The sequence below is a fragment of the Chrysochloris asiatica genome, unplaced genomic scaffold, assembly GCF_000296735.1.
Source record: "Chrysochloris asiatica unplaced genomic scaffold, ChrAsi1.0 scaffold00310, whole genome shotgun sequence".
NCBI lineage: Eukaryota > Metazoa > Chordata > Mammalia > Afrosoricida > Chrysochloridae > Chrysochloris > Chrysochloris asiatica.
In genome coordinates, this window is record NW_006408828.1 from 2703623 (window position 1) to 2770361 (window position 66739).

The 66739-nt window shown below is 48.4% G+C and overlaps 6 protein-coding genes across 7 annotated transcripts in view; 2 read left to right on the forward strand and 4 right to left on the reverse strand.

The window, feature by feature from the left end:
* Nucleotides 1–6238, forward strand: part of TAF6L (TAF6-like RNA polymerase II, p300/CBP-associated factor (PCAF)-associated factor, 65kDa) — a 9110-nt gene extending 2872 nt beyond the window's left edge. The window contains exons 6-10 of the mRNA XM_006875024.1: nucleotides 1810–1884; nucleotides 1986–2206; nucleotides 2437–2569; nucleotides 5235–5363; nucleotides 5464–6238. Of these exons, the coding sequence (XP_006875086.1) occupies nucleotides 1810–1884; nucleotides 1986–2206; nucleotides 2437–2569; nucleotides 5235–5363; nucleotides 5464–6237 (1332 nt within the window). The 3' untranslated portion in view covers nucleotide 6238. The remainder of the gene's footprint in view (nucleotides 1–1809; nucleotides 1885–1985; nucleotides 2207–2436; nucleotides 2570–5234; nucleotides 5364–5463) is intronic.
* Nucleotides 6239–6341: 103 nt separating this feature from the next.
* TMEM179B (transmembrane protein 179B) lies at nucleotides 6342–8254 on the forward strand. The gene is made up of 5 exons (XM_006875061.1): nucleotides 6342–6437; nucleotides 7371–7558; nucleotides 7633–7767; nucleotides 7881–7959; nucleotides 8093–8254. Exons 1-5 carry the CDS (start codon nucleotides 6342–6344, stop codon nucleotides 8252–8254), a joined length of 660 nt encoding a protein of 219 aa, XP_006875123.1.
* Nucleotides 8255–8693: 439 nt separating this feature from the next.
* On the reverse strand, nucleotides 8694–9545 carry TMEM223 (transmembrane protein 223). The gene is made up of 2 exons (XM_006875062.1): nucleotides 9251–9545; nucleotides 8694–8986 (listed from the first exon to the last, which is right to left on the reverse strand). The coding sequence occupies exons 1-2, from the start codon at nucleotides 9543–9545 to the stop codon at nucleotides 8694–8696; spliced, it is 588 nt and encodes a 195-aa protein (XP_006875124.1).
* A 141-nt stretch (nucleotides 9546–9686) lies between these two features.
* Nucleotides 9687–21239, reverse strand: NXF1 (nuclear RNA export factor 1). The gene is made up of 21 exons (XM_006875025.1): nucleotides 21212–21239; nucleotides 19408–19579; nucleotides 19039–19192; nucleotides 16167–16250; nucleotides 15983–16087; nucleotides 15781–15861; nucleotides 15617–15686; nucleotides 15409–15497; nucleotides 15188–15295; nucleotides 15002–15111; nucleotides 13213–13249; nucleotides 12802–12870; nucleotides 12664–12719; nucleotides 12269–12376; nucleotides 12118–12176; nucleotides 11905–12020; nucleotides 11769–11811; nucleotides 11168–11240; nucleotides 10592–10774; nucleotides 10139–10199; nucleotides 9687–10030 (listed from the first exon to the last, which is right to left on the reverse strand). The coding sequence occupies exons 1-21, from the start codon at nucleotides 21237–21239 to the stop codon at nucleotides 9992–9994; spliced, it is 1845 nt and encodes a 614-aa protein (XP_006875087.1). The 3' UTR covers nucleotides 9687–9991.
* A 1888-nt stretch (nucleotides 21240–23127) lies between these two features.
* On the reverse strand, nucleotides 23128–45797 carry STX5 (syntaxin 5). The gene is made up of 11 exons (XM_006875026.1): nucleotides 45662–45797; nucleotides 44792–45038; nucleotides 43277–43347; nucleotides 43078–43133; nucleotides 42891–42961; nucleotides 39849–39965; nucleotides 39709–39765; nucleotides 39482–39563; nucleotides 38659–38765; nucleotides 38346–38467; nucleotides 23128–23889 (listed from the first exon to the last, which is right to left on the reverse strand). The coding sequence occupies exons 2-11, from the start codon at nucleotides 45017–45019 to the stop codon at nucleotides 23730–23732; spliced, it is 1071 nt and encodes a 356-aa protein (XP_006875088.1). The 5' UTR covers nucleotides 45020–45038; nucleotides 45662–45797; the 3' UTR covers nucleotides 23128–23729.
* Nucleotides 45798–46644: 847 nt separating this feature from the next.
* WDR74 (WD repeat domain 74) lies at nucleotides 46645–57589 on the reverse strand. Of its 2 annotated transcripts, XM_006875027.1 has the most exons (11): nucleotides 57447–57589; nucleotides 57260–57366; nucleotides 57049–57170; nucleotides 55487–55565; nucleotides 55231–55377; nucleotides 54994–55095; nucleotides 48023–48123; nucleotides 47889–47944; nucleotides 47465–47610; nucleotides 47266–47322; nucleotides 46645–46849 (listed from the first exon to the last, which is right to left on the reverse strand). In XM_006875027.1, the coding sequence occupies exons 1-11, from the start codon at nucleotides 57511–57513 to the stop codon at nucleotides 46673–46675; spliced, it is 1161 nt and encodes a 386-aa protein (XP_006875089.1). In that variant the 5' UTR covers nucleotides 57514–57589; the 3' UTR covers nucleotides 46645–46672. The 2 variants fall into 2 exon arrangements, with proteins under 2 accessions (XP_006875089.1, XP_006875090.1); XM_006875028.1 differs by lacking the exon at nucleotides 47266–47322 and having other exon boundaries at nucleotides 57447–57517.
* Between the last annotated feature and the right edge of the window lie 9150 nt (nucleotides 57590–66739).

Here is a 66739-nt window from a genome sequence, read left to right on the forward strand (position 1 = left end):
CTGCTGCTATTTCTCATGCAAAAGTCAGAACGCTGCTACTTTTCATTCCCGTCTTTGAAACTTGGCTCCTATTTCCCAGCCACAGTGTGGGCGGCTGGCTATGGAGCCAGCAGAACTTGGGAGCTGAGCCCTTCAGCACAGCCTATGGTCTGCTTTCCACGACGGCTGGACGCGGAATCTTGGTGCACAGGCATTTAGACGACACAGATGATGGAGATGCAGACCTGAGGTGGGGGTAGAGGTGGGGTGCCATCGAGTTACAAGACTCTGTGTAGGGGTTCTGAGGTTATATCCATCTTTACCGGAGCAGAAAGCCTCAGCTTTCTCTCTGGAGTGACTGGTAGATTCGAACTGCTGACTTTGTGATTAGCAGCCCAACTTGTAATCCACTACACTATCAGGGCTCAGACCCAAGACAGCTGTGGTTATTTACGTGTTCTAATACATATTTTCTGCTTTTAAAAGAAACACTTGGTGGTGCTGTGAGTTAAGCATTGGACTGCTAACCACAGGGTACGTGATTCAGAGCCACCAGCTGCTCAGCAGGAGAGAGACGAGGCTGTCAGATCCCGTGAAGATTCACAGCCCAGAAGCCCTGAGGAGCAGCTCTGCTCTGTCCTTTGGGGTCAGCTGAGTCAGAATTGACTCCATTCCAGTGGGCTTGCTTTCGGTGTGGCTTCACCGTTGTCTAGGGTGCTGTTCAGTCAGTTCCGACTCTAGTGACCTGACGTACACCAGCACACTGCCCAGTCCTGTGTCCTCCGCACAGTCCTTGCTGTCTTGGAGCCCATTGTTGTAGCCACAGTGTCAGTCCGTCTCCTTAAGGGCCTTCCTCCTTTTCACTCACCCTCCACCACACCCAAGCATGTCCTTCTCCTGACAACATGTCCACAGTGTGTGAGGCGAAGTTTCGCTGTTGGCATGCTGAAGGGCATTCTGCTTTTTGCCAGGAAGGTGGGCTCATTTTGCTGACAGTCTTGGCTGTACTCAGTATATACGAAGGGATTGTTTCTAACTGGTGAATTGACTTTCCGTGGGAGAATATCGGCTTTACACCATTTCATTGCAATGATTACAATCTCCTCCGTGCATCATCGTTCAACAGGATTGCTTCCATACCCTCTTGTTTTTTGGGGGGTGGGAGATGTACACGAAAACACTCAGGAATATATAATGATTTAAGCAACCAAAGGGCACACCCACCAGAGGACTTTTCCATTATCTTTTCATTTCATTTATGTGCTTTTCTGAAATTCCTGGTACATCTAAGACACTAGTCTGGGCTAACAGTAGAAGTTGTTAGGTGCTGTGAGTTCAGCCTGGATCTTAACAGACAGAACTGCTCCATTGGGTTTTCTAGGCTGTCAGCTTTACAGAAGCCGACCATCAGGCCTTGCTTTCATGGGACCACCGGGTGGGCTTTAACTGCTGACCTCTTACACATGTTTGCACCACCAGGGTCCCTCACTGTAAATGTGCAATAGACAAATATGTCAAGTGTGACCTCTCCAGTGGGACTGCCCAGTTTCTACTTATAAATCATAATTAGTATAAACCAGAGTCGCATTCTTAGACATCTGGTTTGGCAACTTGCTTTTCTCAGTTAAAAGCATATTGTCTTCAGTGACCCACAGTGCTACGTCTGGGGGGGTGTGAGTCGCTTCCCATGGGACAGAGTCACAGAAGTGGAACTGCTGGTGCAGAGTATGAATAGTTCCAGTGTGAATATAAATGCTCCACTGCTGTCCCACAAAATGCCCCTTTCCAGTGGGGCTGTTGGTCTCAGTGCCGTCTGGCCCTCCCTTCCAGATTGCCCTCCAGGACCTGCAGACGAACTCCAAGATAGCAGCGCTTCTGCCCTATTTTGTGTATGTGGTCAGTGGGGTAAGTGAGCAGGCTGGGCCAGGGCAGAAGTAGCCCAGTGTGTGCAGGGCCCATGGCAGGTGCTGCCCACTTGTCTCCTTGACGTCTCTCCTTTTCTACAGGTGAAATCCGTAAGCCATGATCTGGGCCAGCTGCACCGGCTGCTGCAGGTGGCCCGGAGCCTGGTTCGGAATCCACACCTCTGCCTGGGGCCCTACATCCGCTCCCTTGTGGGCAGTGTCCTCTACTGCGTCCTGGAGCCACTAGCTGCCTCCATCAACCCCCTGAATGACCACTGGACTCTGCGGGATGGGGCCGCCCTCCTCCTCAGCCACATCTTTTGGTAGCCACTGGGCTGTGAGCTGCAGAGCCAGCCAGCTGAGTTGGGGAGGGACGCAGGCTGTAGCCTCCAGCTTTGAGGCTGTATCTTGAGAGAGTGGGGAGCCCTTTTGTCTCTTCCCAGTGGGTGTGCCATGGCACCCTGGGAGTCGACATGGTTTTGGTGCTACAGGCCAGTCCCCCCAGCGGCTCGAGTGCCTCAGGAAGGTGCCTGACTGAATGCTGCTCCCACAGGACTCACGGGGACCTCGTAAGTGGCCTCTACCAGCAGACCCTGCGTTCCCTGCAGAAGGTCCTGGCCGACCCTGTGCGACCTCTCTGCTCTCACTACGGGGCGGTGGTGGGGCTACACGCCCTGGGCTGGAAGGTGAGAGCTCCCTTTGTAGTTAAAAAAAAAATACTTGCTTCGTTTTTGTTTTTTTTTAAATCACATGTTGTGTATCTTTTATTCTAAAAATGGTGCATGCTTGTTGGTGTCATTTATTGAGCTCTGACAGTAATCGCCTGGCTTCTTGTATAGAGATGTCTCATCCGTTCAGGAAATCCTGCAGGGCAGGTGTGTGTGTAGCTTCTTGTAAAGCCCTGCCCAGTCTAGTTTATTGAGGTGAGGACATGTTCCTGCAATACTGAGAGGTTGACTTTGGTCGAACACCCTTTACCATGGTTCTTTCTCCCATTGCCATCAAGTCAATTCAAATGCATAGCAACCCTGTGTAGGTTGCTGAGGCTGTCAACTTTACTGGGGCAGAAAGACGCATCTCCCCCCCACCCCACCCCCAGGAGCAGTTGGTGGGCCTGAATTGCTGACCTTGTGGTTCGCACTCCAGTGCTTCTCCTATGGAGCCACCGCACACGTGTTACCATCTCTGTTGTTGTTAAGTGCTGTCAAGCTGATGCTGACTCATAGCAATCAGGTATAGGGTTTCCAAGGAGCCGCTGGTGGGTTTGAATCACCAACCTTGTGGTTCAAAGTCCAGTGCTTGTCCTACAGTGCCACCAGGATTCGTTGATTAAATGACTGCCTTGGTTCCTCTGCATTTAACTGCTTATGTTTGTGGGGTTTTCCACCAAACCACTTTTGCAGACAAGGAATATGTTCAGCTTGCTACTGTAGAGATTTTGTCTGGAGTTAGACTGACTCAGGTCTGTCCTGGACAGACTTGAAGTCACTGTATTAAGTCTTGACCCTGAACATGTCATTCCTCCATTTTTTAAGGTCTTCATTGTCCTTCAGAATGCCTTCATGATTTTCCCTGAAGTGAACCTGCATGTATTTTATAATTTTCAATCTGTGTTTCTTGTTGGTATATAGGAATGCAATGGACTTTTGTGTCTTGATCTTATATCCAGAGACTTTACTATCATTTCTAATAATTTATATGTAAATTTAAAAAATAGAAGATCTTATTACATGCAAATGACAGCTTGATGTCCTCTTTTCAAATCCTAGTGACTTACATTTCCTTTTACCTTCTCATTAGGGCCAGTGATGTCTGTTTGCTTTTGATAATGGACCTTTTTAAAGAAGTACTAATGACCTTTTCCATTCAGATTTAGTTTACTTGTTTTTGTGTTTATAGATTCCCTTTCATAGACCAAGGAAATTACTTAATTGTCTTAGTTTTATTATTAGTTTTTGTTGAATTCTAATCGAGTGGTTTTCTGCATCTACTGAAACAATCCTAAGGTTTTTCTGCTTTTATGTGATAATTGTGATTGATACTTATGGCTAGGTTTTCAAGTAATAAGCCATTTTTAAATCTCTGGGGTACATTCAGCATAGTTTCTTGGTATCTACTTTTCAAAAGTAGTAGGGTTTTAATTGGGATATATTTTTTATATACTCCCAAATTTTCTTAAACAAAAAACGTTACGGATTGGAGTGAAGTCGGTCATTAGTACGATGTGTCTCATGTACTGTCCTTGTCTGGTTTTTCTGTCCCAGGTATTATACTGGCCTCCTAGAGCGGGTGGGAGCCCTGGTGTGGTACAGTAGGAGAAGCCCTGGACCCCGAGGTTGGTTTGAACTGCAAGGTCGGCCACTACCAGCCAGTCCTCAGGAATCCCTACACAGGGGTTCTCTGAATCAGAATGGGCAAGGATATATTTTCGATGGCACTTAATAACAACAACATAAAAAATAAAAAGCCAGCCTGCTTCTGTAAAGTCTTATGTTCCCCTAAATTCATCACAGACTTTAAAGTTATATAATCAGAGTCCAGGTGCAGGTGGGTTCAGCTGAGTCCCGCTTTCTGTCTAAATGGGGACAGAACCAGCCTACTGGTTACATAGGGCCTAGGCTTGCACTTGTGACTTGCTGTGTTAGCAGTAGGCACTGCGTATGCCCTTGTAGCCCTGGCCTGTACATCAGGAGAGTGAGACCACTTTATTGTGTCTTAATACCTTACTGTATTCCCATGCTTAGCAAAGACTTGGACAGGCAAAAAACCAGTGTTGCCCTGGAGTCCGTTAGCTTGCAGTGTGATTCCGTGCCTTGTGGAGTAGACCTTTGCCCCACAAGGTTTTCAATGGCTGGTTTCTTGAAAATGCATCAGCAGGCTTTTCAGTTGGTTTTGCTGTTGTTGTAGTAAAGAGCCATCAAATCAGTTCCCACTCGTAGCAACCCTCTGTAGGGTTTCTGAGGAGTGGCTGGTGAGCTTGAACCACTGACCTGGCAGTTCAGACTGACAGTGCATTAAACCACAGTGCCACACCAGGACTTACTTCGGTTGGTAGTCGAGTGCTTAATTGTCTGTGACACTCAGGGACTCCTCCTTGGATGCCGTACAGTCCAAAAAATAATTATAGGCTGAATATGCTAAGTAGGCATAGAGAATTGTTGTTAGTGTAGTCAAGTTTGTTTCTGAGGAGCAGCTAGTGGGTTTGAACTGCCGACTTTGTGGTTTGCAGTCCGGTGCTGATCATCCCTCAGCACCACCCCAGGTGGAATCAGGGACTTCCGGACTGTGGTCCATACTGGAGAGCTAGTAACCTGCCATAAAGCAGAGCTCACACGCTCTTCTCTCTTCCAGGCAGTAGAGCGGGTCCTCTACCCACACTTGTCCACTTACTGGACAAACCTGCAGGCTGTACTGGACGATTACTCCGTCTCCAATGCCCAAGTTAAAGCGGATGGCCACAAAGTCTATGGAGCCATTCTGGTGAGGGCCTGCCCCTTCGTGGACCTCTTTTCTGGGTGAGTTCAGCTGAAAACTCCGCGGGCCCCGGTTCTTCCTTGTCTGAGGCCCGCTGTTCCTGCAGGTGGCCGTGGAGCGACTGCTGAAGATGAAGGCCCAGGCGGCCGAATGCAGTAGGAGCGGCCTGGGGTTTCGGGGAGGTCGGCGCGCGGACGACCTGCCCTGGGACAGCCTCCTCCGGCAGGAGCCAGCCTCCGGGGCCACCACGGAGCCGGGCTTCGGCGCTGGCCTCTTGCTGCCGCCGGGGAGTGTGGGGCCCGAGGACCCTTCCCCTTCAGTTACTCTGGCGGACGTCTACCGGGAGCTGTATGCCTTTTTTGGTGACAGTTTGGCCACCCGCTTCGGCACTGGGCAGCCGGCGCCTAGGGTCCCGCGGCCACCGGGTGACAAGAAGGAGCCTGTGGCCGCTACGGACGTAGTACGGAAGATGCCGCAGCTGACCGCCAGCGCCGTGGTCAGCCCGCAGGATGACGACAGCCCGCGGGGCGCGGGCGGTGGGCTCCCATCTGCTTCTGCGTCCGCTGCCGAGAGCCGGCCGCTGCCGCGCGTGCACCGGGCGCGGGGGGCACCCCGCCAGCAGGGCCCGGGCACCGGCTCCCGCGAAGTCTTCCAGAAGAGCCGCTTCGCCCCACGCGGCAGCCCACACTTCCGTTTTATTATCGCGGGTCGGCAGGCGGGTCGGCGCTGCCGTGGGCGCCTCTTCCAGACGGCCTTCCCCGTGCCGCCCGGGCCCAGCCCGGCCTCGCGCTACGTGCAGAAGCTGCCCATGATCGGCCGCACCAGCCGCCCGGCCCGCCGCTGGGCGCTCGCCGACTACTCACTGTACCTGCCGCTCTGAGCCACCCGGAAATGGCGTCTGCGCGCACGCAGCCGTGCCGGAAGAGGCGGGGCCCGGGCGGTTGGCTCTCGCGGCGGTGCTTCCTGGTGGTGAGGGGGGTGGCCATGGCGCTGTCCTGTCCCCAGCGCATTGAGCTCGCGCTCTTCGCTGCCGCCTTCCTGTGCGGGGCCGTGGCGGCCGCAGCGCTAACCAGAACTCAGGTGCGGCTGCGGAGGGGGTACGGCCTGGGGGTGGGGAGGGGGGAACTCGGGCCGGGCAGGCAGGGGGACGGAACAGCCTGGAAACGCCTCCTGGCCCTTTTATGGGCTAGCCGGGCCCACGCCCTGGTTCTGGGAGCGAGTGGGCCAGGGGAGGTTTGGCCGGCGCCAACTTAGGGCGGGGTACAGCCATGCTCATCAAGCCCTGCACTCCTGTCCAGCCAGGTCATCCTTTGGAATTGTCACGTTGTAAGGGACAGAGCCACTTTACTCTCTTTCTGGACCAGAAGTTGGTTCAGCCCCTTAAATCTGAAGCCATTTGTGGCGAGAAATAAAGCCTGTTTTAACGATGAAGAAAATGTCATGTGGTTGCAACACTATGTCAAATGACGAAACTATGTAAAATGCAGCTATGTAATAAGCGCTAGTTTACCCGTGTCAGGCAATCCTGTTAATAAACGTGTTCTGTGGCATGGGGTCGTTTCATCTTGAGTAGGCAGTGTGTGATGCCTATTTCAGATTAGGAACTGTCTGGGAGAGTTACTTGAAGGCTAAAGAAGGTCTGAGTTTACTCTAGATAATGTCTACATTATCTAGACATTGATAATGTAGACAGGAGTTGTGGTAGCGAAGTGGTTACGAATCGGGCTGGAACCTTAAGGTCAGCGGTCCGGGAGAAAGATGAGGCTTTCTACTCCCGTAAAGGTTACACCCTCGGAAACCCTGTACAGGGTCGGAACCGACTCGACGGCACTCAACAACGTCTACATGGGGTAGTGCAGTTTTCTGTGACCACTGCCTAGCTCTAGCTCTTCACCCATCTATCTGGTCACTGCAGGTTTGGTACTCCACCTATCTGCCTGACAGGATGGCCCAGCTCTAGGTTAGCCCTACCACCTGCTGTGGGTTATATAGTAAGCAAGCTTTTCCCCACAGGCCTCCTTCAGTGGCAGCTGCCCCCTGTATGGCGTTGCTGCCAGGAATGGCTCCTCGCTGACTTTATCCCATCCTTCGGCCCCATCCCTCTGTTACTTTGTGGCTGGGGTGTCTGGCCTCCTGGCCCTCTACTGCCTCCTGCTTCTGCTCTTCTGGGTCTACAGTAGCTGCATCGAGGACTGCCACAGGTGACTGTCCCACTCTGGGGTGGGGTGATGTGCAAAGAGGCCCATTTCTACCACTGGACTTTCTTTCCCTTCAGAGGCCCCATCGGGCTCCGCATCGCACTGGCCATCTCAGCTACAGCCACCTTCCTGGTCTTGGTGGCCGCTTGTATTCTGCGGTTTGGCACCAGCTCTCTCTGCAACTCAATAGTCTCCTTGAAGATTGTAGCCAGGTAATGGGAGAGGGAGGTTGAGGGGAGGGGCTCAAACCTTTAGTCCCCTTCAGTTGCTCTCATGGCTCAGGATCCTGGACAGTTTTTCATCAGCTGTCTGTTTGACATCACAGCTGCCCCGAAGCCCAGACAACTTCATGGACACCCCCTGCAACTGCTGTGCATTTTTACTCCAACCTCTACAATGCTGAAGTAAGACCCTGGGATAGAAAAACCTAGAGAGGCTGAGGGACACACTGGGAAATTCGTTATCTGTCTGAGCCTAAAGGGTGTTCACCAGTTCACATGCCCTCACTTCTCACACTCCTGCTCTTGTTTCCCACAGGCCTCTTCCTGGGTGAGCCTGGTGGTGTGGTGTGTGATCCTAGTCCTTCAGGTTGTGCAGTGGAAGCTGGAAGCTGCCCCGTTCCGGCCTCTGGAGAAAGGGGACCCTGAGTGGAGCTCTGAGACAGATGCTCTCTTTGGGCCTCATCCTTCCCATTTCTGAAGAGTGACCCAAGTCAGTGCTTCCTGCAGCCAAAGACTCAGTGCCCGGCAGCCTGCTGTCCTCCGGTGCTGCCCTGCCCCTCACCCCCGCCATGTGGATACCTGCTGGACCCAGGTTTCCCTGCATGAGGGAAACGTGACAGCCACCTCTCAGCCATGGCTGTTTTTGTACCAAAATAGTATATGACTTTCTGCCTTCATCTTGGTAATGAGTTCTTGTTAATGCACTGTAGGCAGGTGGGTTAAGGAGGTAGACATGAAGGCTCAACAGACGTGATGAAAATCCTGGTCCTGGCAGCCTCCCCTTTGGGAGAGTCTGGAACAAGCACACCTTTATTTTCCACTTAGGAATTTCTGGCCCCCTTACATGACCCTGGTTACTACCCCAGCCCCAAGGTCCAGTTTCTGTCAGGCCGAGTGGCCCAAGGCTTGTCCTTTCTTTACAAGCTGCGGTAAGCACCCACAGTATTGTCAAAGAGTTGCGTGTTGGGGAAGTGTCCAGATTTGTCCAAGAGAAAGTAGAAGCGGCGGCCTTTTACCTTCAGAGGCAACATGGCAGGGACTTCACCCCGGTGGGCCATGCAAGAGACGTGGTTCAGGGGAACAGTGAAATGAGCCCCCCAGCCGAAGGGGGCATGCGTGGTGAGGGTGACCTGCTGCCCTCCAGCCCGCAGCCTCACAGAGCGCACAGAGCGAACGGAGAAGAGCAGACCAGCGCCGAGGACCAGGGCGCCTGCGGGCAGAACAAAGACTGGCTGAGGCGCTCTCCCTAGAGGATGGGCACTGGCACTGTCCGACCCCTGGAGAAACGACGCTCCGATAACAGAGGGGCTCCCCCTTTAGCCCAGACCCAGCTCATCCCCTCCTCCAACCCCAATAAAAAAGCGAACGTAATGTCCCACGTGGTCCAGAGGGCGCAGAAGCCCAGCAGGCCCGTGGGTCTGCAGCACCGGGGCCCACCCCTGGTCCAAGCGGGAGTGCCGCATTCAGGCCTTACCGATAGCGCCGCAGCCGACAGCCAGCCCGTAGCGCCAGAGCGCAGTGCGCAGGTCGGTTCGGCCGCGCTCTGGGCTCTTCTCTGCAGCCAGTGGTCGAGCCAAGGCTGCCCCGGCCAGGGAGGCCCAGAAGACGCCCTGGCCCGCACAGAAGAGCCCGAGGACAGTGAAGAAGCGGCCCCGCTCGTGCTCGAAGAGCAGCACGTCCCAGCCCGGGTGGGCAGTGTGCAGGGCCCGGCGTGGCGGTAGCGGCCGCAGGAAGCCGAGCAGTCTCTGCCAAGACCAAGACGCCGCCATAGCCCGGCCGGGCCCGCCCCTTCTGAGGCGGGACTTCCGGCCGAGGGCTTGGGCCCCGCCCTCACCCACCCAAAGGGGAACGCAGGAAGTCAGGGAGGATCCGGGGCTGCCGTGGGGGCAAGGTGAAACCAATCCAGTAGCCAGGACACAAACAGAACGTCACTCTTTATCTTAAAAAGTATGGCGAAGTCTGGGGACAAATACACAAAGCACCTAAGTCCTTCGGTTACGGTTAGTGTCAGTTCTACAAAGTAAGCTTTGGCTTCCTGGCACCACTGAGATTCAATCTCCCGGAAGTCCTCCAGAAGGCAGGAGAGGAGAGGGATCCAACAGGCGTCCCTCCTGGATCAGTCACAAGGTGCGCCTGGGGCCAGGGTGGGGAGGGTAACAATGACCACGCAATATCCAAGGGCTATTTACAAGGAAGGAGTTTCCGGGCGCTGGAATCACTTCATGAATGCCACTTCTGGGATCTTGCCCTCAGCCTGAGGAGAAATCAAAGGTCAGCAGGAGGCTGTCCCACCCCCTCAGCTTGCTTACTTGGTCTTCTTTAGCTCTTGAACTTTTTTTGCAACTGTATTTCCACAGATTACCTTGAGTTGTGTGAAGACCTGAGCAGATCTGGTGTAGTCCCAGTCGTTGTCCTGAAGGCACCTGGGGGGGTAGAGCCAGAAGACTGTCACTCTGATGTCTAAATGCCATGGCTAATCCACCTGGTTTAGCCAACAGTTACACAGTATGCATTCTCACATTAAAGAATGAGAAAATGGTAAAAGTCTCAATGTCTATCAATGACCCATCAACAACAGAATATTAGTAGTTGCTAAAGTCATTTTCATATGGCTATGGAAAAAATATGCATAGATTTAATTTTTTTAAAAAAGGCGGTAAAATGTGGCCGACTTTTATGTACAGGCCAATTTTTATAGGCTACTTGTATTTTCAACAGCAAAAAAGTACTGGCTTTTAAATGTTCAGGAGTTCTCAATACTCACTGGCAACCCAACCTCAGGTTTTTCCAACACCCACACCCATGCAGCACTCACTTCTGGGACCACTCGAGGTTCATGCCTGACTGGTTGGAGAAAGCTTGCAGCATTTCCTGCTGCTCCGGGGAGAGTGTGGGCACTGGGCTGGAGGAAGGCGTGGGGGCAGGCATGGCGAAAGCTCTTTGGATCTCTTCGGGGCTGGCATTGCGCACAAACAGCTCGTCATTTACGATGCACAGCCTTGGAGGTAGAAAGCGGAGTAAGAGAGCTGACCAACATACTCATCATCCTCCGGCGGTTCTCACTTGGGACACTTCACACAGTCTCTCAGTGCTTCCCCTCCTAGCGGTGACCTTTTCTCATTGACCTCCAGCTATAGACTCCAGGACTGGAGGGACTCTTCCCAGCTGGGGGATGGCTCTGAGTGCTCATTCCACAATAAATCAGGGAGTGCATACGGCTACACGGCTTTCGATGAGAAAACCTCGCCATAGCTGGAAGTGGTGGAGCAGGGGTGAAACCAAGCCAGTTGGATGCTGAGCCCCTTTTATTACCCTACGTCTTCCTACAATTCTGAAAATACCCGCCTGAGGACTGACACCAACCCCAGCTACCACACTGCTGGCCACGTACCCAGAATTGCTGGCAGGGACAGCGATGAACGTCCGGGTGAAGGCTCGCAAAAAGTCCCGGGCCTTTCCATCCACTGTAATGGTAACACAGGTAGTGAGCCCTCAGAGGAGTCTTTCATGCTTTATGTTTACAAATCATTTCTCAAGGCATGGTCTTCCTTGATACAAAGGACCAAAGTGGGTCAGGCCGGGATGGATTATGGACTGGGGAGCAGAGCTGGATGAAGTATCAGGTCGGGGAGGACAACAGTAAGCACGATCCCACTGACGGAGCCCTTGTGGGCCAGGCTGTGCGTATCAAGCACTTTATTAGGTGCTCCCACCCCCACCCCCCCACCCCAGTGACAGGAGAGGCTGTTACTGAGCTGTTGTAAATCAGGACTCCACCCTTGGCAGCAGACACACAGGAGCAAGGCTGGGATGGGGACTCACACCCACCTGTCCTGATCCCAGCCCAGAACACACAGGTGGAGCAGAATGGCCAAACCAGGGTGGGGAAGGGGCAAAAAGGGGGGCAGAGGTCAGGGAAGAAGAGGCAGCCGGACATTGAGGGCTAAGAAAGAGTAGTGTGCAAACTCAGGAAAGGAATCCAGGATTCTCACCTTCCTTGAAGACGCCATTGACAGAAAAACACAGCAATGTGCTCTGAAAGAGAAGGAGCAGGAGTAAAAGGGAGTCATCACAGCCAGGGCCTCAGCACCGCTGTGGGCCGCCTGGCAGCAGAGACCGGACACTTACTGTCTGGGCGCTTATATCAACCACGAATGAATTGACATCATGCTGGGTTTTGGGCAGCTCATTGAGGAAGGCAACAACGTTGAGACGTGTGTGCTTCAGTAACCGGAACCGCAGGCCTGCGGATAAGGAAGAAATCACAATCAGGCACCTCAACTCTCTGATCAAGTTTGCACGCCCTTCTCCCAACCAGCCTGGTGCACAACACACACTTACTGGGGTCTTTCAGCTTCTTCACATTCCTGCTATCCTTGAAGTATTCGGCCAAGTTGCTTCTAACAGACAAAGAGGGTCGGAGGCGGTGGTCAGAGCAATGTGGCTGCTGCTCAGTGCTGGCCTGGGTTTGCGGGAAAGCCCTGGTACCCACCGGTTCGGATTCTGGGGGGTGATCGGAATGCTCAGAGAGCAGCAAGCCCCATCATGGTAGGCATCCAAAAGCCCCTGGCGGTCTCCAGAGTCGTAAATGGCATAGTATCTGTGGCATAAACAGCAGGCAAGTCTGAGCCCCCTAAACAAGAGTCTCCCCACCATTGCCCTGACAGGATAGACAAGAACTGCCCCATGGGCTTCCAAGGGATAAATCTTTATTGTAAGTGGACTTTCACATTTTTCTCCCATGAGGTGACTGGTGAGTTTGAACTGCTGACCTTCCAATTAGCAGTCAAACACTACACCATTGCGCCACTATGAGACCCGAAAGGGCTCAAGACTGTACTCGTCGTGCCAGCCCGACCTCCCTGACCTCAGGTCCCAGGGACTTACTGCTGTAAGAAGTGCAGGAGCAGCCTCTTCAGGGTCTCTGTTCCAAAATAGCTGCCCTGGAATCCATCACACTGGCATTAGGCTCAGGTGACCAACCCCGGCCCACCAGGCCCCAGTCAGAGTGGCCCAGCTTCTCACCTTGCAGGGAGGAAGCATCGTGGGGGCTCCAACATCAAAGGCAATAGGTGGGGGTAACTCATGGCCGTCCTAGCAAGGGAAGGGAAATGGACAGCATGAACCCAAGAAAAAAGGCTGCCCAGGTAAGCAGATATCAGAACTGTTAGGGGAGGGCAGGGGGTGTCAGAGGGCAAATGGGAAAGAGGCATGTGGGCAATCCATGGGCCAGGCCAGTCATGGGGTCTCACTGAGGTGCCAGAATTCCTCAGAGCAGATTTTTATTTATAGGAATTTTTCTGAGGATTACCTACCACCACTGTTAGATTTGCAAAGGGCCCAGGTTCCCAACATGATCACCCAAAAGCATGTTAGGTAAGACCTTGGATGTGGGAGACATTCTCTTCCAAAAGGCATTTACAAAGTTTCGCTTACCAGGCGCAATAACTTGGGGAATCGTTCGCGAATGGCGCTGTCAAGAACGGGACAGAAGTGAGTGACGCTTCAGAGCCAGCGTGCCTCCTGCTGCTCTAGGAGCAAATACACCAACACCCAGGGCCAGCCCAGCCCAGCCCAGCCCAGCCCAGCCCAGCCCAGCCCGCTTGCCCCCACCACCCTCACCTCAGAGCTCGGGGGGGAAATGGCCCTTGAGCTCGCATCCCACCCCGCCCGGGGCACCCTGAAGTGGACTGCCCTGAAGGCTGACTCTCTCTCTCTCTCTCTCTCTTTCTGCCTGAGCCCAGGTACCACAGAAGCAGCACCCCCAAGCCCAGGCTTGAAGCCCAGGCCCTCCTTCCTTCCCTTCCCTGCCCCCCTTACCTGCCACCTACTCACCTGTGCAGCCCCGGGAGGAGGGAATGGGGTGGGAGCCCAGGGGCTCCGCTGCCTCACCAGGTGTCCATCAGTTCTGCCAGGTCTGGCCTTGGCCAAAACCAGGACACACCACAGGGATGGCACAAGATGTGGGGCAGGGAGATGAGTAAGGCAGAGCTCAGGAAAAGAGAAGGCCAAAGAAGAAGAGAAACAAGGCAAAGAGAGAAGGATGGGAGTACGGGCGAGAGAAAGACCAGAAGAGCCACAAAGGAGAGGGAAAGGCAGAGAGATAGCCAAGAAGAAGGAAAAGAAGTACAAGGCCAGAGGTGTTTGGAACAAAGCGGAAAAGCAGGGCAAAGGCCACAGCCCTTTCTGTCAGCTGCCCCTCTCCCTGAGGTCCAAGGTAGAAACGGCAAAGGAATTGTTATTGCGGCCCGTGGGCAGCTGCTGCTGGTCAGGCCTGTCTGCTACCTGGGTCCTGCTGAGCTGGGCATGGGAAACGAAGCAGCCATGTGGGGGGCAGGAGACAGCCCTCTGAAGGGGTGATGGCTCAGGCTGCTGCAAAGTTGGGGGGGTGAGGATCTATGCCTCACCTCTGTTGGCCCCCGAGTCCTCTCCTGGTGGCCCCTCTGCGACTGTGCCTGTCTTAGGTTGTTCCTTCCCTGAGGAATCTTACCCGTCTCTGGCTAACCAGCCATCCTCCGGGGCCAAGCAGGGTGATGTCAGGTGTGACATGAGGGAGGGGCAGTGCCCCCTGCCAGCATCACTTCTGTCTCCTTGGTAAGCTTATGCCCCCATGGCCTCCACGCCCAGCAGTGGCCTTAGGGTCCCTCTGCCTACTGGCGGGGCCCTGGCTTTGGTCACAGGTCTTGGGAAACCCAGGTTTCTTCTCCAGGGAGGGCCCAGCGCACAGCACTGGGCAAGAGACAGAGTGCATGGCACCAGTCTCCAGGTGGCCTCCACTTCAGCATGGCCACAGTGACCGGAGAAGGGCTTCCTCTTGGCACAAGGGCAAGAGGGGCCATCACAGAACAAAGAGGGAAAGCCCACCTGAGTGGGAAGTCCCTGGCAGGGAGGGCTTTCTTAGCCTCAAGGATACCAGACTGTTAGCACAAGACCACCCCAGATATGGGCATAAATAGGCAGGAAAGGGCCATGCCATCATCTTGGACCAACAGGGTGGGGAGAGTCTAGAAAGAGCTGTGTGCTTGAAGGAAGGAGACAGGCCAGAGAACCAGGCTAGGAGAAGGCAGGGAGAAGGAGGGAGAACTGGGGCAGAGCTGGAGACACAGACAGTTGGTTTCAGCTAAGGGCTACACATCTCCTGCCGATGGGCACTGGCCAGGGTGCGTGAGCTCGGCCTCCTGGGGGGTGAAGGTCCCCAGCAGGGGAAGTGGGGGCTACGGCTGACCTGATGTAGGTGGATTGGTCTCGGAAGCTGTCACACAGAGGATTTCCATCAAGCCAGAGCTCTTCCAGCTTCAACCCTTTCACCTTGTCCAGCTCCCGCTCAGACTTCAGCTGCAGGAGGGAGGCGGGCCTGGTCAGCCATCCAGTGGACACAGCACACCCCCAGTTCCAACCCCCCACTTCTCACCTCATTTCCAGAAAGATTGAGGATCTTCAGGTTAGGTGCCTTCTGCACAATGGGGGAGAGATCATCAAGGCGAAACAGCCGATTACCGCTCAAATTCAAAGACAACAGCTAAGAGAAGAGAGGTGCTGCTTAGAGGAAGAGCCACTGAGGAGGGGTTCAAGACAAATCTGGCCCCCAGCCCCATCCACTTCTCAAGCCCACTACTGGACCAAAGGCCTCACCTCAGGGATGTTCTCTTCAATGATGCGTAGGGAAGCCGCCATACAGTTTCTCCGGCTCAGGACGACATCAATGTTCTGGGTCACCAAATCTGCAAGAGGCAAGAAGGCTGGAAAGATTATTTGGAAGGGACTTGGCCAAGCCAGCATCTGCCCAAACCATTCTCAATCCTGCCCTCCACCTCTGAAAATGACAGCTATCCACTCTTACCTGGGTCGGTACGGAGGCCCTTGAGATCAAGTGCTTGCTGGGAGCCATCATATCTTTTGCTCATGATGAGCTACAGAGGAAGAAGAGCTCATTGATCAGTGGGGTTCTGCAAGGACAGGTGTGAAAAGCAGCAGAATAGAGACACATGCCTGAGCTGGCCTCACCTTTAGCTGCTCGACGTGTTCTGGCTTTAGCTCATTCTGTAGAATCTGGGGTGGAGCAGAAGAATTGATGATGATCGATATCTGTAGGAGAGAAACCAGTGCAGAGTAAATGCCAGGTAAGTCTCAGTCCATGCTATCTAGACCCAGGTCCTGCTCTGTATACTGTCCCCACAGCCAGCCAAGACAGACCCTGCACACACACCTTTCGGTTCTCTCGATCCACAATCTTGTAGTTGACCGCCTTGAGTGCTGAGGCGGTACTGGCATCCTCAACAAAAAACTGGGCCCGCATGTTCTCATAGTGAAACTGCAAGAGGAGGAAGCAAGCATTAAGCTTGGAAGGTTCCCTGGTGCCCGTTGAGCCACACGTGGAGGTCTCATCTTACCTCAATGGGCGTGAAGGGAACACTACACTTGCTCTGAATCAAGCTCAGCAACCATGCCTTGTCATATTTCCTGCCATAAGGGATCTAGATGTGCAAGAAGGAAAAACGAGGAGGAAACAATGTACAGCTCAAGGGAAAGCAGAGCCAACCTAGCGCTCTTCTCAGATCTTCTGCCAAATTTAAGATTTTCTCCAGAAAGGATCATAGATATAAGAACAACCTAATGTGGGTGTAGACTCCCAACTCACAGCGGCCCTGCATAGGGTTTCTGAGGAGCGGCTGACTGAGCTCAAACCACCGACCTTGCAATCCAGTGTTTATATGTATCTCAAATCATTTTTTTTGTTCTGAAAGTTCCCAGATACCATTTAGACAGTGCCTGGCCCACAGAGAACTCCAGGAATCCCATCCCACACTGGACTTGAGGCAAGAGAGACAGTAAGAGTTTCTCTACCATCCAGCACCCCCATCCTGCCTGTCCCCCTTCCATACTTCCCCTCTAGACCTGCTCTTCAGTGTCCCATGACACTGATTCTTAGGGACGAGTGCAGATACCTGGGCCTGAGCAGCTGAAGAAACAAACTCTTTTTCAGGGGGAGGGGCAGGAAGGATAGGTGGTATTAAGGAGTTAGGATCCGGGTTAGATCCACGGCAGGGTCTAGCCAAAGCCTAGGGTTTTGTGTAGTGTTAGGATTAGGGTTAGGGTTTAGGCTAAGAGGAGAAGTAAGGCTTTATCTAGTTAGGATTACAGTTAGGTTAATCTTCAATTTTTTTTCTTAAAATCTACTTGATTTCTTCATTTGTAACTTTTGTTAACAACGTTATCTATTTTTAGTTCATGAAGCTTTTTGTTGTTGCAAACTTGTATCTCTGGATCCCTGTTTTCAGTCTTGGTGTGGTGCTACAGGATAAAGCACTGGACCGAAAGGTCGGTTTGAACAGCAAGGTTGGCGATTCAAACCCACCAGAAGCTCCTCGGAAACCCTATACAGGACTGGGTGCTAGGTGTTGGAACTGACTTGATGGCACGTCACAAGATTTGTTCCACTTTGGATTCTTCTGCATCTAGGCTGAGTTCCGGGCGATTATTGCGTATGTTAATTTCAGGTTGTCCTCTGTTATTATTGGTTCTTCTGTTCAAAGAACTTAACCTTTTGTAAGGTTAGTCTGCTTCTTACAAATTCTTTTAATTTCTGTTTATTTGGAAATGTCCTAAATTTGCCATCCCATCTGATGGCAGTTCTACTAGGCATTTTATTCTTGGTTAGCAATTTTTTCTTTCCTAGTTTTATATATGCCATCCCGCTGTATTCTTGCCTACAAGGTTTCTGCTGGGAAATCAAGAGTTTAGTCTTATTTATTCTCCTTCCCAGGAAACTTCCCATTTTTCCCAAGCTGCTCTCAGGATTGTCTTTGTTCTTAAAAGTCTGATTATAACACGTCTTGATAATTTTCTCCTGGGGGGGGGGTCTATTCTGTTAGGAGTTCGTTCAGCTTCTTGAATGCATTATCTTCTCATCTTTCATGTTCCTCCCATCCCCCAGGAGGTAGGGTGGGGGTGTCTCTTCCTGTTCTGGGATTCCAATTACACTTAAGCTAGTCTTCTTGATGGTATGATTCATAATTCTTTAGTTTTCCTTTGGATTTTTTTGCTGTTCTTTTTCCTGATTCAAGCTCACCAATTCGCCCTCCACTGACTCAGTCCAATCCCTCTGCCCCTTCACTGTGTTAGTGATTTCTGAAATCTGACTACTTTCCTTAGGAATTTCTGTTTGCCGTTTTTAGATGGCTTCTAATTTTACGTTTATTTCGACAGCTTATTCTTGTAGAGTTTTCCTGAATTATCCTAATGTTTTGTCTGTGTTTTACTTGATCATTCTCTCAATTCATTAGATGTACTTAACTATAAATCTTTTGAGTTTCTTATCATGTAATTCCAATACCATTTCTGTTACTACATTTTCTGAGTCAGTGTTTTGGTTCTCGTGTAATTGTCTGTTGTCTCCATACACTGTGGTGTCACTGTATTAAGTGACAGTTGTATGTAGGTGTGGTAGTCACTCACCATCTTTCTCTTGGGGGATGTGTTAAGACTATCGAGTAGTACTTTGTTCACTGTGTAACACAGTTCACGGAGGCCTTATCTAATGTAGGCTGCTAATTAACTATTGCTCATCAGGTGGTACAGGAGGTGGCAGTGGTGCTTGCCCAATGGTTGGAGCTACAGGAAGCCCGGCTAGGGCTGGACCATGTGGGCACAATTGCTATGTCCCTAAAACAAACAACAGACAACAGCAATACAAGATCTGATGAGGTGAAATTCAAGTGGCTGCAGATGTTGGGGTGGTATGCTCAGCACTCTACCCTGGCACAGCTGGGGCTACACAGGAGGGGGTGCCACTGTCCACCAAGGAGGTGAGGGCGGCCACCCCCCAGCTACCAGGAGGGCGTGGGGAACAACGGAGAACAACGCCTCCCTCACTGCCAGCCTCCAGCATGTGTCCTGTGCCTCCAAGCTGCTATGTCCATGACAGCTGTCTGAAAAAGCCTAAGATGACTGTGCTATGCCAGGCCAGCCGGCAGCCCACCCATCTGTCTTCTCTTTCATCACTCCCTCACTCAGCTTTCTCTCCCAGGGGGCACACAATCTAGCTCTCAAGCCTCTCCTCTGAAGCTCAGGGTTCCAGAATCACCATCCGCACCTGCTTCACTTGGTTTCCTGAGTCATTATTGCTGTGGGTCAGCTCAGCACTTTAGCCAACTCTGCCACTTTGTCCCAGCAGTCCAGAAGATGGATTTTGTAGAATAAACAGTAAAAGCCTTTCCCTGCGAGCCTAGTGCTCTGTCGCTGGGGCTTGTCCAAGGTACTCACTGTGATCTTGAACCAGTTCTTTGTGGTCCCATCCTGGCTGGGGCCAGCCACTCCCCGCTCAGGAGGACCTCTGTCTCTCCGCACAGTAACGTGGATCCTGTCTCGATCATACCAATTATCACCGCGACGGTTGGATCGGTTAACATAGGGGTTGCTGTGAGAAAAGAAGAGAGAACGAAGTCCTTAAATGCTAGAAAAGTCTTCTCGAAGACCTCCACACACATTGCTCTCTAGGACATAGCTGAGGCTGGTCACGCAGCAGACTGAGCCCGGCATCTCTCATCCTTCCTGGTGGGAAGGGAGCAGTACAACAGTCAGAGGGCAGCATCAGCTTGTAAGTTATGATGGTCACACCTCCTGGTCACTTACTACCGTACTCGGGGTCCATCCTGGGCATCAGTCATTGCCACATCTCCATCGTCTTCATCGAGGCGGTTAGATCGAACACCAGAATTGCCTCTTCCAGACCGACGGTTCCCCGTCCACCGGAAAGGACCCCGACCTTTCCTTCTTCGAGGGACACTCACACGGTCATTGTGCTCTGGAATGGGGCATGGAACACAAATTAGCAAACAGGACACTTATTCAGCGATCCTGGTGTGACAACCACAATACCTACCACCCTGCACTAATGGAGCAGACACACACCAACAGAAGCCACTACCTGGCAAACTCCTTTACCCGGCTGGAGAACAGAAATCTCTCTAAGAGATGGCCACTTCAGGGGAAAACACTTGGAAAAATGTGTACGGCTTTTGAAAAAGGAAGTGGAGCTTGGGACCACAAAGAGAAGCAGATTGTGGCAACATGGGTAACCCAGAAGTGTTAAGTGGACACAAATCAGACCCTGAATTTGTGAAGTTGATTTCAGACCCCTGAAAGTCACCTGAAGTTGAATTCCTCTCCACCTCCCAGATCTACTTATGCCACCAACTTCTCTGACACCACGTTTCCATCAGCTTTCAGTACACTCTACTTTACGACAGATGCCAACCACAAACATTAATTTACCAAACCCACTGCCACTGAGTTGATTCCAACTCACAGTGACCCCTGTTGGAGAGGGAGTGGAACTGCTCCCCAGGGTTTTCCAGACTGTGTTACCTTTATGAGAGACAGCTTACTTGCATCCCTATATTAAGATCACAATAATACCTTCTAAGGTATTATTGCCTCATCTTTCTCCTGTGGTACAGCTGGTGAGTTTGAACTGCCAACCTTGTGGTTAGCAGTCCAATACTGAGTCACCAGGGTTCCTTCATACAATCTAAGGGTTGCCCTAAAAAAAAATAAAAAAAAATCCCTGCTCTCAGCTAGGAGACCACTCCTAGAATCAGGCTCTAGTGACAACTTCAAGGTAGGATGGATGCTTCAACAAAAGAGCCTCAAATGTCACCCAGGGATATGACGCTCTGAATCTGGTGTATAGAAACAGTTCCCCGGGACCCCTAAAAGTTCTGCCCAATGCCTAGTGCCCTGGAGACAATGCAGCTCAACAAAAGACTCGGGGGAGGAGGACAACAAATAATAATAGAACAGCAGGTGAACTGAGCGCTTTCTCCAGTGCCTGCTCCGAAGGCTTCCGGATTCGGATTTGAATGATCTCACTGAAACAAACACACCCAACACCCCTTAGAAGGTATTACTGTGATCTTATTATAGGGATGCAAGCTTGGCATAGCCAAATGAGGATTAAAACCTCGGCCATCCTGCACTGCTAACCACGACACTGGACCAGAGAGCATCGAGTGGCGTGTAGGAGTCTGCAGTATAAAGCCCAAACCGCAGGGCAAAGAGCAAGCGCGACTGGACGCGGTGGAAAACAGGTCACCAGCGCAGCCCGGAGGCACAGGTATTGAGTCACATTAAAGGAAGAGTCAGGCCGCCAAAATGAACTGACAGGCATTAACCACGCACCAAGCTGAAAGGCAGCGCGCCACGGCTCCGAGCCTCACGCCAGACTCCCGAGTCCACTAGCCCGGCGCCCACTCTCTTGTACTACTGGGGCCGCCCCGCCCCCGGCTCCCCGGCTCCCCCGGCCCGCGCCCTTCCCCGCGGCCGCTGAGCCCCTCGCGGTCTCTCCTCCTGGGGTTGCGGCCTAGGCCGGCGCCGCCCGCACCACCGCCCCCGACGCCGCATCACCCCGTTCCGCCGTCAGGGGACCAGTACTGACCGTTGTACGACTTCCCATCGTCGGCCATGGCACAGCGAGCAGCAGGGGCGCTCAGGTCAAGGCCGCGACGCCTCCAAACGTCCGAACGCCCGGGCGCCCAGGCCGAAGCGCTCCTACGCCCGGCGCCGCCGCATTTACCCGGAGAAGCACGTCGCGCGCCGCCGACGTTCTCAGGTGGTGGGTGGGACCGCTGGGAAGGGGCGCGGCGTGCGGCGCGTGCGCACTAAGCAGGACGCCAGCCGGGGACTGGGCTAGCTGCTCCACGCCCACAAAGATTGAGCTTTCAGAGCCAAGACCAGCTCGCGGGTTCATTCAGCTTCCTCCTTTCTTCGTCCGCTGACGCTTCACCGGCACCTCGTTAGCCCTGACCAACGACCACGGGACTGGACCAGCCCAGAACTCCGAGAGGAACAGGGTAGAAGAGTTTCTGAGGAACTGGAGACGCGGCCCCGTTTTGGGAATGATCCCTTCAGGATCCAACTATTTTGGAAAGGTCCGGATTCGCCCCCTTACCAGCAGCGGTCCTTGAACCTCGCTTCTCTCGCCCGTATAATGTGTTGATGACCACGAAATAAAACAATAGAATTTAACGCAAGCACTAGAATAAATGAGTGGAGACCATGACTTAATGGAGTTTTTTCCTCTCCAGCTGCTGACCAAGTACCACGCGGGGCACTCATTGTCTACTGGAGTTACCCTGTCAAAAGAGACTGCGTGTGATGTGTAATGTCCGACTTTGGGGAGCAGTCCTCTTAACATCCCCACTTGTATGCTGTGCCCACATCACAGGCCAACCGGGCAATGTACAGGCAAGCAAGAGCACTCGGCGAGACCAAACTCAAAACTATGCCCGCTGCAATCAAGTCAACTCCAATCCATAGTATAGCCCCGAACTGCCCCGTCAGGTTTCCAAGGCTGTATTCTCGGAGTCCTGGGGTGGTGCTGTAGAATAACCTCTGGACTACTGACCACAAGCATGGCAGCAATTGTGAGCTTGGCCCAGGATCAGGCAGTGTTTTGTTGTTGTCGCTGTGAGTCGGTACCGTACTGATTCGATGGCACCTAATAACCACAAGGTTGCTGGTTCAAACCCACCAGCTGCCCCTTGTAAATCCTATTCAAGGTCGCGATGAGTCAGAACACTTAACACGACACTTAACAATCTTTACTAAGCAGACTGCCCCATCTTCCTCTTATTGTGCAGCTGGTGGGCTCTAATCTCTAGCCTTTGGGTTAGCAACCGAATACTCAACCACTGCAACACAGGGGATCCTTGAAAAGAGGCCATGGGAAGAAGGACTCTTAAAATGCCAGGTTAAGAAAAACCAGGCTCCTCTTGGTCCCAAAAGTACTAGGAGAGGCCAAGGGTAGGGTGATGAGAATTGCTACAGCTTGGGGATGTGAAAGAGGATCTCCTGTGATCTCAGAATGGTGTGGTTATGGACACTGGTCAGGAAGGGCCAAGGAGTCCATAAGCCTCCCTGTTGCGTGGAGATCCCCACAGATTTCTCCTCTGTTCTGTGACTTGAATTTTGTGAGGGGCTTGGAAGAGACCAAAAACCTAGCTGGAGCAGGAAACACAGTCTTCATTTCACCAGCTGCTAATGGCAGAAGGCAGAGCTCCTGCCTCATCCAGTAATGCAAATAACTGGGCTCAATGGGTTGGAGGATACAAATGTAACCAGTTCACATACTGCTTAATGGTCTTGGAGTTGCCACCAAACACCCACTCTGGGCTCCTGCTCCTCCTTTTGAAGACGTTTCCATGCTAATGAGGTGCCACAGCACTTGGTTCTCTTTTGCCTGGAAGCAGTTGTGTGTGCAGTGCCCCAAGGCTGCCGGGGTCAGCCAACAGCACAGCCTGCTCCTGCGTAGGCCCTTCCACGCGCCCACCCAGAAAAGACGACATGGCTCGAGAGGCTGACAGTCTTGCTGTAATTGGGAGAAAATGGGCTGCAGTGTATTTGGCAGATTGAGAGTCACCGGCAGCCAGTGCTGGGAGGTGTGTAGGTAGCAGAGGGGCTTAGGGCCCTCCGCCTCCCATGGTGAAGAGAGGAAAGAGAGAGCAGTCAAGTTCTAACCCAGATGGGAAAGTTGGTCCCTGGGGCAGTCTCTTTTCCTCACCTCACTCTCAGGAAGGTGGGGAAGGGCATCATGTCCCCTTGCTGCCAGAGTTTCCTTTGGGAGAGGCTAGGGAGGATTTCTAAAAACTCCTAGTGGAGAGGCCTCTCCTACTGGCCCCTGGCTGGCCTCTGCTCCCTTCTTCCAGTCATTTCACAGCAGAGTCCAAATCCAGAACCATGTGTGTTTCATGGGCCGAGGGTGGTGAGGAAGGGCAGGGTGGCCAAAGGCAATAAGTGGGGAGTGGGGGGAGCAGGGGCATTGGCCATTCTTAGCAGTTCCAGGGAAACAGGGCGCTTCTCAGCACCCTGCAAAGGCTCAGTGGTCGGTGGCCTGGGTTGCCTGCCTTCCCAGGAGGGCTCCAAGCCCCCATGAAGTGCTTCAGCATGGAGAGGGTTCAGGCAAGGAAGACCACGAAGATGATGAAGAAGACAATGAGGATGAGGAAGATTTTGACCATGAGCCACCGGTTGGAGGTGACGGATTGGAAATATTTGAGGATCTCTGAATGGGCGGCCTCAACATCCAGCTGGGCTCCTAGCACATTCTCGTCGATCCTGGGACAGGCCGGGAGGGAAGGAAACACAGGAAATACGGCTGTTAAATGGGTAGACACCAAGTTGATCATTGGGTACCAGGGGCGTGAGGGAGCGGCGGGTGTGTGTGTGTGTGTGTGTCGGGGAGTCGTATTCAGGAAGGGTAGGATTGTATTGCTGGTTATTGTAACTGTTGTCAATAAGTTATAATACACCTGTTAAAATACTGAATTGGCAAAGTTGTATGATAGATACATTTACACCAACCACGAAAGGGTGGTTGGTGAGGCTGCTTATATACAACCAAGCACCCTATGGGAGGGATTTGGAGGTTTAGGGTTCTGGCTTCATGGGGCATGCCAGTAACTGGCCTAAAAACGTGTTTAGTGCTGTTTGTTGCACAGTGCCTGGGGTGGTCTTAAACACCTGCAAATGGCCACTCAAGGCACAACCGTGGGTCTTACTCACCTGGAGCAACAGAAGGAGAGTCTGGATAGGAGGTAGATCTGGACTGCGTGGCAAACTGCCCCATGAGCAACTGCCTGCCTACTCTGCCACGAGACCAGAAAAGCTAAATGGGGCCCAGCTACATGAATGGGTATTTTGATCAAATATAATGGAAAATTCCATGCAACAATCAGGATGAAAGGGGGGGAGGATATGAAGAACAGAATTTCAAATTCTCATTGACTCCAGACTTTCTGGACCTATGAAAGGTGATGAACCCCTGAAACTACTGCTCTGAAGTACCCTTTAAAGCTTAAACCAAAAATACCCCCTGAAATCTTCTTAAAACGGAACCATAGTTGAGCCTCATTGGTGAGAAGGCCTGCCTTGAGCGTTATACTCGTTCAAGAACTAGGAGAGCAAAGTGCCAACAGTAACCTGAAAAACTAGATGATAGAGACTTTAGGGGCAAAAAGTTTATGAGGAAGAAATCACTGCATGACTAGAAGAATGTCATCAGTGACACTCCATGACACCTGCAGAAACTGACTTGAGCATATAGTCTCAACAACAAAAACGCTTTTAAGGTGTATTTTTAAGGGCATGGAAAGACGGTCACAACATGGAGGGGATAAGGGTTTCTATACAAGGTTGTTAAGTGCCGTCGGGTTGGTTCCCACTCATAGTGACTCTATACAGGGTTTTCAAAGAGGGTCTGCTGAGTTTGAACTGCTGACCTTTACAGTTCAAACCAACCTTGCGGTCTAGTGCTTATCCTACAGAGCCACACCTGGACTCCTATAACCCAGTATATTTATTTTGTACATATAAGGGGACTTCAAAAAGTTCAAGGAAAAATGGAATTGTACATTGAATAGAAATGGAATTTTTCCATGACCTTCTTGAAGTCCCCTGGTATAGTGGATGCAGAAAGGCTCCTAGAGGCTCTATAACTGAGTCTTGGCTCTAGTGTGAGAACGGGTTCTGCTACTTCATTAGCTTATGACCTGAAGTCAGACATTTAACTTTAAACCTCTAGTTTCTTTCAGCTGTAAGATGATAATAACACAATACCCCAGCTCTCCAGTTGTTAAAGTCTTAAAGGTCAATAGTTCAAATCCACCAGCTGCTCCTTTGGAAACCCTATACAGGGTTGTCATGAGTTGGAATGGACCCGATGGCACTTAACAACAACAATCCGTAGGACAGGAGTCTTGATGGTGCAACAGTTAAGCACTCAGCTAGCTACTAACCATAATGCTGGCGGTCTGAACTCAGCCAGCTCCCTGGGAGAAGCACCTGGCAGTCTCCTCCTGTCAGGATCGCTGCTGTTAAAGTACCATCGAGCTGCTTCTGACTCACAGCACCCCTGCACGTAGCAGTTCTTATGTATGGAGACATTCTCAAAGGATGAGCAATCTCTTGAGAGGTTACTGAGGAAAATAAGGAACTTCCCCCACAAAAGGCAGACCAAAGGGAAATAACAACCAAATGCAATGTGTGGATCCTGGTAGGTCTGTAAATTGAATTTTAAAAAGCTAAGAAAATTTTTTTAGAACAATTATTAAAGAGATTTGGCTATCAAGTGAGTACTAAATAGTGTTGCGGAAACATTCATTTTTTAGGTATGTGTAAGGGTTGAATTATGCACCCTCAAAATAGATGTTCGAGTCCTAACCTCTGGTACTTATTGATATGACTGTGTTTGGAAACAAAGTCTTTGAAGATGCTGTTAAAATAAAGTCATTTTGCAGAAGTTGTTGTTACGTGCCATCAAGTCTGTATAAGGTTTCTGAGGAGTGGCTTGTGGGTTTGAACCACCAAACCTGCAGTTAGCAATTGCGTGCTGATCCTCCAGCACCATAGCTGGCTGTCCCTATAAAAAGAAGAGACGAGACAGACACAGAGGGAAGACGGCCATGAAACACGGAGTAGAGTGAGGCACTCACAAGCCAAGGAACATGAACAATTGCCAGGAACCACAGAAGCTAGGAAGAGGCGACCAAGGATCTTTGCAGTGAGCACCGCCCTGCTGACACCCTGATTTCAGACTTCTGGCTGCTGCTAAATTTCTATAGTTTTATGTCACTCCATTTGTGGTAGCTTCTTACAGCATATCTAGGAAACTGAGATTGGTATAAGAATGGTATTGTGGCTGTTCAGGGCAATGTATTCTTAGCGGATGCATGCTGAAAAAGGGATAAAAAAGTCACGATGTTTGCATTTTCAAATGATTCAGGTAATGAGACCGGGAACAGTGGTAACAGAGGCTGAGTTTAGGTGAAGGGAACATAGGTGTTCATCATGCTGGTCTTTCAACTGTTCTGAAGTTTGAAATTTTACATTTAAAAATTAGGGGGGAAAAGAGAATTGGCTAAGACTACATCAACAGTTTTCGCAACTTAGAAGAAAATAAGAATCACCTGTTGAAGATCTCAAAGATTCCAGTTCTCGAGAATCCACACAGTGAAGGGTTCACTGGTTGAAGCCGTACTTTCCAAAGCGGATACACAAACCCAGACCCCGGAAGCAAAGCTAAGAAAGTCCACGTCTAGTTTTAAATGTTCATCCTTTCAAAGTGTCCGATGCTTTCAAATATTTCTTCTACCCACAATTTTTATGCTTCCACCTGCTATAAAATTGCTTCTGAAACTGCTGGCACTGATCCAGTTAATCCGAGCCCTGAACCCAATTGTTGTTGTTGTTGTTGTTGTCAAGTGCCGTTGAGTTGGTTCCGACCCATAGCAACCCTGTATAGGGTTTCTGAGGAGCAGCTGCTGAGCTTGAACTACCGACCTTGCAATTCAAATGGCTCTGCAGTCTGGTGCATCAACCCACAGCGCCACAACAGGACTCCGGACCCAATTAGCACCTTACAATCCTCCCTTCCCACTTGCTTCCTCACATGGACTGGGCATTGACCACTCGTCCTTCCACCCCAGCTTCTGAGAGGCCATCACGCCCTTCTCTTCCTGCAGCTGCCTCCTCACTCTCCTTGGACAGGTCCTGCCCTACTCTGCATGAACACTGGTATGCAATGGGAATCTGTCCTGTCCTGTTTCTTACTTTCTCCACTGACCCTGAGTGCTCTCCTCTGTGCCCATGGTGTCCCCAGAAGGCCACTGACTCTCAAGTCCTCTCTCCAGGTCAGCCTTCTCCTCTGGGCATCGGACCCTTTATCTAAAGGCAGCCTGGCACTCAGCATGGCCAGAACCAACCACAACTCTAATCCACTTCCTCTTGGGTCCAAACTTCCTCTGGTGGCACAAGTGCCCTGTGACCTGACCCCGCCCCAATCCAGCTCTAGCCCTCACCAGGCCCCCAGCCACTGAAGAGCTCAGCATTTTGACTCCACCCACTCCATCTTACTTCTGTACTGGTTTTCCCACCTGGGTGGCCCACTCCCTCCCCTCCTTGTCTCACAGCCCCTGCCTAGGAGAGGTGCCTACTTTGAGTTCCCTCATCCCTCTCTTCCTGCCCTGAGCACACTGAACAGGGAAGATATAAATAACTTCCAAGTGGGAAGGTACCAGTCATGAGGATATAAATGGTGGTGTGGCGCTGCAGGATAAGCACTGGGCTGCTGATCGAAAGGTTGGTGGTTCAAAACCACCAGCTGCTCCTCAGAAAAGCTATCCAGGGTCGCTATGACTGGGAACAACTCGATCACTCTTAACAACGACACTACTCGGCTGAGCTCCACAGCAGAACTGCCTTCACCCTGCTGTCCCCAACAATTACTGAACCAGGGGACAAGGAAGCATTGACAAGAAAAGGGACTGTGCAGCCCTCAGGGATGAACAGGGTGCAATCTAATACAAAGAGGGCTTCAAAACGCTCGTGGGAAAATGGAATGACAAGATAGGCATTCTCCCACGAACTCTCTGAAGTTCCCTTGTGTATGCCACAGCCAGCATCTGTGCGTGAGCAGCCACAACGTGCCACCTCCCCCATTACCAACAAAGAGCTGACTGGCCTCCGGGTGAAGCCACACACACACACACCCCCTTTCTCCGGACACTGTCTCTCCGGGAATGCTCCCCTCTGACCTAGTCCCATTCTTGTTTCTCCGCTGGAACATGCTCACCAGCATGCAAACTTACTTATGTTTTCTCTCGTCCCTTAAAACAAACTAACAACAACTCTTGGCTCCCACTGAATAAACCTGAAAGAAATAATCAGCACTGGAAAGAATCAGTACCCTAACTGACGATAACATAATGCAAGAAACATGAAAATCTTCAGTCCACAGTGATCTCAAAAACAAGGAAGAATTAAAAACCACCACCAATCTCCTTTAGCACCACTGGCAGCAGCTGTTGTATCAGCTGTTGACTGAACACAGTGAAAATAATGAGGGCGCTCAGTCACCTTGTGAAGGGGTGGGCAGCTCATGCCGGTGTAAAGAGCTCTCTCTACAGAAAACACATCCAGTGAGACTGTGGATGTGACGAAACACCTAAGTGATGGCTCAGAGGAGTGGCGGGGATGAGCAGGTGGAGGCCAGGGCATTCCTAGGGCAGAGAAACGTGCTCGCATGACGCTGTCACAGTGCGCACATGATGTTAAACATTTGTTGAAACCGTCATGGCTGTACAGCACAAGCCATGGACGCCAACGTGAGCTATGGACTTTGGTTAACAACACTGCACTTTACTGGACTTTGCTTTACTGTGCGTCACTGTGTCGTGTTATGTTTTGTTTCCTTACAAACTGAAGGTTTGTGGGGAACCTGCATCGAGCAAGTTTATGGGTGCCATTGTCCGACAGCGCATGCTCATTTCAGAAGGCTGTGTGTCACGTTCTTTCTGGTCATTCTCACGATATTGCATACTTCTCCATAACGCTACTGCACACACTTAATAAACTATAGTACAGACATCACTTTTCTACGAAGGGCCAGAGTTGACACAGGCTCAAAGTATCCCTCCAGGGCAGAGCAGAGATAATCCCTAGGATGCTGTAGACTGTACATCTGTATGGCTGTAGACAGCCACAGCTGCTTCCTGTGACAGTCTGTGGCTTTGAATCTCAGATCTTATTGTTATCATTCCAATGCTTAACCCACCACAGCACCAAGCCCCCTTAAGAGACTCTGTGTAAATATTCTTTTTATAATGCGTAAATTCACCATGAGTCATTGCCAACTGGACAGCACCTAGTAACACAAAGTTGTTGTTTTTAAATGCCACTGAGTTGGTGCTGACTCATCATGATCCTGTATAAGGTTTCTGAGTAGCTACTGATGGGTTTGAACTGCCGACTTTGTGGTTTGCACCAGTGCTTATCCTACAGCACCACTCCAACCAGTAGGACAATCATGAAGGATGGAGGAACGGGCTGAAGGGTTTTTCATTTTAGATGAAGTGGTCCAATTTGAACTTTAAGTAGACTGCACAAGTTTATGACATATATTGTAATCTCTGTTGTTGTTAAGTGCCATCAAGTTGGTTCAAACTCATCACGACCTTGTATAGGGTTTCTGAGAAGCAGTTGGTGAGCTTGAACCACTGACCTTGCAGTTCAAACTGACTTTGCAGTCCAGCACATTAATCCACAGTGCTACAAGAGCACCATTAAAAAAAGCAATGACCTATAGCTAAAATACCAACAGATAAACAAGATTCAAAATTATTTTTTTAGTCTTTAAATAAAAAAAGCAGGGGAGGAACAGAAACAAACAAAAACAAAAACAGAAGGATCAAACAGAAAGAAGCAAATGTTACAATGGTATTCCTAAACCCAACATCTTTAAAGTGCTAAAGAGCAAAGCTGTCACTCTGAAGACAAGCCATGGTAATTGCGATTGCCTCATATACATGTGAAAGGTGGACTGTAGAAAAACTGACGCTTTTGAGTTATGGCATTGGTGAAAAATATTAAAAGCACCATGGGCTGCCAGAAGAACAAACAAAATCTGTGTTGGAAGAAGTACAGCCAGAATGCTCCTTAGTAGCCAGGATGGCCAAACTTCGTCTCCTATACTTTGGACATATTATCAGGAGGGACTAGTCACTGGAAGACATCATGCTTGGTAATGTGGAGAGTCAGCAAGAAAGAGCAAGACCCCAACAAGATGGATTGGCAGTGGCAGCAGCAATGGGCTCAAATGTGGCATCAACTATGAGGTTGGCACAGGACCAGGCAGTGTTCCATTCTGTTGTGCAGAGGGTTGCTGTGAGTCGGGACCAATTCGGCGGCACCTAACCACACACCCAACCTTATCAACTATTACATGAAATGTTGGTGAACACACTCCACTGCACTGCTCAGCTCCCATCTTGCTTGGCCTATCAGCAAAACATGCAACAATCTTTTCAGGACACATTTTCTTCCCTTGGCTCTTATGGCAGCATAGTCACTAGTTTCCTCCCTCCCTTCGTCATCAGCTGTGCGCCTTCTCAGCTTCCACCCACCTAGCACTGAGACTTCAATCCGAAAGCTGCCTTGGGACTCAATGGTTGCTCTGCTGCTTCATATTCAATCCCTTCCCCAGTGCTACGATTACACTGTGTCCCTACAAAATGAGTGTTGGAATCCCAACTTCTCTACCTGTGGGGGTAATCAATGTACACCGTAATACAGTAGCTTTCCAGTGTGCCAACCATCTATTGAAGTCACCCAGTGTAGGTTATAACCTAAATCTAACTGCTTCTGAGTTATAAAAGGAGCAACACAGACATAGAGACAAACCAGACAACAGAGGAAGACAGGATAGACACCATGTGAGGACAGTCTACAAGTCAAGGAACCAAAGACAACTTGGGGGGCTACCAACAAAGATGGACTCTACCACCAAGCCCCAATTTGGACTTTTTAACCTCCATTACTATGAGAAAATACATTTCTATTTCTTAAAGCCACTCGCTATGGTCTTTATAACAGATCTGGTAACTAAGATACCAAGTCTCAAAGTCTAACTCCACCCACATTTATACCTCCAGCTCAGACCTGTCTTCTCTTGTTAGTTGGCAATGAGTCAGTTCTAAGTCAGCCTATGTACAACAAAATGAACACTGCCCAGCCCTGTGCCTTTCTCACAACTGTTGCTAGGACTGAGCCCACTGTGGCAGTCACTGTGCCCATCCATCTTTTGGGAGATATTTTGTTGTTGTTGTTGACCACCTACTGTACTGAGCATGACGTCCCCCAGGGACTGGTCCCTCCTGATAGGTTGTACCATCCTTCCTTTGAAAGAACATTCTGCATGAACTTCTTTTGGCAGCCTATGCCCGTGGTTTGGTCAGTATATTATGCCTACATCATAACTCAAATGCATCAATTCTTCAATCCAACTTACTGTCTGACTTTCACCTACATTATGAGACAAATGAAAATACCATGAAATGAATCAGGAACACCTTAGTCCTTAGAGTGACTTCTTTGCTTTTTAACACTTCAAAGAGGTCTTTTGCAACAGATATATGCCCAATACACTGTCATTTTGTTTGCTTATCTTGTTGTTGAGACTAAACACAGCAAACCATGTGAGTACCAATTACCAAGTGCCAAGGACCAAGTATATCAACTACAGTTTAGGGGCACTGGTTACATTCTCTGAATAGTGTAAGCATTCTCACCCTCGTCTGTCGGAGCTACAGCTACCTCATTAACATAACCTTACTGACCCCTTAGGTCCCTACCTCATCTTCTGAGTTGCTGTTGTCAATTGGATCCCATAGGAACACTTCTTAAAAGAGTACAATGCTCATGGCTGACCATTTTATAAGTTAAGATCAACGATTACCCAGTTTTAAGAAGATTTCAAGGTATATTTTTGGCTTAAGGTTTGAAAACTACCTCAGGACAGTTTCAGGGTTTCATCCACCCTTCAGGACTTCACTAAGTTAAAGGCCATGAGAATCTGAAATTCTGTCCCATGTCATGTCTCCCATTTTGATCAGAATTCTTCTATGGCATCTGTGATCAAAATGTTCATTAATGGTAACCAGGTAGCATTCAGTTCTGGTCTCATTTCATACCCTCTTCTTACTCCTGATTCTCCTTCTCCCTCTCTCCCTCTGTTGCTCTGGGTGAACTGAGCTCAATTGTTCTGCCTTGAATGGTCACTTGCAAGCTTTTAAGACTCCAGGCACTATGCACTGACTAGAAGAACAGAAACACTAAACATGTCAGGCCAATTAACTAAGATGCCCCATGAAATCATGACCCCAAAATCTCCAAACTAAGGAATCAAATCTCAACAATGCTTGGTTTGCACACCTGCAGCCACAGCATCCTTAAAAGAATTTCACTGTAATTGTATATATTTTTAAGTGGTAAAATGGATTTGTTTTATATAGCTTTCCTGGACATGATCTTATAACTCCCACCAAACAACTGGGTGGGATTGTGCAAATAAGGTGCTTGTGGCTCATCAAGGGATTAAACAGCCTGCTGATAACACAAGTCAGTACATGGCACCCTTGTTGGTGGGACCATGCAAATAAGGTATATGGAACCATGAAGCGACTGGTTTTGCCATCCACTAAGCTTAGGAGTTCTGGTAGCGTAGTGGTTACGAATCGGGCTGCAAACTGCAAGGTCAGCTTTTCGAAACTACCAGCTGCTCCGCAGGAGAAAGACGAGGCTTTCTGCTCCCTTAAAGATGTACAGCCTCGAAACCCTGTACAGGGTCACTATAAGTCGGAACCGACTCCTCGGCTCAGAACCACCACCAGCTAGCTAAAAAGCAAAGTCCTTTGAACTGCAAGGTTGGTGGTTCAAGCTCACCAGCTGCTCCTTGGAAACCCTAGACAGGGTCACCACGGGTCAGAATCGACTTGATGGCACTTAACAACAAGAAGAAGCTGAAAAGATAGTCAACCTCAGAGCAGAAAGGAGAACTACCTACCACCAAGAAAAGTAGAGTTAGCAGGGGAACACATCCTTTGGACCCAGGATTCTGCACTAAGAATTTCCTAGACCCAGGAAGAAAGAGAGAAAGTACTGTACCACTGGAGATGGTGAGAAGCAGGGCAGAGAACTCGCAGCAGCAGAGGCAGCAGTAGACAGCATGGTGGACTTCCCTGCCCATGAAGCAAGTTAGCAGAGCAGCTCTGGGCTGGAGGCTTGCTGGCAGAGTGGAGTGTCTCCTGGCACCTATCAGCAGAGCTAGGTTCACTGACCCACAGAGCTAGAAAGCTGAGCACCTTCAGGGAGAAGTTTATTGTTGGAGTAGGGTGCCCTCAAGTTGGTCCGACTCAAGACTCTATACAGAGTTTCCGGGGAGTGGCTCGTGGGTTTGAACTGCTTATCCTGCAGTGCCAACCAAGACTCCAGGCACTTATTAATGGAGCTAAAGAACAGTTATGGTGTTAAGGGTCAGATTAAGCCCTACCTTTAATCAATGCAATTCTCCCATCTCTGTTAACTGTTTTTCCCCCTCCCCCTCCCACCCCTAGTAATCACTGATAATCTTTGCTTTCTATACATTTGGCTTTTCTTTCTATGTGAGGTCACACAATTATTTGTCTGTTTTGTGATTGGTTTACTTTGCTCAGCACAATGTCTCCAAGTTCCACTCATGCTATATAACATGTATCATAACTTCATTTACTCTATTGGCTGAGTAATAGTTCATCATATGTTTGTACCATATGTGGCATATCCATTTATCTGGTTGGCAGGCATTTAGATTGTTACCTATCTTTTGGCTATAGTGAACCTTGGTGCAATCTGAGTTTCTGCTTTCACATCTTTTGGGATATGCCTAGCAGTGAATTGTTGGGTTATGTTAGCTCTGTTTTTAGTTATTAATGGAACTGCCACAGATTCCTACAATGTCTGGACCATTCTGTATTCCCACCATCAATAGATCAGGCTTCCAATTTCTCCACATCCTCACCAATGTTTTGTTTTGTTCCAATGTCAGACATCCTTGTGGGACTGCAACGGTATCTCATTGTGGGTTTGATTTGCATCTAACAGATAATGAAACTGAGCATCTTCTCCTATGTTTGGCAGCTATTTAAATGTCCTCTTTGGTGAAATGACTGTCCCAGTTCTTTGCCCCTATTACAAATGGGTTATTACTGTCACTGAAGTTTTATATCCATAGATCTGTTATTAAACTCTTGTTGCTATATGGTTTCTGAAAACATTCTCCCAGTTGATAGGTTGCCTTTTCATTTTTTTGGTAGTCTTTCAATGAAGAAAACTTCTTAAATATTTATGAGCTCCCATTCATTTGTCTTTTACTATCTGTGCTTTTATTAGATAAATCCATTGTTGAAAGCAGGCATGACTTGTTTGTGTAAGAACTGTATGATTTCAGCTTGCACATGTTAAGTCCTTCCTTAATCCATTTTGAATTTGTTTTTGTGTATAGAGTGCGGCATGGATCCGGTTTCACTGTTCTGCATGTGGAAATCCAATGTTCACAGCACCATTTATTGAAGAAACTCTTCCTGCGCCATTGAATGGACTTACCACTCTTCTAAAAATCAGTTGATCAGGCATGTTTGGGATCATCCCTGGACTCTCAATTCTAATGCACTGATCTATGTGTCTATTAATAGTTATACTACCACCAGGCTGTTTTGATTACAGCTGGTGTTAAGTGCGGTGAAGTCAGTTCCAAACCATAGTGACCCTGTATAGGGTTTCTGAGGAGCAGTTGGTGGATTTGAACCACTGACTTTATGGATCAATTCGACCTTGCAGTCTATTGCTTTAGTGCCACACCAGGACTGTAGCTGTATAAAAACCAAAACCAAAACCCATGGTCCTTGTGTCAACTGAGACTCACATCAACCCTACATAGGCTTCCAAGACTTAATTTTTTTATGGTATCACACAGTTTCATCTTTCTTCTATAGAGTGGCTTACGGGTTTAAACCACAACCTTGAAGTTAGCAGCCCAACCCCTAAACCAGGGCTCCTTTGTAGTTATCTATATAATACATAGAGATTCAATACAACCCAAGTCGTATTTATAAAAATAGGAAAACCAATCCTTAACTTTACATGGAATGAAAAGAGATCCATAAGAGTTAAAATAACGAAAGAGATTAAAAACCTAAACGTAAAATCTAGAACTACAAAGATCATCGCTGAAAACATAGGGGCAAACTAAGGGGCTCTGATACATGACATAAATATACTACCAAACATAACTGAGAGCACACACACAGGGACCTGCTAAACTCAGACACGTAGGTACACCAAAAGATGTCACCAAAACGGTGGGAGGAAATGTAGGGAATGAATTTTTTAACATGGGACTTCTCTTTAAAATAGAACACTTCACCACCTCAACAAGAAAATAGTCAAATTAAAAAACAGGCAGAGGACATGAACAGACAATACACCAAAGAGGACATGAGGAAATGTACACAATCGTTAGCCATTGTAGAGAGGCCAAGAAAAAAACAATGAAGTATCACCTTACCCCAGGGTTAACAGCAAAGTTAAAAAACAAAAAACAAACAAAAACAGAAAACAACAAATGGTGGCGAGGATATGGAGTCTGAGACCCTCCTGTACTGCTAGTTGGATTGTAAATGGTGCAACCACTGTGAAAACCAGTACGGTACTTTCTCAAAAGTGGAAACTAGAGATACCACCAGACCTGGCAATTCCTCTACTTGATGTACTCCATCAAGAACTAGGAGCTGTGACACACAAGTAGATATATGCACATCCATGGTCACTGCAAGCACTATTCACAATAGAAAAAGAAGACAGCTTAAATGCCCATCACTAGAAGAATGGTTGACCAAACTTTGACACCTACACACAGTGGAATACCTTGCACCATTGAAGAGTAACAGCGAATATGAGAAACACAGATGCACCTGGAGGACAGTGTTGCTGCTGTGTGCTGTCAGGTCAGTCTGACGCATAGTGACCCTGTACAGGGTGTCCAAGGCTGTACATCTCTCTATGCCTAATCAAACAGTCAATCACAAAGGGATAAATATTTTGATGAGACCACTATTGTAAAAAGTCACGAAAAGGTTTTTCATGGTGAAAGAAATATTCTCTGATGGTTACCAAGGCTAGAAGGGAAGTGACAATTACTGACTCACTGGCTAGCGGGTAGACGTGTGTTAACTTGGGTGATGGGGAAGACAATATACAAGAAGAGGAAGGCTGGCGGAAGGATAAAGGCAGCGGCAACACAGGGAGGAGGTAAGAGCTAAAGGAACTAGAGGTAAATACTGTGAATTGATGGCAAGGATTGTAATCATTGAAATGAAACAAAGTACATGATTTGTTAAATGTTAAAACTGATGATCTGCTCTGTAAACCTTCACTCAATTCACAATAAAAAGTTAAAAAAAAAATGCATCGATTCTTCTACTGTCTTCGTTGCTCACTGTTCAATTTTCACATGTTAATGAGGAGACCGAAAATTACTGATGAGATCATTGGCTACAGCCTTCAGTATGGATTGCACCTCAATGTAAAGAAAACAAAAATCCTTACAATTGATCCAATAAATAATATCTTAATTAACGGAGAATAGATGAGAGTTGTCCAAGACTTCATTTTACTTAGATTCATAGTCAGCACTCATAGAAGCAACAGTCAAGAAATCAAACAACATATTCTCTTAGGCAAATCTGCTGCAAAAGACAACTCTAAAGTGTTCTAGAGCAAAGATACCAGTTTGAGGACTAAAGGAGTGTGTGACCCAAGCCATGGTATTTTCAATCACCTCATGTGCATGTGAAAGCCGGACAATGAGTAAGGAAGAACTGATGCATTTGAATTCTGTTGTTGGCAAAGAATGCTGAAGCTACTACCGACTGCCAGAAGACCAACAAATCTGTCTTGGAAGCAGCACAGTCAGGAAAGGATGAAGAGACTCTGTCTCAGGCACTTTGGACATGCAACCATTAGGGACCAGTCCCTAATGGACATCATGCTTGTTAAAGGAGAGGGTCAGCAAAAAAGCAGAAGACTCTCAGTCAGATGGATTGTCACAATGGCTGAAACAAACACAGAAATGACTGTGAGGATGGCATAGGACTGGGCAGTGCTTCATTTCAATGACACCGACCCACTGACACACAATAACATCATCATACTGGACCATGTACTTACTGTGCTTAGTTTTAACCTATTCCCTTACTGGAGTCCTGGTGGTACTGTAGAGTAAGCACTGGACGGCTAACTGAAAACTTGGCAGTTCAAACCCAGGAGCTGCTCAGTGGGAGAAAGATGAGGCTTTCTGCTCCCGAGAAGATTTACATTCTTGGAAATCCAATGCAGCGTTGTGAGTCTAACTCAACTGGATGGCTGTGGGTTTAGTTGTTTGGACTATTCCACGACTAAAATCTAAGTATCACAAAGGCAGGTATCTTCATGTCTTCTTCCATCCACTGTTGTCTCCTCATAAGTGAACCCAAAGAAGCTAAGTATCGTGGAAGAGGACCAGATAAAACATCTCTTGCAGTAGCAGGGGCCTCTTTTTGAGTTTGAGTGAGGCCTTCTCACTGATGGTTCCAAAGTCTTGTATGCATTGGCACCTGCGTACCTCCTTCCTGTCTCATCTTCTACCTCTCTGTTCCTGCTCACATCTTTTTAGCCATACTGTCTTCTTGATTCTTCTATAGAGTGAGATTATCCCACCTTAGGGTCTTTGCTGCAGCTGTCCCTACATTGAGAGTATTTCTTCTCTTGCCTTCACATGGTTGGATCCCTCTTGTCTTCAGATACTACTTAAATATCTTCTTCACTGTGGTCTTCCCTGACACCCAGTCTAATGCACCTATTTAGTCACTTTCTTAATATGCCATTTCACTGTAATTCTCACACAAGAAATGAATTGTCAAGTCTTTGTAGTGACTGTCACCTCCCACCCTACCCGATTCCAAGCATACAAGAGAGTGCTCGAAGTGGAAATTCTACTGTTCTACTCACTGCTGCATCCCCAGTACCTACCACAATGCCTGACAAGCAACAGGTGCACGCTATAACGTACGTAAGCAGCAAGAGCAGCTGGCCGTGGGGCCCTTCCGGAAGCCAAGCCACAAGCAAGAGGAAGGAGTGAGAGTAGGAGTGGGAGTGGAGTGGCTCACCTCTGAATAGTCTCCTCCTGCTCCTTAACCATGTGCGCCAGCTGCTGGAAGATGGAGCCCAGCTCAACAATCGTAGACTCAATGTTCTGCATGGTGTCTGCTCGACTCTGGATGTAAGAGTCCTTCAGGAGAGGGAGAGAGCACAAGAGCACCGTGAGCTTCTCCGGGGAGGGCCTGGGTCTTCAGGACCCACCCAGCTGCCCATTCTGCCCACGGCACACTTCACTCGCTTGTGGCCCATGGAGGCGGAAAGAGGAGCTGCCACCCTCCTCTTAGGGCAGATGAATGGCTCTTCCCAGTTGAGCCTGGGTACCTGCTCGTCAATGAGCTGTAGCTGCTGGGTAGTCCGAGAGTCCATCATGTTGATGGCCACGTCCCCAGAGGCACAGGACTCCGCCCCCAAAACCACAGCACCACCTCCTGAGGAAGAAAGAAGACAGGGTACATCTTAATGGTTAAAAACAGGTTCAAAGCCCAGACTCTCTGGTTTTGAGTCCCAGCTCTGCCACTGACTAGCCTTCTGACCCCGAACAAGTCATTTAACCTTTGCGAGCCTCAGTTTTCTCACCTGTAAAATGGGGATAATAGTTGCTTCCTCAAAGGGTGGTTGTAAAAATCGAATGAGGTGAATAAAGCAAGTGCGTAAAAATTTAATGTTGTTGTTGTTAAGTGCCATCGAGTCGGTTTATAGACATCACCATTTTCCTAAGGAGCTCTGATAGTGTAGTGGTTAAGAGTTGGGCTGTTAACTGGAAAGTCAGCAGTTCAAATCTACCAACCACTCCACAAGAGAAAGTTACGGCTTTCTGTTCTCGTAAAGATTTAGAATTTCGGAAACCCTATACAAGGCCACTATGGGTTGGAACTGACTCAAAAGCACACAATCACCACTACCACCATTTTTCTGGAACAACACTGAATTCCCTCCCAGACGTGACAACATGGGAGACCAAGCGTGGCTCACAAAGCCCAGCAATCTTGTTTAACTCTGAGAGATCAGGCCTACAGAGATGTCTGAGAGACTGAGCAACTTCCTGACCCCTCCATCCTCTTCCCAACACCTGTCTTTAGAGGATGCCCCAAGCAGAATAACGAAGCTTTACCTCCTAAGGGCTCCCCTACTGCCTGAGACTTACCCAGGTGGTTTCGGGCAAGGGGCAGCGCTGACACAGGTGCTCGGGAGAACTGTTCCCGCCGGCTCTTCTGCTGTTTCAGATTCTAGGGTTGGGGAAGAAATGCCAAAGTCCTCAGGCCTCTGGAAAGCCACCTGTTGAAGTGATCCTATTGCCTGAACCCTTCCATTTGCCTATTTCCCTCTTGGGCCTTACCCCCCAATTCCTACCCCTCCTACGATTCTTCTCACCTCTGTCCTTACTTCTAAAACCGATTTGAAGTCATTGGACATGGAGGCCAGTTTGGACTAGACAAAAAAAAGAGAGTTCGGTGAGAGACAAGAACACCTTCCTCCCATCTGCCTCCCTCACTCCTTTCCCAAGGTCTCACCTGCAAGGAGACCACAATGGTGTTGGAATGGGTCTGCAAATGCCGGCCACTCTGGCTGCCCTTGGCTCTCACAAAATCCTGAAGCTGCGCAATTTGTTTGTTGAGACTGTTGATGTCCTGGTGGAAGAGGCAGTAAAAAAACTGAGTCTCTAGCAGAGAGTGCTCAGCCCTAACCTCTGCCCCAAGAGCAGGGCGGGCAGGAGGGGCAGCAAGGAGGCTACTTGCAAGAGTCAAAAGTGTCTCCATCAGATCAGAGGACCTGGCCCATTGGGATTTCCCAACTAGAATGTTCTGGGGTGTACTCGAGCTCAGTTCCTGCACCAGTAAGCCAGAGAGAGGTGAAGTATGGCCTCACTCAATTGTAAATGTGGACTTGATTAGCTCCTTTATCCCGCTGCCCAGCTCCCTGCTGTGAGGCGACGCTCATGGCCACGGAACTTAGAAGGCCAATCTTAGACCCAGAGTACACTGACCAACAAAGAACCTACACCCTACCCAAGGAAAAGGAAAAGTAGCTACTGTTTGCCATCGTTTCCCAGAGACATCAACAAAGGGCTGTTTATAAACAGACAACCTTTAAAAATTATTACTGCAGAAGAGGAAAGCCTGTAACTTGTGCAGTGAGTCAGTACCACAGCTGGGCTTTCTATGCCGGCTCAGTGGACCTGCCACTCCTAATCAGGTCTAAATGTCACTTACGTCACTTCCTCAGACAGGCCACCCTAAATAGAAAGGAGCCCTCACTCCAGGTCACTCAAGTTTGTTTCCCTCTTCCTTGTCTGTATCTGGAACTGTTTCTCTGTTTACTTGTGTAGTACCTACTGCATCTATTTCACCAAATCACAAAGTTCCTCTAGGGTAAGGAACACGTCTATCTGGCTCACTGCGGAATCCCAGCACCAGGAAGCCAAAAGGCACTCAATAATGTGAGTGGCTGGAAAATAAACAAATGAATCCCTATTAAGTCGGCATTGTTAGTATCCTCCTTTTACCAAGACAGGGTCTGGCGCTCGGAGTAGTTAGTTTAGCCAAAGTCACACCTTAGGGGTAGATGTGGGATTTGAACGTAAGTTGGTTGGTTCTTACATGCCTATGCAACAACAACTCAATAGTTCGGGGAAGCCTCTTTTACCAGCTCAGCATGTCTTAAAACGGATCTGCCTTTGGGACTCTGCCATAATCGGCTTTATGCTGGACGATCGCAGAAACCCCTCCCTGGCCTCTCTGTTCCACCCATGTCCCTCTCTTCCAAAACAGGCTTGCTTTGTGACCCATGACATTCAGGGTATGGTACCCATAACATATTCCTTAGTAAAGCCTACAGTGCTCTTCACAACCAGCTTCCAACCTACTTTTCCAGTCTCACGTCCTATCATCCATTCATTCTTTCAAAAAATATTCAGTGCCTTCTATATACTGTTAATGCTAACTGCTATCAGGTAGGTTCCCACTCATAGCAACGCTATGTACAACTGAATGAAACACTGCCTAACCCTGTGCCATCCTCAGAATCGTTGCTCTTTGTTACCACTGTTTCAGCCAGCGTCAGTTCATCTCCTCGAGGGACTTCTTTCCAGTTGAGCTCTATCAAGCATGATGCTCTTCCCCAGGAACTAGTCCTTCCTGATTACACGTCCAAAGCATGTGGCAGGAAGTCTCGCCATCTAAGAAGCATTCTAGTCGTTCTTCTTCCAAGAGGTATTCGTTCGTTCTTCAGGCAGTCAATCAAAATTCTTTGCTAATACTATAATGCAAATGCATGAACTATTCTTTGGTCTTCTTTATTCACTGTCCAGTTTTCATATGTACATGAAGCGATTATACCATGGCTTGGGCAGAGCACACCTTAGTCCTCAAGGTGGTAATTTTGCATTCTAACACTTTAAAGAGGTCTTATGCAGCAGATTTGCCCAACGCCATATAGCATTTGATTTCTTGAGTGCCGCTTCCCTGAGTGTTGTGGATCTAAGAAAAACTTCAGTGTTTTCTCCATTTATCGTGATGTTGTCTACTGGTCTAGTTGTGAGAATTTTTTTTTTCTTCACACTGAGGTCTGAACCACACTAAAGGCTTCACGTCCTCCTCACTTTCAGTGAGCAAGGTTGTGTCATCTGCATCTCGCAGGTTGTTGATGAGTTTCTTCCCATCCTGATGCCACCTTTTTCTTCATAGAACCCAGTTTCTCAGACTATTTGCTCAACACAGATTAAGTAAGTGTGGCGATGCACACCTTCCCTGACTTTAAATCACACAGAAGCCCCTTGTTCCATCTGCACAACTGCATGAACACAGTAAGTATTCCAGAATTACCTACATGTTAAGCCTCGACTATACACTTAGGATAGGTCTGTAAACCAGCAGGGGGAAATTCTGTTCTTATGGTGCTTACATTTTGATTGTCTTTCCTTGGGGGTAGTTGGAATGAGTTGGCGGGAAAAGAGGCAAACAATAAACACAGTAAGTAAGATAATCATAGAGATGTCAGAAATGGAGAAAGAAAATAGTGCAAGGCAAGGAGGTCAGAGTTTGGGGCGCTGAAGTATTTAACAGCATTATCAGGGCAGGCCGTCCTGAGCAGGTGACAACTGAGCAAAGATTGCAAGGCAAGTCTTATTCCTGAACTTTCCCTTTACAAGTCATGCCTCTGCAGAGACTGTTTCCTCACCTGCAATGTCCTCCATTGCTGCTACACAAGACAAGAAAGCAATTCAGATTTCATCTTTGCTACAAAATCCTTCCCAGCAACCCTAAGGAAGTCTCACTGACCTTTTTGAAATATCTTTTCTTGTACTTTGTGCCACCAATACATTGTTAAGTATGAGGTTAGGGGCTGGAGAGTTCATCTGACAGGAAACCTGAAGACAGGGGTCTTGCCTCACGTCTGTGTCACCAGTACCTAGCTCTTTGTACATGACAGGTAATCCAGAAGCATCTACGGGCTCTATGGATGAGTAAGATGCTTGAGGCTGCCTCCAGTCACTTGCTCTGAGCTCCCATGGCAATGGAAAATGAGGGAAGTGATCCGGATGGCTAGCAGCTCACCTGTTTGATGATATACGTTAGCTCTTCAATTTCCACTCCTTTATCATCAAAGAGGGACTTGCGCTTTGCCACTGCAGAGACAAATGAGCAGCCACAAAGGGTGAGGTCCGAAAATGACTCGGGGAGCAGGGCTCCTCAGTCCTTGTTGGTTCACTGCCCCACCTCTGAGAGCCCCCCCAATACTCACAGATTGTCAGCTTCTCCAGCTTGGCAAACGTGTTGCTGAGGTCTTTCCCGATGCGCCTGCAAATGAACATTAAGGAGGATGCTGTGAGACAGGGCAGGAAAGTGCCTCTTCTCCACATAAGCACAGCTGCCAGCGCTTCAAAGGCAAACCCATTTCTCAGACACCACAGCACCCTAGCACACAACTTCTCTCAACTCACTTGGCCATGAGGGTGAATTCGCTACGCTGCCGGGCTGCACGCAGAGCTGGCTTGTTTGCCTGAATTCCATTCTGAAAAACAACGTCAGGAGATGACACCGTTAGTTCTCTCCTCCCCAGTCCCTCATGGTAAGCACTAAACTCTTTCTAGCAATGAAGTCCTTAATCAGGCGATTCAGAGCCCAGATTAAAGAATAGTAGATCTAGATTCAAAGCTTGACTCCGCCACTTAATAGCTGAGAAACTCTGGGCATTCAAGGAACACTTAGCCATTCTGAGCCTCTATCTCCTCTTCTCCAAAATGAGGACCAATAACTCACCTACCTCCTATTGTTGTTGCTAAAATGACATAGAAACCACGAAGTACTTTGGCTAAATACAGGGTATAAAAGAGGTTTTAGAAAAATTCATGGAAAAATCCCATTATCTTTTAATTGCACTTTTCCACTAACTTTTTTTATCTTCCTCAGAAATACTAAATAAATGGTAGTTCGTGCGCTGGAGTCCTGGTGTGGTGCTGCAGGATAATGCACTGAACCACAAGGTTGGCAGTTCAAACTCCCCAGCTGCTCCTAGAAAACCCTACACAGTGTCACTATGAGTTGGAATCAAATCAATTTGACATCACTTACCAACCAAAATAGTGTTACACTATAAGAGGAGCCCTGTACTGCTAATCGCAACATCGGTGGATCAAACCCACCCTAGACAGGATGGCTATAAGCTGGAACTGACTTGACGGCACTTAAAAACAGCATTGCCATCAAGGAGTCCTGGTGGCACGGCAGGTTAAGTGCTGGGCTGCTAACCACAAGGTTGGTGGTTCAAACCTACCAGCCACTCCACGGAGGGGGGAAATGACACTGTCTGCTCCCATGATGATTTACAGCCTCAGACCCGAAGGAGCAGTTGTCCTCTGTCCTATATGGTCTCTGAGTTGGAACCCACTCGATGCTATTCTAGTCTCAAAAGACTCCAACTACACAGACTTTGGAGATTGTATAAAAGAGTAGTCATTAACTAGCGCTGAACATAAAAAGTCTTTAAAAGTACTGAGACCCAGATCCTGCATGGATTTTGAAATCTGAACTGAAACAAAGGAATCTACCTTAAAAACAACTACACTCCAAAGGGATTTTAACAAAAACCAGTGATCTAAAAACTTTTAAAAATAGAAAAACTGAGGTCCACATAGCAACTTGAGTTAGAATTAGCCAAGAGCTAGAATTCATGTCTCCTTGCTGAAGGCTCTTTTTAGAACCCATTTCTTATCCAAATCAGAGCCAGCGCAGCCACCTTGGCCCTGAAGTAGTCCTCCCAGAACACCAACCCTACTCTTAGGGGGCTTCCTCACAAACACTAAGGTACCCAGCTCCAGTTAGTTAACCCCCTCTTCTCTGCTGCTTAGGGGATCCCAGAGCCCCATTCGAGCCCATTGGGACCCCCATCTTCTTCAGTTAACAGTACTAGAGCCCAGTTCCTCCATCTCTGGCCTTTCCTACCCCCAGGTCCTTACCTGACGGCTCTGCAGGGACTTGCAGGCAGACAAGAATTCCTGTGTCCGGTCCCGACAGGACATGGTTTCGGGAGGGGGAGGGACCAGGGCCGCTGGGGGGGGCAGAGGCGCGATGTCGCTGCTGCTGCTACTACCAGCAGTTGCAGGGGGCAGGACTTGTGTCTTCGAGAGACCCAGGTAGACACCCTGATCCGTGTTCTTAGACCCGTAGCGTTTCCGCGGGATCATTGAGACGCATAACCTCGGACTGTTGTAGATAGGAGAATGTCATTCCCCAAGCAGCCTACCCCCTATCAATCCCCCCCAACCAGTCCCTTTCTGCCCGGGGCCCGTATCCTGGGATCGGTACGCAGAGGAAAGGGTCCCACTGCCTCTCCTGGCTCAAGTAGTTCCCTTCTCACACTCTTCTTCCAACTTGGTTCGGGTCACCGGAGCGCGGGACGAGGGCCCAGAGCAGAGCCAGGTCCCGGGTCTCTGGGGCTCTAGCTCACTGAAGCAGCGACCCCTGGCCCTACCTGAGCCCTCGCGTATCCGCGAGCTCCTTAAACTCCTCAAGGGGGAAACGGTGACGGGCTTCGAGAGGGGTACACAAGTCGCTGGGCAGAGGAGGGAACCTTTAGGTGTTTATTTGAAACAGGAAGTCCCACCCCCGACCAAGTTCCGCCTGTTGGAAGACTGCAATCACTGATTAGCTAATACCGACGTCTTTCTCAGTAGGCCCTTTACTGATTGGACGGAGAGGCCCCGAGCCGAGCCGGCAAGACTTGTCGGCTCGTCCCTGTTCCCCTCCCCCGCTCGTCTCCGCCCCCGGAGAGCCAATCTCCCGGAGTTGTCCCAGAGGCCAGACCCCACTCCTCCAGAGAATCCTACCTCTTCACTGCCGCCTGCCGCCGTTGTTAATGCCACAGTCTCCCGAGCCGTCACCGCCTCCTCTCCCACAGCATACGCCGCCGAATCCCGGCCAAAGATTGGAAGCCGCCACGTCACCCACACGTAACCCCACCCCTGGTGACGACAGCTCGGCGCCACGCCTTTGCGAGCTTGATGAACTGTTCGGCCCAAGTGTAAGAGTGCTTTCGCCCTTCCATTGGCTAGGCCGATACCTGACTCCGCCCCTGAGGGGGCTGGCGCTGGAGGCCCGGGACAGGGCCACCCTGATGGGAGGAGTCTTAAAGAGCCCGCAACCCCAGTGAGGCCAGCTCCCAGAGCCCTAAGCGCGGGCCGCCGAGGAACAAGCGCTCGCGCGGGTGCACGTTAGAAATTTTATTCTCTGGAGTCTGGGGCGAAGGGAACGTAGGGCTGCGGTCACCCCTTCTCTGACTCCTCCTGGATCCTCGAGTGGGCGTCCAGGAACGTGCCCCCAACCTTTTGACTCTGGGCTGACAGCCTCTTAGTGGACGGCAAGGAGTCCCGACGGTTGAACAGGGATAGCCGCCGCCACAGCACGGTGATTAGCAGGCTATCATTCGACTTGTGCTTCTGGTAGCTCTGAGTGTCCGTGGCATCGGTCACGGTCACTTCGGTGCCTACGGGGTTGACGAGGCCGCTGAACTCTACTGGACCCACCCCCACCCCTGTCCAACCTGGCCCCCACCGCCGTCCTGCTCGCCCCCCTGCCTTCGGCGACTCGGCCCCCACCTTCCACGGACTCCTTGGCCGTCTCATCGGAGGTCTGAAAGATCTTGTCTTGGCAGCAGCCCATGGCCCCCGCTTTCGGTGCCAGACCCGCCAGCCCGCCCGCGGGCTCTTCGCCCCAGCTTTTGTGACGTCAGAAATCCCACCGCCCAAAAACGCCTCTTTCATTTCTCCCATCACAAAAGGCTTCATATCCAGGTCATGGTGGGCCCTGGGATGTTTATTTACAAAGTGGGAACAGAGTCTTCAGGGACTGGTGGACCGTGGCCGCTTCTTTTTGTGTCTGGTTTGGGGGGTCCCTTGGCTCTGCCGGGAATCGGCAAGCTTCCGCTTGGCAACTGTCTCCAAGGAAGCCCAAAGTTCATCCGTTTCTGTGTCTTCTGGGGACACCTTGTTGGGCTCCTGAGGCTCTTGGGGCTCATCCTGATAAATGGAGGAAAGCTGACAAATCAGGGACCCATAGGAAGGAGGCCCTGGCTGGGAAATCATCCTTCCATGGACCCCACCACGACCTCTATTTCCTGCTCCAGAAAACAACTCAGAGCCCAGCTCTTAGGTACCGGCCACTCAACAATATCCCTGCCAGGATGTAACTACGAACAGAGATGCGATCTGGCAGGCAAATAGGTAGCTAGACTCAAGCATGGCAACAGTTGTGAGGTTGGCCCAGGATCGGCCAGTGTTTCTTTCTGTTGTGCATAAGGCCACTATGGGTCGGTACCGACTCGATGGCACCTAACAACAACAAAAAGTCTGGGCTCTAGCTGCCTTGTTTCTCTCCCAGGAAAGTCCTTACCCGCATGCCCTTGGCTGCCGTATTCCCAGATCCAAGCACTCACCTCCCAGTTGTCCCTGCCGGACAGAAGGAGGCAATTCAGCTGAGACTTGAGATAAACCTGCAAACAGACAGAGGCCTTCTGGTGCCACGGCATGCAAGAACAGCAACAAGGGATGGAAACGCAAATGGGGGCACAGGAGACAGTAGGTCCCCGAGACTGTGAAGGAGGCGGAGGCTCAGAGGGCTGGGCTCTCTCTCACCTTATGTTCCAGGCCCCGTGGGTTCCGGATCCTGTGTACCCTCAAGACTCTGTCCAGACCGCAGGAGGCTAACAGGGGCTTGGAAGGGTGGCACTGCAGCGCCCGGACACTGCCAGCCAGCCCCTTCAGACAGCCCAGGAGGCGCCCTGGGGACAGCAGGGGGATCAGCAGTAGCAAACAGGCTAGCCAATAGCACTTACTGTTTACTGTTCTAATCACTTCAGACTTCACCATTTGATCCTGATTCTAACTCTGAGACAGGAATTACCAGTAATCACTTCCTCTTACAGGGGAGGAAACTCTAGTCCAGAGCTGAAGGAATGGATTTGGACCCAAGCCACCTGGCGGCCCCTAACTAAACTCCCAATCACTCTGCTGCACTGCCTCAGCCTTCCCCCATCCCCAAGAACCCCAGGACACTCACCTTGCCGAAGGTCAATTTCTGCCAGCTGCCCATGAGTGTTCCCCACGATCACCGAACTGAAGAGAGCAGAAGCAGGTACAGTCAGCAGGGGCCTCTGCTCTGGGAGCCCTTCTCCCCACACCCCAGGCACTCACTTCCCCTCAGGAGAGAGGGTCATGGCGGTCAGTGGGTATTCTCCGTAGGTGGCCTCCAGGACAGGTCGGCGCTGGGGGGAGGCTGGGTCATAGACTCGGACCTGGAGGAAGACTGAGGGATCACGAGAGTCCCCTCAGCCCACACACCCTCCTCAGGCTTCTCCCTCTGCATGCTTACGTGCTGCCTGCTTAGGACCCACTCTCCCACTCACTCTCATCAGAGCCTTCTTTGGAAAAACAACTTGAGAAATTTTCTCCCTAAATCCTGAAGAGTTACCTTTGCCCTAGTTTTCTACCCCAGAGGATTTGTTACTTCTGACTCTAAAAACTGAAAACCAACTTGCTGGTTTGGTATTGTCTGGCCCTGAGCTGTAGCCTGTTCTGATTGGTAGGCAGTTGCAAGGACTAATCAAACTATGCAAATGAAGTGACTATGGTCCTTCGAGGGGTCTGGTTAATTTGTGGCCCTGCTGGGAGGGCCATCTCTTAAAATGTATGAGATTTCTTATATAAACAGCAGCCAGCCCCACAGAGGTTTCAGAAAAGAGAAAACAGCGGAGGTGAACTGGAACAGCAGAGCTGGTAGCCATGGGAGAGACCGGCTGCCAGGAATGCAGCTAAGAGAGCGCACTTCTAGCTGGGAGCTGGGTCAGTTAGCAACGGAGAAGCCTGACAGCTAGAAGGCCAAAGGCAGAGTGGCCTGGATGGCTGAGAGGGGGAAATACACAGACGGCTGAGGGCTGTCCTGCCCTGAAGGAGGGATGTGCTGTCCATTTCGAGGCAGCCCTCCAGACTTTTTGAGTACTTGCTTCAAGATCCTGATCCCAAGTTGCAGGCTGTTGATTCCACCACATTTCCACCTTTTGAGACCAAGACAGCTCTGCCTCCTGTACTGCTTGTCTCTTCAGCTTCTGCGTCCTATTTCCTTGGCCTTTCTTTGGGTTTCTTGGACTGATATGGCCTCTGTTGTGCTCAGGTAAGTGTTACAAAGCTCTATAGCTTTCCCAATACAGAAGCAGGTGCAGTCACCCCACTCCCCCCATAAGCCTCAGCCTGCAGGCACTCAATTCTCTTGATCCAGAGTGGGAAAACCTAGTTCTGCCAGTAAATGCCGGAGGTACCCAACTCTGCCAGAAAGCCTCCTTCCCAAAGGCACTCGTCTTTTTTGCTCTGTGGGCCCGCGGCGGGAGGCTCCTGCATATCGGGTGCTGGCCACCTGCTACTTCTGCCCCTCTTGTTTCTCTGCTGCTGCTTCTCTCTGTCTACCTTGTCTTCAGTGTGGCTGACAGTTCTCATTTCCTGTTGAGCTCTCATCAGAATTGCCTTTGTTGTTGTTGTTGTTGTTGTTAACTGCCGTCAAGTCAGTTCCAACCCATAGCGACCCTGTGTAGGATTTCCAAGGAGCAGCTGGTGACCTTGAACCGCCAACCATGTGGTTCACACTGGCATTGCAGTCCAGCACATTAGACCACAGCGCCACACTAGGACTCAGAATTGCCTTGGGCATCCAGAATTCTGTACCAACTGCCTCTTCGAAGCAATCTAGACTTTTACTGTTAGATACTTTCAAACTCTTCCAGCCTCTCCAACACCCACTCTTGATAAAAACACTCAATAAGTAGGCAGACAAGGATGCCCTTTATCACCACTCCTATTCAATATTGTGTTGGAAGTCTTAGCCAGAGCTATATGGCAAGAAAAGGAAATTAAAGGCATCTAAATTGGCAAAGAAAAAGTAAAATTATCTCTATTTACAGACGATATGATCCAATCCGTAGACAATCCCAAAGACTTAGCAAGAATACTATAGGAACTCATTGGAAGATTCAGCGAAGTGGCAGCGTGCAAGATCAATATCCAAAATTAGTTGGATTCCTCTATACTAATAATGACAGCTCTGGAAAGGAAATTAGGAAAACAATACCATTTACAATAGCCACCCAAAGGATGAAATTGTTATTGTTAAGTGCCATTGGGTCAGTTCTGACCCACAGTGACCCTATATCGGGTTTCCAAGGAGCAGCTGGTGAACTTGAACCACAGACCTTGCGGTTCAAACTGACTTTGCATTCCAGTACATTTGCATTAACCTGCAATACTTAGGAATAAATCTAGCCAGAGAAACAAAAGACATACAAAACACAACTACAAGAAACCAAAAGTGATGTACAAAAATGGAAGAATATACTGTGCTCATGGATAGGAAGACTAAACATTGTGAAAATACCAATACTCCCCAAAGCAATCTACAGATATAACATAATCTCAATCCAGATCCCAACAACATTCTTTAGAGAAATGGAAAAGATGATCACAAACTTTATATGGAAAGGAAAGAGAGACCTCAGACAAGCAAAGCACTACATAAGAAGAACAAAGTTGTAGTAAACAAATTTACTGCACAGCCAGTGGTCAAAACAGCCTGGTACTGTTACAATGATAGACACACAGATGAGTGGAATCGAATTGAGAACCAGAAGTAAATCAATCCACATATAATCAAGTGATCTTTGACAAAGGACCAAAGCCCATTATATGAGAAAGAGATGGTCTCTTCAACAAATAGTGCTGGCAAAACTGGAAATCAATTTGCAAAAGAATGAAACAAAACCGGTATCTCACACCATACAAAGTCAACATAGATTAAAGACCTAAATGTAAAACCTAGAACTAAAAAGATCACCAATGAAAAATAGGGACAAACTGAGGAGCTCTAAAGAGTACATGGCATACGTATACTATCAAACATTGCAAAAACCACATAAACAATAGAAAACAAAATAGATGACTGGGACTTCCTAAAAATTAGAAACTAGGCGCATCAGATTTCACCAAAAGAGTAAAACAGGAGCCCACAGACTGGGAAAAGGAGTTTATTTACAACAATGTATCAGGCAAAGGACTAATCTCTAAAATGTATAAAAAACAATACCACCTCTACAAGAAAAAGACCCAAAGTTTTTCCCAAAAAAAAAAAGAAAAGCTGAAGAGGATAGAGAGAAATTCTGTTAACTGACGGTATGTGGAGGGGATTATAATCAATGTAATGAAACAAGGTATATGAATGTTTGAATGTGAAACCGATGATGTGCCCTGAAAACTTTCACTCAATCCACAATAAAAATCTTAAAAAAAAAATGGGCACAGGACATGAACGCGATATCATCTCATACCAGAATTAGCAGCAAAGTTCAAAAACACAGAAAACACATGCTGGCAAATATGTGGAGAGCCTGGGACCCTCCTACATTGCTGGTGTGACTGTAAAATGGTTCAGCCACTCTGGAAAATAGTATGGCGTTTCCTCAGAAAGCTGTAAACAGCTTCATGACCCAGCAGTCCCTCTGCTTGCTAAGAATCCACAAGAAATACGAGCCAGGACATGAGTAGATATATGCACACCGATGTTCATGGTAGCACTATTCATAATAGCAAAAAGATGGAGACAGCCTAAGTGCCCATCAATGGAAGAATAGATAACCAGACTGTGGTACATCCACACAATGGAATACTATGCACTGTTGAAGAATAACAATGAATCTGCAAAACACCTCATAACATGGATGAACCTAGGGGACATTATGCTGAGTAAAACTGTTGTTGTCAAATGCTGTCTAGTCTGTTTCAACTCATAGTGACCCTGTATAGGGCTTCTGAGGAGCAGATGGTAAGCTTGAACTGCTGACTTTGCTGTTCAGACCATCCTTGCAGTTCAGTGCATTAACCCACAGCACCATACCAGGAGTACAATTAGTCAATCACAAAAGGATAAATACTGAATGAAACAGTTTTTGCAAAAGCATAAGAATGGTTTCCAAACTAAAACTTTTCATTGGTGGTTACCAAGGGTGGCTAGAGGATAGACACACTAACCCAGGTGACAAGGTGGGCAATATGCAAGGGAGGGTAAGGACAACACACAAGAGGGAGGGTGGCAGATGAACAATGAAGACAGAGGAAGAAGACTCAGGGAGGTATGCAAGGGCTAAATGGGATAGAGGTAAATAGTGACTTATACACAACCCTTGGGTCACTATAGTGTTCTGTGAGTAGTTACAGGGAGCGAGACAGGTTGAATGGGTAAAGGAAGGAGGGACAGCGTTTATGTTTGACTGCCTTGTGGATACTGGTGTCCCTTGCCTACTCCTATAGCCTAGATATTAATGTGTGATAGAAATGAGTATTGGGAATTACGATGACAGGTTTGTAAACCAGTTTTAGGCCTATAACTCACTGGATTAGCAAATTAGCTAGAAATTGCCCAGGGAAATAAGTTTCTGGTTAAGTCTTTGTAAGAGAATGGAGCCTTGGGTGGACTTCTGAGGACCATCCAAAACCTGCTGAGTTGGGACAAATAGACCAACCCAGAACTGCTGGGAGAACAGAAGTTTCTTATTGAAATAAAGACCTACAGGAAAAAAAAGTGGATTGTTTGAATATCAAGCAAGCTGTTTGCTTTAGAGGCATCAAGGCAAGAAAAGTCAGCCCATCAGGAAAATACCCTTCTAGGACTGAAATATAAAGGGAAACTGTGAGATCACCTGGGTCGACTTGTGAGAGGAACTGGGGGAATGCAGCAATGAAGGCATGGGCTGAGTTTGGCCATGTTCCATTGACATCCATGAGATGAGAGAGAGGAGAGGAAGGGCTGGCTGGTCTGAAGTTTAGGAAGACGTGTGAACTCCTGAGCCAACAAGCACTGACCTAGCCACTGGGGGCTAGAGCTGAGAGTGCAGCGGCCAGCTGGTCTGAAGTGGGGAGGTATGTGTGAACGCTCAAATGTGTAGCTAATATCTATTTGACCTAACATGGATGGTTAGCTGACCAGAATTCTACCAGATGAAAATAAAGATATTTGATACTGTGAGCTAGTGTAAATTGCTACAATTTGATGAACTGGACTTTTGCTTATAGATATAGTTGCTCAAAATTCCAACCAGAACAGGATTCTTCAGATCAAGGAACAAGCTTGTTTTCTCAGTGTAGAGGGTTGATGCTGTTATTAAGTGACGTCAAGTCAGTTCTGACCCATAGTGACCCTGTATAGGGTTTCCGAGGAGCAGCTGGTGAACTTGAACTGTCAACCTTGTGGTTCAAACCAACTTTGCAGTCCGACGCATTAACCCACAGCTAGAGGGGTGGGCAATTTAAACATTGGCTATGAAAGTGGGGGTTGTTGTTGTTGTGAAGTGCCATCGGAGGGCTAGCTTACAAGCTTTCATGAGTGTGCTTAGTTTGAGAATGACGGGTAGAATCCCTACTGAATAGTTTTCCTCTTTTCCACATGGATCTGGTAAAAGGGGATGGGGATGATGGTGATAGGATTTGGTGATTTACTTTTAACTGTTAGCAGGATTCATTGTGATTGTTACAACTGTAATTGTAGCAGTTGTGTAATTAAAAGGAGGGAGTCGTTCATCTTTCATTCCAGGAACAGACCATCCCAGAACCTTCAGGTAGGAGGCGCATGAGTGGAGCGTGAGATCCTACCTAGAAAAGTGGCAACAGCAGAGACGGTGGCAGAGGCGGTGTGGTCTGGAGAGACAGAGCAGCTGCGGGCTCTAGGCCCATGGACCTGAATCAGTCTGCGTGCCTGTGGGCAGGAGGCTGGCTTGCAGAATGTGTTCTTTGGACATTGAAATGAATATCTATTTTTTGTTTTATATGTGTCCATTAAATATTTTTGCTTTGTTGATCTGTGAAATATAAGATGCAAAAGGGAAGCCATAGGGAGGAAGCAGGATAACTATTGTTGCAGGAAGGGGATTGTAATCATTGAGGTGAAACAAACGTCTAATTTGTTGAAGTACAGCTGACTATCTTGTCTGTAAACCTCCACTTAATTCACAATAAAAAAGTTAAAACAAACAAACTCTTCCAGTCTCTGCTCATTACTCAACTCCAAGACTGCTTCTATACTTTAGCTATCTGTTAGAGCAGCACTCCTATTACTTCCTCATAAGCCACTTAACTCTGTATAGATTTAGTCATTTCTGTCGGTATTCCCGTGAATACATGAACCCAAGCAGAGACGTAGAGTGCCAGAGGAGGGGCAGTTGGTATCTAAAGTTGTAAACTAGAAGGAGTTGAAGTATGTCTGACCTCTGCCTCACAGGAGTCAGCTTGGAACTGATGGTCATTCTCCCTCCTCCTCCTGAAGTTCAGAGAGGACTTCAGGCATTACAAGAACATGCTAACATGATGGTGCAAGCTGAGGCCCTGAAAAGTACAAGTTTCAGGGACAGGGTTCAGGACAGAGGTCCCTCAGGTTGGGGGACGGAACAGTACTGCTACAGCCAGGTATAAGCCTTCCCAGCCCCCTCTGCCCATGTAGGCGGAGCAGGAGCATGGAAAAGCAAGTCAGCTGTCGGAAGGTGCTGACTTCCTAACCAAGGAGTTTAGCCTGAATGAGGGAGAGAGGAAGCCCTCGTGAGCAGACGTACATCACAAGATCAGGCTTTAGGGACGCAGCAGTGACGGCAATTGGACACCTACAGGGGCCGAACCCTGTCTGGGTCTTAGAACCTTAAATGAGACAACTATCACGAGCCCCAATCCAGCCCTTTATATACAGCTGAGGCCAGAGAGGAGATGGGAGGATGCAAGCCCCCAAACATTTAAATTAGAGAAAGCACTAGGACCAGAACTCAGTTCTCTCGACTGCCCAGCTCATTTTCCTGTCTCGACAACTGCATCCTATGGGCCCCACTGCAAAGAGGCTACTCCCTTCTCCTCTCGTCTCTTCCAGGCAGGAGGGACAGGATGAGCCATAGATCAGGAAACTTCCTCCCAGAAGGTAGTAAGGGAAGGCTACTTGCTCAATGGCCAAGCTGACAAGGATGGGAAACAGCTCCCGCTTAGAAGAGCTCACAGAAAAGGCTGGTGAGAAGGGTAGCCGTGCCAACTCACGGGGCCCAAGTCTGCACAGGGAAGCTGTTTCTCTATGAAGAAGCTGGGGTGGGGCACCTTACCTGATGGTACCCGGTGCAGGTAACGAGCTTCTGTGAATCAGGGAGGAAATGGATGTCCTGCTCCCAGATGGGAACCCGCAAGTCAAGCCAGTCATTGCGTACCTGGGAGAATGGATAGATGGAGAACAGGGGTGGGGGGCGGGGCCTCAGTGTGTTCAGCCTAAAGCCCATCTGACTCAGTCAGTGGCCTCAGCGCCCCTGGAGCTTAGACCCAGCTCCTCCCCATCTGTCACTCACGTTCTTGGCTCTGAACACAGGTTCCTCAGACCCCTGCAGGTCCCACACCTTCAAGGCATTCTCCTTCCCACCAGTGGCCACCATGTGGGGATGTGCTGGGTCTTGGCGCATCTTACACACTCCAGGGCCCACCCTGAGTTCCAGGAGCTGTGAAGAATTTGAGATGAGAGTCAGTCTTCGAGACCCCAACCTTCCCTCTCCCAAAGCCCTCATTAGACTCCTACCCCAGCCCCCACCTTTCCCAAGGGGGCCTCACTGGGTCAGAGGATGATGCCTCCTTGTCATCGTCACACCAGACTCGGAGAATCCCAGAATCCACACATGTGATGAGGTTGCTGCAGGTAGAGGAAGGACAGGGTTGGGTGAGGCAAAAACTGCTCATGAGCCCAGCTCCTGAGGAAGTTGTTGGGTAAGTGGGGTCAGGTCAGGGCTTGGCAGCTGCCAGTGTCCATTTAATTTCCTCAACAGGGGGAGGATTTTATAAGTAAGGAAACTGAAGCATTGAAAACCTGAAATATTTGCCCACTCAGTTATGGTAGAACCAGAGCTTGAGATCAACTCTGCAGAGAGCTTCTGTATTCCACAGCTATGTCTGGGGGCATCTGGTCCCGCTGATCTTTCTGTATTCCACAGCTATGTCTGGGGGCATCTGGTCCCGCTGATCTTTCTGAATCTTAAGTCAGTTACTAGGGATCAGGATCAGTAGTTCTCCAAAGATCGATATGAGGCTGGTTTGGATTTAGGGTTTGCCAAAGTCGCACAACATGCCAGTTTCTCTTACATTCCATGTTTTGGGTTCCCAGGCACTTAAATCAGTCTCTTCTTCAAAGCATCCCTTCCATGAAGTCCAGGTTCTGTATAGCTCACATCTGCCCACCCTGATTCAGGATCTCATTATCAATTTCCTGGGCTATCTGTCTCCAATCCAACCTTCATACTACTACAGGCTCACAGCTCTGACCAATGACAGTAGTTCCCACTCATAAACCTTCAACATCTCCCCACTATCTATTAAAGCAAAAGTACGCATCCCTCAGCTTGGCACCTACAGTCTTTTGCATCTAATCCTGATGAACCATGATCACCATGTATGAAAATGCTTCCTTAGCTTCATTTCTCAAAGACTATTTATCTTCCCTGAAATGGAAGTAGGTACCGTGTACAAGGCCTAGTGGACCCTGGCTGCTGCATTTTTGTGTCTGGTTTGGGAGACTCGCGACTGTCAGGAATCAGGAAGCTTTCGCTTTGCCTGTGACTAATCTTTGCCTCTCCCCAGTCAGTGTCCTGTTTCTAGAAAGTCTCCTCCATCTGTCAAAATCCTACCTATCCTCAAAAAAAAAAAAAAAAAAATTCCTACCCATCCTTCAATGCCCAGTTCAAATGTCCCATCCTCACAGGACTCACCTGCCAGAAATAACATTAAACCTATGCATCCTAACTTCCTGTCTTGATGCTTAGAGGTCCGGACCAGTAACATAACCACTAACACCTTCTTATCCTTTACTGTGGATGCCTTATCACCCTTGCTGGTGGTCAGTTACCACTAAGAAACACGCTCAAGATTAAATGACTTGTTCAGGATCACCCAGAAGGTTATGGTGGAAGATTGTGTGTCTTCATCTGCAGTCCCTGAGCTTTTGCCCAGTGCCTGGAACTTAGTAGCTAAACTTGTAAAGGAGTAAACGAACAAGGACACTTATCCAGGTCCCTGGCCCTCAGAAGGACCATGTCGCCTAAGGGTGATCGCCGTTATTCGGCCGTGCTAAGGGAGCTTGAATGCTCTCCCAACTAAGCGTTCCGCGAAGGGATCGGTCTTACCCGCCGGCCCGGGCGAGGCCCCGGAACGTGCCCTCCCCACCGGGGCAGTGCCTCTGGCCCTGGAATCGGCCCTCGTTGGTGCTGAAGTGCCTCACCATCCCGTCCGCGCAGCCCAGCAGTATCTGGGGGGCAGAGGAGGACGCGCTAGCGAGGAGAGCGAGCCTGCCGCGTCCCTGGCCCCCCATCTCCGGTCCGGCTCGCGGCCACTCACCTGCGTTTCATCGCTGGAGCCCCAGCACAGGGCGCTCACTGCCTCTTCGCGCCGCGGCTGTCCTGTGGCCGTGAAGTTCGCCGCCTGTTTACGCTGAAGATTCACCCCTGCGAGACGCGGGCGTCAGGTGTCCCGGGGTCGCGAGGAGACAACCATGCATCCCACGACTCTCGGCCCTATCACCTACCTTTCAGGATCCCTGTCTCGGTGCCAACCCACACGTGGTTCCAGCGCGCTCCAGCAGACGCCGCCATGACAGGTCTCAGGAGCCCAAGGCTCGTACTTCCGGCTCAGTGGCTACGTCACCAGGAGGCGCCGCGTCGGGTCCAGACTGTAAGCCGTTTCTGGAATTTAAAGAGCCCCAAGTTTAATGATGTCCGTCCTTCTTTAGCTTGTTTTGTTTTATGAAGATTAAATCAAGAGATACCTGTCGACGGGGAATTGAAGAGTAACTCTCTTTCCACTTGGAGTGCACGTTGTACCTGAACTGCGATGCCTGGTGGAGTCAACCCTAATCTCTCGGCTTGCTCTGAATCTTGCATTTAGGAGAGAAAAGAAGCCACTTCAAAAAGTGTCCAGATCCTTAAGGACGGCCATCTAAGGTGCAAGTAGTGATTGGTCTTTCCCTGTCCGGAGCAAAGAAGAGATGAAAATGGAACAATTAGTCCAGTGGACTAATGGACCACAAAACCCTCAGTCTCCTGGAGACCTGAAACCAGAACTAGATGGGGCCCCCGGATCACATCAGAAGTCCTGGGTAGAGTGGAGAAAATGTGGACAAGAACTCAAAATCATAAAAAAGACAATGCTTGCCGGTCACGTAGAAACCCAGACTGGTGGGCCCTTACTCACTCACAGTTCACGTCCCAAGCAATAGATATGTATATGTTGTTGTTGAGTACCATTGAGTCGGTTCCAACTCATAGCGGCCCTGTATAACGTTTCTGAAGAGCGACGGGTAAGCTTGAACCGCTAGCCTTGGGGTTCAAATCGACTTTGCAGTCCAGCGCATTAATCTGCAGCATCACACCAGGACTCCAGATATGTCTGTTGTTGTTGTTAAGTGCCGTCGAGTCGGTTCCGACCCATAGCGACCCTGTACAGGGTTTCCGAGGGTGTAAATCCTTACGGGAGTAGAAAGCCTCATCTTTCTCCGGCGGAGCGGCTGGTAGATTCGAACCGCTGATCTTAAGGTTCGCAGCCCGATTCGTAACCACTACGCTACCAGAGCTCCATAGATATGTCTGTTGTTGTTGCTATGTGCCGTGGAGTCGGTTCCGACTCATAGCGACCCTGCACGGGGTTTCCGAGGCTGTTAATCTTTACGGGAGCAGAATGCCTCATCTTTCTACCGCGGAGCAGCTGGTAGTTTCAAACTGCTGACCTTGCGGTTCACAGCTCGATTCGTAACCTCTACGCTACCAGAGCTCCTTAGATATGTCTATAGGAGACAACAATATAGCGAGAAACACCATAAAATGGTCAACCATTTGAGATCAAAAGGACAGCATTTACACAAGGGCAAAGTTCAAATGGGCTGGGAAAGAAGGAATGGAAACATGAAACACAGGGAAAAAGTAGGAAAAGTAAGTTACATGGTGGTGGTTATGTGCAGTGGAGTCGGTTCCGACTCGTAAATCTTTACGGGAGCAGAAAGCCTCATCTTTCTCCCGCGGAACAGCTGGTAGTTTCTAACTGCTGACCTTAAGATTCGCTGCCTGATTCGTAACCACTACGCTACCAGAGCTCCTTACTGTTACATGGAGGGGACTGAAATCATTGAGATGAGAGTGTGTATATCTATTGAATGTAAACCTGTAAACCGTCTCTCGGTTAATAATAAACACTAAAGAAGAAGAAGAAAAAAAATCCTTAATGTGGTGCATGGCTTCATCCTTAAGTACAGAAGACATAAAGCAAATGAAGAAAAATTGGGGGGGGGGGGGGGGGGGGGGGGGGGGGGGGGGGGGGGGGGGGGGGGGGGGGGGGGGGGGGGGGGGGGGGGGGGGCACAGGGGGTAACTGATGATCTAAAACAGCTATTTTGGAAAGTGGGTGGAGCAGTGTTTTTATATAGTTGCATTGAAGGTTGGTGATGAAAAAGTAAAAGTTGGCTTAATGGATGGAATAAAAATCTGCGTGAACAGAAATGCATATTTCTCCTGTTAAATGTTAAAAACCTGAGCTATTCATTTGGCTGATCTTGAAAGAATCTGGAGCACTACCTAAGGCTGTTTTTCAAAGCAGAATCAAGTTTATGCTAAGTATCCTACGTAAAATGAGGCCTACCACATTGAAACCCCTACTCAATAGCACACAACCACCGCCACCGCCACCACATTGAAGTTGTCAAGGACTTCATTTTGCTCAGATCAACTATCAACACTCACGGAAGCAGCAGTCAAGAAATCAAACAATATATTGCATTGGGCAAATCTGCTGCACAAAACCTCTTTAAAGTGTTGAAGAACAATGTCAGTTTGAGGACTAAGGTGCACCTGACCCAAGCCATGATGTTTTTCAATAACCTCAAATACATGTGAAAGTTGGACAGTGAATAAGGAAGACCATAGAAGAACTGATGCATTTGAGTTATGGTGTTGGAGGAGAATGTTGAAAGTACCATGCATGGGCTACCAAAAGAACAAATCAATCTTTGTTGGAAGAAGTACAGCCAGAATGCTCCTTGGAGGCCAGGATGGCCAGACTTCGTCTCTCTTACTTTGAACATGTTACCAGAAGGGACTAGTCCCTGGAGAAGGATATCAAGTTTGGTAAAGTGAAGCATCAGAAAAAGAGGAAGACCTCCAGTGAGATGGATTGGCACAGTAGCAGCAGCAATGGGCTCAGGCGTAGTAACAATCGTGAGGTTGGTTCAGAACCCAGCAGTGTTTCGTTCTGTTGTGAATGACTCGATGGCACCTAACAGAAACAACCACAGGAAATAAAACTCTGGAGGCACTAATGAGACTCAAAGGGCCTGCTTTATTATCCGCCTGTCGATTAGACAAGCTCTGGTTCAGCAAACTAAAGTCAACCCAAACAGAAAAGAATACGTCAAAGTACCCAATGAATTAACTTTCTCCACTTTTTAAAATTCCATCCCCCAGATTACAGACTTCTCAGCTAACCAATTGCTTAGAATCTCTTTTAAAGTTTTACTCGCTGTCCATAAAGTCTTTTCTCTCCTTCCAAATGGGGTATTTGGCGCTGGTATGGGCCAGGTTCCTTCTGCTAAAAAAAATTACCCTCTTAATGAACATTTGTTTAGGGGATTCCATTTTTCATTATATTCATGTCAGCCTTCCCAATGATAATATGTTTCTATAAAGGATTATAACCCCCTTTCAGTGATGACTGATTTCTTACTACAAAAGTTTGTTCTTTAAAACAGGCTATAAAGACTTTGCTCTTTGAAATGGTATTAAGAATCAAACCACTTACTATACAGTGTTAAAGAACAATTTTGAATCCGTGAAGCTTCTCACAGCATGGATGGACCTGATGGATATTATGCTGAGTATAATAAGTAGTCAGTCACAAAAGGACTGGTATAAAAAAATCAAGAAAACGTTTTCAAACACAGAAAGGAATATTCTTTGATGGTTACCAGTCGTAGGAGGGAAAAATCACTAACTACTTAGTAGACACATGCTAACTTTGGTGAAGGGAACGACAATCCACGTTATGGGGGGAAGTCAGCATAACATAACCAAGGCAAAGGAAAACACTGAAAGGTCTGAAAGAGTTAACAGGCAATGGTGACAATACTATTAAATATACAATCCTGGTTGTTGTTGTTAATACTGTGGAGTCGGTTCTGACTCAGTGATCCTGTATAGGGTTCCCGAGGCTGTAAATCTTTACGGGAACAGAAAGTTTCATCTTTCTGGTACAACAGTACTAAACAATACTGTACAAGGGTTTACATAGGTGATTATGTGGGAGAACATCACATGCATAAAGGAGTGTAGTGGTTACGAATCAGGCTGTGAACCACAAGGTCAGCAGTTTGAAACTACCAGCTGCTCTGCAGGAGAAAGATAAGGCTTTCTTTTCCCGTAAAGATTTACAGCCTCGGAAACCCTGTACAGGGTCGCTATGCGTCAGAACCGACTCCACGGCACTTAACAACAACAACAACACATCATATGCATATATAGGGTTGGCGGTAGATATTCATACATATATTTGGACATGCTGCAAATATAGCTATATATTGTACATAGGGTTGCTATGAGTTGGTGCCGACTCGATGGCACCTAACAACAACAAAATGTAAGAGTGCACAAAGGGCACATTCATGAAAATCTCAGCTACAACCAAACACCTCCTCAGGACTGAGATGTGGGGTTTGAGGACTGGAGACTACAGTCTTGGAGGACAACCAGGTCCACTGGCATAACACAGTCGATAAAGACAATGTTCTATAGCCTACTTTGGTGAGTAACAGCTGGGATCCTAAAAGCTTGTAAATGACCATCCGAGTTACCTTTCTCTCAGCTGGAGCAAAGAAGACTGAAATCAACAAAAACAACAAAAGACTCAAGGAAACAGTGGGGAAAGCTAATGGACCACATGAAGCACAGGGGGCAGCATTTGCCCAAAAGGAAAGTTAAGAAAGCACCAAAGGACAGGAAAACTAGGCAATGGAAATCAGGAGCCCTACCTGGAAATGTGGAATACGGACACATTCTGGAGCTTGTAACCAATAACACAGAACAATCTGTGTACGAATTGCTGAATGGGAAACGAATTTTCTATCTAAACTTTAAAGTTAAAATATTAAAAGAAAACACAGTTAAAAATCTGTGATGTGACATTTGGCAACGACTATGTTGTACAATATGATTAATGTAATTGATATCACTAAATCATAACAAAAAATGTTGGCTTGACATATGTATTATATATAGTTTTCCAATTTAAAGAAAAGTGTAACATGCCATTCTTCCCTGGAGGATGGAAGTCCTTTTGATACAGTCTTAATTTCCAACTCAGCTGCAGAGCTTCTGATAAGTTTCTAAGCACCACATTGTACACTTTGTCTTGTGTTACAAAGAAGCAACAGCATCCCAGGTCTTCTTTGTCCAGACTAGATGTCAACTAAACTAATCTAAAGTCCCCTTTTCCTAAAATCATCTCTTTGTTTTGATTCCTTTGTTGGGCAGTGTCCCCTCCTTAGGGACATACCAGGGCTTGGGCTGTAGGGTTAAACTCTAAACAAATGAAGTGACCATGTTTTGTCCCTTATGTTGTTGTTAAATACCATCAAGTCAGTTGTGACACACAGCGACCCTGAATAGAGTTCCCGAAGAGCGACTAGTATGTTTGAACCATTGACTTTGTGTTTAGCAGTCCGGTGCCTATCCTACAGGGCCACACCAGGACTCTGCTTTGTCCCATATACCAATTTCTAAATCTAAAGGGGAGTGCAATGTGAAACACAAGGTTGGCAGTTAAAACCCACTGGCTGCTCCTTGGAAACCCTGCAGAGGGTCACAATGAGAGCGCTCAACAGTGTCCACAGCAAAGACTTAGGGAAGGACATAAACTGATACGCATAGGACACAGGACTGCTAACCGCAAGGTCTGAGGTTCAAACCTGCTGATAATTGGCCTTTCTTCCCGACCCACACGGACAGATTAAACCCGAGTAGGGCAACAGGAGATTAGAAAAAAAGAAAGACACAAAATACTAAATGAGACTAGAATAGTTGGAACCAGGTGGGCACAGCACTCGGATAGAAATTCTGTGACCCCGTACTACATTCAGCTCGTTTATTATATACACAAATCAAAGGAGAGAGCTGGGGACAGGGAAAAGATTGCAAAAAACTTTTGGTGTATAGATAGATACAAGCAGTAAGTGGAACTTTATCAGAAGAATGTAGTTGCTAGGGAAACAGAGATAGGGCAGACTCAACTGAAGGCCATGGCTGCAGACAAGAAAAGACTTTGCAAAGTTCCTCATGGGGCAGCCTGACCTGGGAGCAGCCCGATTTTCCGGACGATTTTCTGGACCCACAAGACGCTTTTCAAAAACCCCATAGAGAGTGACTATGAATCGATGGCACTTAACTAACATTAGCTAGCATTCTGGCCACATAAACCATACACCATTCAGAAATGGAAACACCTAGATTGTAGGTAGAAAATACCCCCAAGACACAACCATAGCACAGTGCTACTAACAGGGTCTCCGGCAGCATACTCAACCCGGCCAGACAAGTTTTTCAAAAAGCTTTCTTGGGTCTCTGTGTCTGAGAAACATCCAGAAATATGTCACACTTCCTGGTGTGACACTTTGCTGCTAAACCCAATGTGGCAGTTCAAACTCACTAGCCTCAGAAACCCTACACAGGGTGACTCTGAGTCAGAATCAACTCCATGGCACTTTACAAGAAGACAATGAAAGGCATAACAAAATTACTTTCCCTGACCCAGAGACAGCAACAATGGGCTCAAACATAACAATTGTGAGGTTAGCACAGGCTGAGAATGCCACAGAACCCGCAGTGTTTCCATGTGTTGTGTACTCAACAGCACCTAATAACCTAATAGCAAAAAAGTTAAAACCGCAAGTCGCCCCAACCCAAATCCACTTACATCAAGCAAGAAAAGAAAATATTCTCCATAGACACTCTCTTCTATTGCAATGACAATTTGTTTTGCACTTACAGGTTTAACTGTAGAATTGACCCCGTAGCATTTCTAGTGTTGGGAATTATTACAGCTACCATCAACACTCACAGAAGCAGCAGTCAAAAAATGAAATGACATACTGCATTAGGCAAATCTGCTGCACAAGACCTTTTTTAAGTGTTGAAGAGCACAGATGTCAGCTTGAGGACTAAGGTGCACCGGACCCAAGCCATGGTATTTTCAAAAACCTCATATGCATGCGAAACCTGGACAGTGAATAAGGAAGACTGTAGAAGAATTGATGTCTTTGTTACCATGTTGGAGAAGAATACTAAAAGTGCCATAGGCTGCCAAAAGAACCAATAGATCCGTTTTGGAAGACACGCCAGAGTGCTCCTTAGAGGCCAAGATGGCCAAACTTGTCTCTCATATTTTGGACATATTGTCAGGAAAGACCAGTCGTTGGAGGATCTCATGTTGGGTAAGGAGGAGGGTGAGAGAAAAAGAGGAGGACCCCCAACGAGATGGATTGGCTAAGTGGCAGAATTGATAGACTCAAAAGGATTAGGCAGTGTTTTCGCTCTGCTGTAATAAGGTAGCTATGGGATGGTACCGACTCAACGGCACCTAAAAACAACAACCATGAAACTGCAAAAAAACCCAACATATATGCATTAAACACATAGAGCTGGCACATACTTTAGAAAAGAGTGGTTAAGCTTTTCAACTGAGTTGGACTTAATACTACTACCACTAATATTAAAGTGGTTCCAACCCACATTACCCAATTTCACCCCCAACAACACTCCCAGATACTAAAGATCTGTAGGGAACACAACCCCTTTCTAAGCGAAAAGGCAGTGTCTGACATTTCAAACAGCTATTATTTCCCCCAAGGAGGGGGTGCACCGTTCCCGGAAGTACTGCAATACCAAGTCGATGCGTGGAGTGGACGAAGCAAGCTCCTATTCCATCTCCTAATTCCAAAAATCCATTTAATATATTGTCCTCGGATAGAGGACGTATCAGATATTAAACTGATAAGAACAGATACTACACTTGATCTTAGCCAAAAGGCCGAGAAGCGATACTAAGCTACTGGTGTTCCAGCAAGTCTTAATTTCACTATTCCCTTTACAGTCTTGGTAATTTTGTCAGCCCAAGAATTAGATGACTTTAAAATAAATAAAACATTATTAATTATAACTACTTAGTAATAACTGATAGAATTTTGGAAATAGACGTTAAATCTGTCATTTATTGCTTTTCTTACTGGCTCATTTACCATAGTTCAGTGTGAGTTTTGCATAAACCCGCCCATCTGTTTTTTTTTTTTTTTAATTCTTCGCATTGGTCCATGTATGACACGTGATTTCAATCCGTTTGTGGACTCCAACCTGGGATTTTGATCGCTGCTTGGTGGTTCTCATTGGGAAATTATGTTAGTTCTGTGAGGACTTAGTGCGGTTGAAGGCTACAGAAACGGGTTCGGATCCGTGACTTGTAACACTAAGCATGTTACTTGCTGTAAAGTGGCGAAATAGGAACAGGCACACTAGTGAGCTTGACCTTTCTGGAACAGGAAAAGGCACTTTGTGGGCGTGCTCGTGACACTCGAGCACACTAGTGAGCTGACAGTGAGGTTGACCTTTCTGTTCCCTGGGCACCCCGGAATTCCCAGTTCCCGAATACCAGGTTCGCTCCGCCTGCCTGCCTGCCGTTTGCACCACGAGCAGCTTCGTGGCACAGAGGTTGAGCGAGGGATTTCGCCTCTAAGCAAAGGCGGTTGTTACCGGACTAAGCAGGAGGGAGTGCTGTTATTGTTAAATACCGTCGAGTCAGTTCCTACACATAGCGACCCTGTTCAGTGTTTCCAAGGAGCGGCTGGTGAGCTTGAAGCGACCCCTTGTGGTTCAAAGTGACTTTGCAGTCCAGCGCATTAGCCACAGCGCCACACCAGGACTCCAGGAGGAGGCACTGTAGGTAGATTTAACTAAAGCGGCTCTTTTGTTGGTTCAAAGCAAAGTCGCTTTGGGATCCTTATCAGACCCTGGACTGAGACCCTGGACTGTTTCCTTGGAAACCACATATGTTAATACAGATGTGAAATATTTGTTTGAAGTTAAATGCTGTCAAGTCGGTTCCAACTCATAGTGACCCTGTATAGGGTTTCCAAGGAGCAGTTGTTTGAAGGTCCCCTTAAATAACAACATCCAGATTTAGTAGAGAGACTATTGAGAAGGATTATTGTAAAGGGCCAGAAAGGAATTATCACATCAGAAACACACTGACCATAGATCTACAAGATTTGAGTCAGAAGTTTGTTTTTTATATACATATTCAGACCTATTACTTGGAAGTTGATTCTGATTTATAGCAACCCCATAGGACAGAGTTGTTGTTAAGTGTTGCTGAGTCACTTCTGACTCATAGCAACCCTGGATAGCATTTCTGGGGAACGGCTGTTGAATTTGAACCACCAACCTTGCGGTTCAAACTAATCTTGTGGTTTGGTGGAGTGCTTAACCTACAGCTGGACTCCAGGACAGAGAACAACAGACCTAAAGGATTTCAAAGGCTGTAAATCTTTACCCAGAGGCACACCACCGCCATTATCACCCCTCAACCCCCCACACCACACCACCACCACCAACAATACTACCACCTCCCCCACCCCCACACCATACCACATACCACCAACACACACCATCACACACCACCAACACTACCACCACCCCACACCCCACACCACACACCACACCATACCAACACCAACACTACCACAACCACCACCACCATCCCACACCACACCACCATTACCAACAACACTACCACC

What these genes read in the sequence shown, in the direction of transcription:
- TMEM179B (XM_006875061.1), top strand. Translation starts at nt 6,342, where the DNA reads ATGGCGCTGTCCTGTCCCCAGCGCATTGAGCTCGCGCTCTTCGCTGCC. An exon ending in TGCATCGAGGACTGCCACAG is followed by an intron (nt 7,559 to 7,632) that starts GTGACTGTCCCA and finishes CTTTCCCTTCAG; the next exon opens with AGGCCCCATCGGGCTCCGCA. An exon ending in CCAACCTCTACAATGCTGAA is followed by an intron (nt 7,960 to 8,092) that starts GTAAGACCCTGG and finishes TGTTTCCCACAG; the next exon opens with GCCTCTTCCTGGGTGAGCCT.
- TMEM223 (XM_006875062.1), bottom strand. Translation starts at nt 9,545, where the DNA reads ATGGCGGCGTCTTGGTCTTGGCAGAGACTGCTCGGCTTCCTGCGGCCG. An exon ending in TGTCGGCTGCGGCGCTATCG is followed by an intron (nt 8,987 to 9,250) that starts GTAAGGCCTGAA and finishes TTCTGCCCGCAG; the next exon opens with GCGCCCTGGTCCTCGGCGCT.
- NXF1 (XM_006875025.1), bottom strand. Translation starts at nt 21,239, where the DNA reads ATGGCCGACGATGGGAAGTCGTACAACG. An exon ending in AGAACTGGTTCAAGATCACA is followed by an intron (nt 16,251 to 19,038) that starts GTGAGTACCTTG and finishes TTGCACATCTAG; the next exon opens with ATCCCTTATGGCAGGAAATA. An exon ending in CTCCTGCACTTCTTACAGCA is followed by an intron (nt 12,377 to 12,663) that starts GTAAGTCCCTGG and finishes TTTATGCCACAG; the next exon opens with ATACTATGCCATTTACGACT.
- STX5 (XM_006875026.1), bottom strand. Translation starts at nt 45,019, where the DNA reads ATGATCCCGCGGAAACGCTACGGGTCTAAGAACACGGATCAGGGTGTC. An exon ending in AGTCCCTGCAGAGCCGTCAG is followed by an intron (nt 43,348 to 44,791) that starts GTAAGGACCTGG and finishes GTTGTTTTTCAG; the next exon opens with AATGGAATTCAGGCAAACAA. An exon ending in TAACGTATATCATCAAACAG is followed by an intron (nt 39,966 to 42,890) that starts GTGAGCTGCTAG and finishes CTCTTCCACCAG; the next exon opens with GACATCAACAGTCTCAACAA.
- WDR74 (XM_006875027.1), bottom strand. Translation starts at nt 57,513, where the DNA reads ATGGCGGCGTCTGCTGGAGCGCGCTGGAACCACGTGTGGGTTGGCACC. An exon ending in CTGTGTTCAGAGCCAAGAAC is followed by an intron (nt 55,096 to 55,230) that starts GTGAGTGACAGA and finishes CCATTCTCCCAG; the next exon opens with GTACGCAATGACTGGCTTGA. An exon ending in CCTGCACCGGGTACCATCAG is followed by an intron (nt 48,124 to 54,993) that starts GTAAGGTGCCCC and finishes GTCTTCCTCCAG; the next exon opens with GTCCGAGTCTATGACCCAGC.